Here is a 71,450-nt window from a genome sequence, read left to right on the forward strand (position 1 = left end):
GTGGCAGCGCCCAGAAGAGGCGCTGACCAAGTGGGTAACCTAGGTCCACAAGCGGGTAACTTAGTTCCGCAAACAGTTGCAGCTGTCACGAACACTGAGAACAGCGTGTTCAGAGTGGGTAACAGAGTTCCACTCACGGTCTCCCAGACCTTAACTGAAGAGGAAGACGTCGGATACGCTTCTTGTGTGGGTAACAAAGTGCCACACGCGGTCGCCCAGACCTTAACTGAAGAGGAAGGCGTCGAACACGCTTCCTGTGTGGGTACCATAGTATTGTACCCGCCATAATACTTCGGACCAAGAATTGTAACACCACTAGAGTTTTGGCTGTAACTCGGTCAGTTCGTGGCAGACAAAGCTACCCAGCCCCACAAACGAATCCTTACAAATCAACTCAGTCGTCACCTTTCACTTCCAGGATGGCTCAGGGACGGAAACTTAGCGACGAGCAGATTGGTATGGTTATCCATGCCTACAAGTTCTTCCTCGCAGAGAAAAATGAGGGTTATTCGCGCGGCAAACGAACGCGCAGTCTTGTTGCCCAGTGTTTGGGCGTTGCAGCAAGCAACGTTTCAGCCGTGTGGGCCTCACACATGAAGCAGGAGGGCGTTTCATCGGCCGAGGTGAGCTCCTCCAGCACTATTTCAGTTATATATCACTGACCTCTTTAATTTAATATGCCAAGGAATCACGTGGGCGGCCAAGAAGCTTCAACGACGGGGATGTTGAGCTCGCCATCAGAGCGTACGTGAACGAATGCAACCATCAGCGCCAACCTATCACTCCGAAGCTGGTCGCAGAAGAGGTAGAGACTCGGACGTCTATTCGTATTGGATATCGTTCAATGTGCCGGTTGCTTAGGCGACTTGGCTACAAGTACATCAAAGGCGAGAAGCGCCACTATCTCGCCGAATCAGCCGCTAATGTGGCGTACCGAGCAACCTATCTGCAGCGCAAACTACTGAATAGGAACAAAAGCAACAATCCCATTCTCCCGTAAGTCTACTTAGATGAATCATACGTCAACGTGAACCATGTCCGAGGAACGACGTGGCTACCTCCCGATGCGAAGAGATTCTCAGCCAGCGGACAAGGTGCAAGGTATGGATCTATTGTTTTATAAAATATGCATGCGCTTGATCTAAAGTTGTAAGTTAATTTAAATATGTTTTAGAATTTGTATTGTTGCTGCAGGCGTAATTTATCGCCAAGGAAATAGTTTGAGAGGAAATTTTGTTGAAGATTCCTTTACAAGTTGGGTTGCTAGCCGCAAAAGCAATGAAAGTGACTATCACGGTAATTTCAACGCAGAGATGTTCGAGCGTTGGTTTCAAAAGCTGTGCGAGACACTGAGTCAAAAGTACGGTCGCTGCCAGATCTATTTGGATGGCGCTTCCTACCACAAGCGCAACATATTACCTGCGCCAACAACAAGATCTAAGAAAGCCGATATTCAACGATGGCTTCAGGATCAAGGTAGGACTACATATTTAATTCTTCAGCATTATACTTACCAGCGTTGTATACAGGTATTTTATACGATCCAACGGCCGTGAAGGCCCAACTTATCGAACTGGTGCGCGCGCACAAGCCCTTGCCGCTGTATATGGCAGCTGTGATAGGAATCATGTACGGCCACACCATTATTTACACGCCCCCATATCACCCGGAGCTTCAACCCATTGAGCTGATATGGGGGCAACTAAAGAACAGTATTGCTAGCGCCCCAGCCCGCAATATTGCCGAGCTTGAGGCCAAGCTGGAACATGCGAAGCTAGCCCTCCCGAAGAGAAGCTGGACGAACAAGTACAGACACGTGCAGAAAGTTGAAGATAAGTACTTAGATGCAGTCGACACAGAGGAGATCGCGGGCCTCCAGGAGGACAACGTCGAGGAGATCTCAAGTTTGGATGACAATGACGAGGAAGAGACGTAGCTCAGACCTGTATAATTTTGTTGAGACGATTTTGGATACACTTGTAAAGTTTCATTCCGACGTGCACGTTTGTACCACACAAATGATACATTAGCCTAACCACCCATATGTTTGACATGTGGCTTGTTGTCTGAGCCAATGAACAGGTCGCAAATAGATGAATCATCGGCTAAGCCTAATTGAACCCTTTCCCCAAACTTTGGCACTTTGAAGACGACGTTTTGTAAGAGAAAAATGAGGTAGAAGGAGTACGAATTCGTCAATCTGACTTTAAATTCGGAATCTACGGGTGCGATTTACCTATATATCTAAGTATCGTATATGGAAAGTTATAATCTTCTACGAGTAAATTGCCGTCAAATCTTGGTCCGAAGTATTATGGCGGGTACAATACCACACGAGGCCACGAGTGCCACGGATGTCATAGCGCCGACATCCCTAGTCGTGGGCAGCAAAGCTCCCCGTCACGGTCTCCGTCGTCAACGACGCCGCCGTCGCCTCAAGTCGGATCCGAACTTCGTTCAGATCGCCGTCGCTTCAAGCGACTCGGAGTCAGGGCCCGGGCTCCTCTGACAAGGTCGGTGAAGGAGTGTTATCACATCTTCGATGGCGAGACAGGTTTATTCGTCAAGATCTCTGGTGTCCACTTGGAACCGTTGCCAGAGGTTGCAGAGATACTGAACCTCGAGGAAATGACGGCTGAGTCTTTCCTGGCCAGCCTCAAGGCTGGAGAGATTGCCGAGATGGTGCTCATGAGACCTGAAACCACTCGGGAGGAGCTGAACGCCTCCTCTGTCTTGGACGAGAACGTCCTGGTAGACCTAAACAGGCAGCGTCAGACGCGCTTGGGCTCTGATATTCTTAAAAAAACCAAGGATCCGGTGTATCCTTTGGTGACGGAGCATGCGGACGTGGTGAACAAACACCCACCGACCAACTCCCACCGGATCGAGGCGTACGGCATGAGATTGATCTCGTGCCCGGCATAAAGTACTGTGTCACGAGGCGATGGCCTCTCCCGCGCGAACAGTGCGAGGTCATTGATGCCTTCTTCGCTGCGAAAGCGAAGGCAGGCATGGTGCGGGAGTCGAAATCCCCGCACTCGACGCCGACTTTGTGCGTTCGAAAGCCGAGCGGAAAGTGGCGTCTGGTTCACGCTTATAACAAGCTGAACAACGCAACGGTGCCGGCCCAAACACCAATCCCGCGAAAGGATGTGTTGTTAAACAACATGACCGGGAGCGGACTGTACAGTGCGCTGGATTTGGTAAACGGATACTACCAGATCTTAATGCGGGAGAGTGACATCCCGCTCACCGCGGTAAGCACTCCAAGCGGCATGCTTTGGGAGTGGCTCGACATGCCGCAGGGCTTGTCTAACGCCCTGGCGACGTTCAATCGCCTGATGACCCAACTGTTCCGCCCTTTGCGTACCTTCGTACCGACGTACTTCGACGAAATATTCGTCCATAGCCGTGCTGAGGGAGGCAAGACGGCCATGGAGGTGCATCAAGGACAATTCTGTCGAGTGTTGGACGTAATGCGAGCGAACAAGCTCTACGCCAACATCGACAAGTGCGTTTTCGCGTCACCAGAGATTAAAGTTCTCGGCTGCTTCGTAAGCAACGTGGGCGTTCGGGCTGACCCAGACAAGGTCAAGGCCATAGCAGCATGGCCGACGCCCCGATCCCAACAGGATCTTCGAAAGTGGTAGGGCTTGGCCAACTACCTTTACTAGTACAGAGCAGGGTACGCGGGCTTCGCTAAGCCCTTGTCGGGCCTCCTTCAGAAGGACGTCGACTGGCGCTGGGACCAAGAGCACCAGGATGCTTTTGACAGCATCAAGGCCAGTCTCCAAGAGGCCCCTGTCCTGGCCCTGCCGGACGAGACGAAGCCGTTCAGCGTCGTCTGCGATGCCTCCGACTACGCCATCGGGTGTGCATTGCTGCAGGCCGACACGGCTGGACATGAACGAGTCATCTCGCTCCAGTCCAGGCATCTCAAGGCCGCCGAGCGGAACTACCCTGTCCACGACAAAAAGCTCCTGGCAATGAAATATGCCCTTGTTGAGTTTCGTGCTCACCTTCTGGGCTCGAGGCCCTTCGTGATCTACACAGACCACGCATCCTTGAGGACGGCGACTAACTCGCCTCACCTCTCCCAAAGGATGGCGAGGTGGCTGTCCTTCTTCGCAGAGTACAGCTTCCGCGTCGAATACAAGCCGGGCAAGCTCAACGTGCTTGCGGACGCCCTTTCTCGGCGTCCTGACTATGCGTTGGTACACATCACACGGGTGACAACGGATCTATATGATCGGATACGCATGGTATATCGGGACGATGAGGCTGTCGCGCCTATCGTCAAGTTCCTCACGGCAGGAACGAGCGCGAAGTCCGACTGGCTCTCGTCGCGACAGCGCTCACGGCTCCACCAATATGAGCTGAAGGATGGCCTCCTTTATTACCGGGTGGAGCCCAATGAGCCTCCACGGGTGGTCGTACCCATTGACGAGGATCTGAAGTTCGACATCCTCGCGGAGGCGCACGACGCGCCCTCCAGCGGCCACTTGGGCCGCGAGAAGACCTTTCTGTCGGTCTCTCAGGCCTTCTGGTGGGCCCACATGTACAAGTGGGTCGCCCGATACGTTAAGACATGTGAAACATGTCAGCGGGTCAAACCCGCAGGACTCTCTTCGCCTCCACTACAGAGCCTGCCCGTACCGGCTGACTGTGGAAGTCGATGAGTCTTGACTTCATCTTTGGGCTTCCCGCCGACGGACACGGCAACACCGGAATTTTGGTGTTCGTGTGTCGGCTGAGCAAGATGGTACATGAGCAAGATGGTACATCTTGCTCCGGTTCCCGTCACTGTTACGGGCGAACAAACCACAAGGTTGTTCGTCGATGGCGTGTTCCGCTATCACGGTCTCCCGAAGACGATTGTCTCGGACCAAGACCCGCGGTTCACAACTGCGTTTTAGAAAGCGCTGTTTCCTTTACTGGGAGCTCGTCTCCAGATGTCCACTGCGGACCATCCGCAGACAGACGGCCAGACAGAGCGCGTCAATCGAGTGCTCGAGGACACTCTGCGCAGTGTGTGCGCGGCAGCGCCACGTACGTGGTCGACACAGCTTCCAGTTGTTGAGTTTGCGGTCAACAACGCGGTGCACGCGTCCACGGGGTTCACGCCGTTCTACTTGAGCGGCTTCCATCACCCCAGAGTGCCTCTCACGCTTCGAGGAGACACTGACTTCTCTATTCTAAGTGGGGAGAGGCTCGGAAAGCCCTTTTCTCCCAGGTCTCGGATGGGAGACCAGTTTCACTGCGGAAACAAGTGGAATCCTTTATGGATACCAAGTTGAGCGTTGTCAGCAGGGCCCGCGATGCCATGGCAGCGGCCCAAGATAAACAAAAGGAGTACTCCGAAACGTGGAAGAGAAAACTTAAGTGTATTTAAAGTGGGGGACTTAGTGTTACTAGACACGAGGAACCTACCTCTTGACACTGTCGGCAGCAACAAGCTGAAGCACCGCTTCATCGGACTATTTGCAGTCCTGGCCAGACATGGTGCGTCGTACACCTTCGACCTGCCAAAGTCAATGACGACGCACCCGACGTTCAATGTTGGACGCCTTAAGCGGTACTTTGATCCGCAGGGGGTGGTGACTCGCAGACCCACCTTGGCCCAGCTCCTCAAAGCGAGGGCGGGCCACAGACGTCGACGAAGCCGTCGGAGCAGGCACTCAAGCCTCGATCGGAACGGCAAGGCTGCGGTCAAGACCGTACGCCGGAGGGGCTCCGTACGGGCAAGACCGTACGCCGGAGGGGCTCCGTACGAACGGACCCCGGAGCCATACGCCGAGTACGCTGAGTACGCCGGGTACGCACCATACGCGTACGTCTGGGAGTGTGCCGCAGGCGGCTCCGGACGTAGCAGCAGAGCCTCGATCCGTCGGATCATGCGAAAGGCCTCGTCCAGATCGTACGAAGAGGCCCGGCGATCCACCCGCAGATGCAGGGTCGCGAGCTCTCGCTCCAACAGGTCCAGGCGGCCCGCAAGACGAGCGAACTACCCCTGATTCCCGGCCTGGGCGGCAGCATCACCGCCAGTCCCAAGACCAAGTGCAATCTCAAGCACGAGGACACGTTGACGGAGGTGGTCAACCTCAGGGCCCTGTGTCGGACCCGCAGCCGGAGCACTCGGACGAGCGTGGCGTTTGGGAGCCGCCGAGTATTTGTACTCGTAGGAGGCACCTCCGCGAATGGAGAAGCCCACTTCCACGTGGAGCGGATCCTCCAGGGGCAACGGCGTCGCGGTAAGCGACTGCTCCTCGTGAAATGGAGGGGTTATGCTAGCTCCGAGAACTCGTGGGAGCCGCTTGAACGGCTCCTGATTGCTACTCGAAGGCTGTCGCAATCTGGGAACAGAACGGCGGCAGCTTCATAAGTAGTCCGGGGCTTCTTGTCCGAACGGGGTACGGACGTTGCATACACTCCCGCGCTCATCGTGAGCGCTCGAAGCCGCACGCTTCAGGATGTCCCTTGGCAGCATGCGCTTGCTGACCAAGTGGGTAAACCGAACACGAAGATCACACTGGTCCAGGATGCGGGACAGCAGCTGATCTTCGTGGAGTTCCCGTACCTCCGAGGGTGAGTACTTGAGAGACTCCACCCAAGCCCAGAACATGTCCTCACAAGAACTCCACGTGGGACAGTTCTCGGGCATAACCCAGGGGTATCCCCAAAGCGGATAGTGACCACCCCGGTTCTCGCTTCTTGCGACAAGTCGTAAAGTCCTTAAGAGGGAGGGATACGGTGTGGCGCGAGAAGCACATACCGATCTGCCTCCAAGTTGTCAACGAACAACTGTTCTTTCTGAACAAGGGTACGTTCGTAAATACCCCTAGAGGTGTGACCGCCCACAAGGCCACGAGGAGCGACGAGAAGCTCCAGGAAGAGGTCAGCCCCAGAGCTCTCCTCGGGAGGCCAATACCCTCTTGCAGCTCCCTGGCTGACGGGTGCCACCACCGATCCCCCACGCGCACACTGGGCAGCTTGGAAGTCCTTCTGCTGCTGGTCGAGGTCATTAGGGATCTCCCAGGGATCAGGAATAGAACCCTCTTCCTCCTCCTTCTCGTCCTCTTCATCCGAGGAATCGAAGAGGCCCCGATGGAAGTACCCACTCTCCTTCTCCTCGCGGAGTGGAGACTTGGAAGCCGTACGCTTCGTAGAGGGCTAAGCGCCTTCGGTTTTAGCGGCCTTAGCACGCGCAAGGCCCTCGGCAAGCGAGAGACGTTTGCGAAGTTTCTCTTCCTCATCGCCCCCAGCTTTGGGAGTGCCTTTAGCCTTGACGGCCGGACTCTCAAAGCGCACAGACGTTTTGGGACTGTGATCACCCTGATCACTAGCGAGCGACTGCACGCTGTCGTCCCTGTGCTCACTGGACACTGGGATGTGCCCCTCCGCAGAGCCCGCAGGGGCGTCGTGCGTGCGCTCGGATTCGGCTTCGTCCTCACTGCCAGAGTCGAGCTCATGATACACGAACCGAGGGTTCGGACGATTGTCTGAGGCCGAGGGCGACGGGCTGCGGCGCTTGCTTGCTCGCTTGCCCCCAGCCGCGTCACCCGAGGAATCGATCGCCTTAAAAGGCCACTTGAGTAGCCTCCTGAAGTGCCGAGCCTTTGCCGCGAGGCTTAGTGCTCTTGGTTTGCGCCCTCCCGGCAGCAGCCTTGGAGCGTGTTTTCGCACTGCTCTTTGCAGTGCCACGAGGCATGGTAAACGGGCGAAGTGGAGACCTAGAAGCAGAGCGCACAAACGGCTGCTCGAGGCTCTAACTGTGAAGTGAGCCTCCGCCGCGCTCGCGCGGCCAAGTCGATGGTTTTCGACTTTGAGAGTGAAAGTTTGTGACGAACACCTCTTCATTCTGATTGGTCCGTAAACCGAACCTAAGTGGGGGAGGATGTAACGGGGTACGTAGCCTTAAGTCTACCCTGGTTACATGAAGTATGACACGTCATACTTCGGGATATTTGGTACAAAGTACCAAGGTCGTCCAAAGCCAACCATTGGTTGATGACATTGCATTTCAATAGGTGACTTATAGTTTGTATCAAACCCAAGCTTTATCTACCTATAAGTATACTCAGTTTACATTCTACCTTAATTAGGTCACTTCGGTCTCTTTTGAATAAAGAGGGGACCTGTGAACTGCCGTTCACTGAGAGTTTGTATACTCTCGGAAGCTAACTTTCTCGAGCGCAAGGTACTGTGTGACCCCGTCACAACTACACCTTTGCCAATCCAAACTGGTGGTAGTGTAAGCCAAAACGGAGTGAAGTAACCGAAGTAACATCTAAATTTGAGGAATAATTTTTCAAAATTAGTTTTTAGAGCAATGTAGATTTAGTGTAGTGCAAACTGGCAAGAACGCGAGTGACACATCCAGCAATACGAACTACGGGCGCGCTGCGGACTGGGGTACACACAAAGATGTAAGGGGGCGTGAAAGCTGCGTATGGGCGCCAGAACACGAGAGTGTGGGTGCACACAGTGACCTCTTAGCTTGTACAGCCTGCATAATCATCGATAGAGGGACCAAGGCGGCCAGCAACCCGATTAGACAGCGTACATCAAGGATGAGAGCTTTGGGCTGCGCTTGGAGATGTTAACCAGCCGTGGGGAATGGAAGGAGAGGGGTTGCAGCCCTGAGTTTGCGTCTCAGAAACGGCGCATCAGCGATTGACGTGCCATCAAGCGCTCGTGTTGGGGCTGCTTGCCTGGACGGTCAGCGTTAAGAAGAGTTCTACACTTCTAACGGCGTCCGGTGCGGGGCGCTCGTGGCTATAGCCAATGCACTAATGTAATGTACGTGGTGCATGTGCAGTACTTTAAGAACTGTAGAAGACAAGATACTGTTATCGAGGCGACCATCGAACAGATAAATTCATCATTTTGCTTTACACTAAATCCGCATTGGTCTGGATTAATTTTGGGGATTTCTATCTTTTTTAAAAAATAAATTTCTAAATAAGGGACACTCCGTTTTGGTTTACACTACCACCAGTTTGGATTGGCAAAGGTGTAGTATTAATAAATGCATGGTGCAAGAGAGTGGTTATTTTACCCGACTGAGATCGAAGGGGTCAATTCGAGTGCAAAACAAGACTAACGGATACGAGCGGAGGCAAGGTCGCGTAGCCGCAGCAAACCCGTGCGATATTTGCGTAGGCGGGCCCAGCATCGAGGTTCCAGCGAACCGAGCGTCGCTGTTACGCCACATTACATATGTGTTTGGATGGTGTGAATAACGAAGTAGGATGGGCTATTTAGATAATTAAAGTTGGAACAATTGGCTAATAACATCAGCCACCACTGCCATCCAAAGAGAAGAAGCAAGAGGCCAGCGTTCCCATCGTTAAGATAAGCCGAGGGATGTGATGGAAGAGATGACCTGTGACCATCTCATTTTCCAAACTGACGGCAAACAACAACAACTACCAGCATTTTTAGTACCAACAAGCGGTCCATGACCACCGAAAAATCGCTAGCGGCCTTAAGCAATGCAAAAGCAAAGGGTATGCTATGTGAAAAGACAAGTTGTTGACTCACATCAACACTCAAAATCACCATTATAAGCGCAAGCAGTTGGAAAAGTGACTGCCAGAAGTGCGCGTGCTGATGGCGGACTTCCTGCAGGGAGCTCCAGAAAGCCACCATTGGTCTCACATAAAAGTCGACGGCATGAGAAGGAAAAGCTGGCAGTGCGATGAGGGGGGGGGGGCTGGGAAGGGCGAGAGGTGACATGCAAAACCTACTCAATCATCCCCTCCCTAACTTCTTCCTCTCCATTCTGCCTGACCTAGTCTCGCAAATTATATCATGTGACGTGATCAAAGCCCTAGAAAACGACTATGGCCAAGGTGATGCGGCCGGTGTAACGGGGTTACATGGTGTGGAACCCACAGGGGTACGGAGTACTCGGAGAGTTAACAAACGCTCAGTACATAAGCTGGAGAGTTAACAACGTCTCTCAGTTTGTTAATCATACATTTACCCCTAAGCGGCTTGGCCGCAATAATAGCTTAAAAAAAACTTTTGGTTTTGAAGCATAGAAGTTAAGGTATTAACTTTGAGCCCTGGTCGTGGGCTGTAAGTGTCCTTCGGATACAGAACTTAGTATTAGTGACTCTTGGAGTCAAACGTCTTCCTCGGACGCTAAAGCTACGGCAGCCCCGCTGTAGCCGGGCTAATCGATCTAACGCGTGTTTGGTCCAAACTCGCCAGGGGTCAGTGGCGTGACTTAAGGATGTAGCTCGGGCAGCTTACGAAGACCCAGAATTGGATTAACCGGAAGACCCAAACCCTTCTCGGACAGGACATGGTCACTGAGGCGTAGCTTTGCGTAGAAGCTCTGCCCCAAGTGCCAAGTGATTTTTGGTCCTCGTCGATCTTTATAGAAAAGAGCGAATTTACAGTTGAGAAAGTCGAAAGTGCACTGCGCCGTATTTTTAGAGAAAATCTGAAAAAGGAGATCGCAATGTACTTGGACAAGAGCTCAGTTGTGGTCAACAATGTGCGGGTGAAACAGGACACGAAGGGAAACGCCGGAGAGCGGAGGTAAAAGACCGTGTTCTTACCACTTTCAGCTTTGTCATTTCAAGACACAGTGCCCATTTATGTCGGCCGACAGGTATAAAGCCCATGAGGGTGGACCCATATATAGGACTAATGTCAAGACTACATCTAACGCTGAGAAGGCCAAATTAGCCAAGGCACATGCTATTTTCACCATCGAAGCGGTGGGTGCAACGGACAGAAACACCCTAATAGGTATGGAAGAACTCTTTTTGAGGTTTGCACCGGCGAAGAGGCCATGGATGAAATTGAGAGCTTGGGCCCGGCCCACCATGAGGACTTCAAGGATAATGGCAACCCAGCGATGACGCCAAACAGCCCCCCTCAAAACATGGAAGGGGTAAAAAAGAGATACGTAAATACCACAGCTCTTAATTTAGGGCCTTAGAAAGGTTCAATTTAACAGGTGATATGTGGGTGGTGGATACGGGTGCAAGTCGAGCTATAAAACCGAACAGAGGTTGGTTTAAGGAAAGATTACGACCTGGGCAGAGCCATGTTTTCTCTTACGGAAATGAGACCATTTCATACAGCACCTTAAAGGAATCAATACAGCTTAGCGCTTTGAACCCAAAAATAAATTTGAGTACTTTAACTCTAAAAGGTGTGTCATTTGACAGAAAGTGTGATAGTAATTTCGAAGTACATACTATCTTGCAAGACAATGATACAGTCGAAGTCACGAAAATTCCTTTCTTTTAGAGGAAAAGGGAATCAATTGCTACAGTATTAGCGGCAGTAGCGATTGTGAAGTTTACGGCTTGCCAAGTGTAAAACCAAAAGGGAAGAATCATTTTAGAGCTAAATCTACAAAACAATTGGGTAGCATTATTAAAGAATGGCATTTGAGGCTAGGTCATATGGAAAGTGATCGCCAAATTAGAAGTATGAGCTCTCAGAAAATAGAATAGCTATCAAAATCCAATATTTCGAACTAAGACAAGTGACGTTATTGTGTAAGACCTCCACACACATGATGGACAAAAGAATGTCCTACAGGAATACGGTTGGTCAGAAGGCAACCGAGCCACTTCACATCCTACACATGGATGCTATATACGGTTTATTTGGCAAACGTTATGCCTTAGCGGTAGTAGATGATGCGACTGCTTATAAGTGGTATTCGTACTTAAGTCCTTAAAGGAGGTCCTGGTAAAATAATTCCTTTTTTAATCAATAGAGAGATTTCGAAACCAGCAATTCTTGGTCCGTTCTCGGTTGACGCTCATGAAAAGTGCAGCATCGAGCACGAACCAGGAATTGTTGTCAAGACAGTCTTAGGAATCTGGTTTTGTTAGGAATGTCCTGTCCGGTTGGAGACCTCTCACAACCAATCTTTCACAGCCACCACCAGTATGGTGTCGTCGGAGACTGCGTTGCTGCAGTGGTACATCGCCAAGAACAAGTACATGAGCCGCAAGAAGAAGCTTCGCTTCATGTTGCTGCTCGACCAAGTTGAGCGGCCTTCGATTCCTGCTGTGACGTTTGACTTCGCTAGCTACACCGATGCAAACAGCGAGCTTGAGTTTCGCTTCGATGTGGCTGGCGTCTACGAGCTACGGTCTCTGCTGCGCATCTCTGACACTGTAGTGACGGCACATGGCGACACTTGTTCCGGTGACACTGCCCTCTGCGTGATGCTAGCTCGCTTAGCGTTTCCAACGCGCTACTACGACATGATGAAGACGGTTGAAAGGGGTACAGCGTGGTTGTGTCGTGTATTATTGCACATGATCGACTACGTGCACGACACGTTTGCGGACAAGCTGTTCATAGCTGAATCGATCGTTAGCGCCCGCATGGAGGAGTATTGCAAAGCCGTCGAGGCGAAAGGAGCTCCGACGGAGGGCGTATTTGGGTTCCCCGACGGCACCAAGGTGGCGGTTTGTCGTCCTTCACCTCGCCGTCATGGTGAAAGAGGTGAGAACCTGCAGAAGCATCTGTACAGCGGGCACAAGCGCATTCACTGCCTGAACTACCAAGCCGTGACGGCACCTGACGGCCTTTGTATCTATTTCTGGGGTCCCATGGAGGGACGCCGCCACGACAGCACCATGCTCCGGGAAAGTGGTCTTCTAGAATACTTTGATGAACACCAAGACACGTTTGAGGGGAAGTTCCTTTATGGTGACCCTGCGTATGGAGCGCGTAAGTACATCGTCAGTGGATATAAAGGAAATTCTGTAAGTGCCGACGAAAGTGACGTCAACAGCGAGATGAGTCGTCTTCGTGAATCGGTGGAATGGAATTTCAAGTGTATGAAAACTCTGTGGTCGTACGTCGACTACAATAAACAGCAAAAGGTTCGCTTGTCACCAGTCGGTAAGTTTGTTAAAGCTGCTATGCTCCTAACGAACTGCCACAACTGCTACTACGGAGGCAACCAAATCAGCCAGTACTTCGATCTGCCACCACCCAGCTTACAGGATTATCTGGGTTACTGCGCTCGGTCAAGCACCACCTTCAATACCCAAGACACCATCGCTCACTCCAACCCCTGCATCTTCGCCCACGTCACCGACCTCTCCAACAATTCCATCGAGCGCCGTTCCACCACGCGCCTTGAGCAGAGCTAGCTTTAGCAGGTTTTCGTAGCGTTCGTTTTCTAATCGAGCAAGATGAAGCTTAAATTCTCGCTCCTCTTTCCGGTCCTGAAACTCCATTTCCTTCTGCTTTCGCTGCAACTCTTGCTTCTGCTGAAATTGCTCAGCTCGCATTTGGCGCTCTTTTTCGTTGTCCTCACGCATCAGGTCGTAGATGGTTACCTTGCGCGGCGACGGCTTCTCAGACTCGCTCTCTTCACCTCTGTCCTTCCGCTTTTTCAGGCGCGATACAGCTTCCTCCTGCATTAGCTTACCAGCGTTATCTTCTGACTCGAGCTTTTCCTTCAGCTCCAGAGCCCGCTGCGCCTCTTCTCTAGCATGCTCATCTACAGCCAGCACTATCTCGTCCAGAAGCTGCTGCGACTCCGTGTAATCCGCTGAGACTCCCGAAGCTGCCGCCGACTTTTTGTCGGCTTCTCGATGGTTTTCCACCAGTACATTGAACCGTGTCTGTGCCAACTTGCCAGTAATCTCCTGCTTGGAAACCCCTGCACGACTTTCACCTTGCTGGCGAGAGACGTCCACGCATCCATAAGGCTGCCTCAAACACTAGCAAAAGGCTGGTCTGCGCTAACTTGCCGGAGTAGTACTAGGTCGTCGTGCTTGCTGAATTTCTTTCTTTTTGTCCTCGATTTCGAGGAGGACACTGTTGTGGCTGTTGAAGGTGCCTCAGTCGACTGGGCACTCTCCTTTGGAGGTTTACGAGATGGTTCCATCTTGGTGGGCTGGTGATCAAAAGCGAATGCTTCGAGGAGAACAACGGAGCTTGTGAAGGAGCACCACTCGTCATGGTTGGTGCCGGTTAACTGCTTTGGAACGGCGAAAATTACCTCAATTAGTTAATGCTCGAAGGCTTTTCGCAGAGTGGACTGAGATTTGTAGCGAAACCACTTGCTTCGCATTCCTAGTCTTGGTCCATTCCCGTTTTACGAACGAGGACTCGGACCAAGATTGGCTCTCGTCGAAATCTCTCTAATAATCAGTACAATTTCCATAATTTCAGGTCCGACGAAAAACGTTTCTAGTTTGAGTTCAAACATTAGCTTAGAACTTCAAAGTATCCCAAGAAGAAAGGGGAGTGCAGAGCGGTCCCACCAGACCATGATAGTTGGTATAAGACGTGCACTTAGAGGGGCGAATATGCCAGCTAAATGGTAGCCTGAGGTGTTACTATACAAAGTAGATATAACTAATCGCCTTCCACTGGCTAGATTGGGGATGGTGTCTCCGTATAAATTACTACATTGTAAGAAAACGAAGGGGTTAGCGTTCAGAATTTGGGGCTCCACATGTTACGCTTATGTTCCAAAAACGAAACGAAAACATCAAACTTGAGTGATAGGGCAAGAGAGTGCAATCTTTTGGATTTTCCCCCAAATACAAAGAGTACCGCCTTCTAGATGTGAAAGCAAACAAATATCCTTTAGCTCGAGATGCAAAGTCTGGCTCCATTGGTACAGTAGGATCAAACGGTTGTTACCTATAGAAGATTCTGAGATCGATCTGAAGGAAAAAAAGACAATTGAGATTCTAGAAAAGCGACCTTGAAATAACTTTGAGGCTGTGCGAGATCCTGAAGTTGAAGTTATAAAATCAAAACCTGTCACTCGATCGCCGAGTGCCCAAGCCGTTGGAGTGGAAACCTATTCCAAAGTCAATCATAGAAGCAAGGGCTAGCCCTCTCTTCAAGGGCTGGGTGTGCGCCCCTAAAACCCAGTTTGAAGCTCTAATTACGAATGGTACATGTGTATTAGTGCATCTACCAGAAGGGGGAGGGCACTGGGCTGTTACTGGGTGTTTGATGTCAAGGAAAGGCTGATGGATCAGTCGACCGATTTAAGGCTCGGTGGGTGATTCAAGGCAGCACCCCACTGTATAGAATCGACTATGAAGAGGTATTTCTCCTGTAGCTCATTATGAATCTCTGCGGCTTCTGCTCGCATTGGCTACAATTCTAGGACTGTAACTACATCAGATGGATGTTTCAACAAAATTTTGAATTGTGTTCTAAATGAGGCTGGCCGGGGAACGACCAGCGTCGTCACCGAAGGACCGGCGGTGGATCCCGTCTTGGACGTAGATCCCGTTTTGGCCGTCGATCTGGACTTGGACACCGCTGATCCTAAAAAATCAGCGGTGTCCAAGAAGGTAGATACGGCCTTAGCCCCGACGCTCCAGAGCCATATTTTGGCCGACGGCCCTGGTAGATTGATGAAAGTTGTCATATCGTTGATTTGAGAAGCAGGCAAGCCCCTAGACGCTTTCCACCTCCTTATGTAGCCTCGCAAACGGGTCCATACGCATAGAGTCCGTAATGCGTCCGTAGAAGGTAGATACGGCCTTAGGCCCGACGCTCCAGAGCCATATTTTGGCCGACGCCCCTGGTAGATTGATGAAAGTTGTCATATCGTTGATTTATGAAGCAGGTAAGCCCCGAGACGCTACCCACCTCCCCCTGTACCGAATGTTGGTGTCTAGGTATTAGATGTGGTGGAACAATAATGAAGGGCGGTCAGCGTACAACAGAGCGAGCATTGAGTGTGGCTACGGACAGGCTGGAGATTCACGAGTATCTATATGAGGCAACATTTAGGGTTTCGACATGGAAATGGGAATCTAGCTTTCAAACCACGAAAGCGTTTGTATGGCCCAAACCAGACACCTAGAATCCGGCTTAAGGTCATAAATCAGTTTCTAAAGAGCTTAGGATGTTTTAAATGCAAGAAAGAGCATTGCGTGTATCTAAAACGGTGGGAGGATAAAGGTGTCAAGCACATCCTTATTGTGTGCGTGTACGTGGACGACCTGACAATTACAGATTCATATTTGCGTTCAATTAACGAGCTAAAGGCAGAACTATCTGCTAAGTTTACAATGAAATATTTAGGTGAGCTGCACAACTTACTTAAATGGAGATCAAAAGAGATTTAGAAAGGAAAACTCGGAGCTTGTCTCAACAAAATTATATCAATGACCTTTTAGAAAGGTTGGTTTCAGATGCGGGACTGTACCACTGTACCTACATCACAAGCTAAAAATGTGGTTTAAGAAAAGGAAACAACCCTTACGCCAGAGCAAATAGCGGCTCAACCGTCTGATTATAGAGGCTTAGTGGGCTCTTTAATGTATCTATTTAGAGGAACTAGACCTGATATAACTAATTTTGCTCGAAAGTTAGGCAAATACTCGTCTTGCTATAATAAGACGCATTAGAGGCGGCTCAGCGAGTGCTAAATTTTTTAAAAGAAACGTCGAAGCATGGAATAGCGTACAATGTAAATTGTACTGTTAAGTTAGAGATCAACACCGGCGCGAGCTTCGCGAATGGAAATGAGGATAGGAAATATATAACAGATATGTGTCGTTACTTGCTGGGGCACGTATTACTTGGAAAAGTACTAAGCAAGATTGTATTAGTCTTAATACAGCGAAGTCGCTAGTGAATATGTAAGGGAGGCAATGTGGCTAAGGTTACTGTTGAATGAACTAGGCTACGGCCAAGTACAACAGACATACTGTTGGTGTGCTTACACAGCCACAATAAGCATTATTAACCCTTTGTCAACCGTGCCACTTAGAGGCTTCTTCAGACCTCTAACAGATCAAATAAGCGACTCTCATTGGACAAAACACTTCGTTGCCCATCAACAGATGAAGCCGTGACGTCGATAGGGGCCTCTAGAGACCTCTAACAGAGCATCTCCTGGGCCCACGTTAGATATCGTAGTCGTGTTATAAGCTGGTTTGAGGTTTTCTCTTCCTCTGGCCACATCCACATGTCGAAACACGCACCGACAATGACGGAGCAAGCTAAAACGTTGATTGGGGTTGTTGACTCCTTGGTACGGGATTGGGAGCTTGATAAACCTTCTGCGATCGACATGGCCGACGTAGATACGGTTAATGAGGATATAGCTTCGGCTGCCGAAGAAGAAAGGGACGAGCGTGGTGGTGGAGACCAAGAGCAAGACCCAAGCAGCGTTTTACCTACACCGGAAAGTATCGCCGAGGGGTATATGGCTACACTGCGCGAGCAAAGTGGGCTTCACGTGACAATCCGAGGACTAGTGAGTTCTGCTTACGGCAAAAACGCCGATTATGTTTTTTTCGTTGTTTTTTTCTTGTATTTTCAAGGAGAGACTACGGAGATGGACGCCTGCTGTGCTAGTGAAGGCAAGACGTACAGCAATTACAGAATCTGAATTTAACGCATAATTAGGTCTGGAGCTGGCCATGAGCATTCGTTCACTAAATGATAATGCCGATTACTGTTCTGGTAGTCACTTTATGAGGCAGAGTACATTTATTGAAACAATGTCGAGGACGCGATTTCATCAGATCCGTAGTGCGTTGACACTTCATCCTCCTGAAGACCCGTCGTTCGACGGAGAGAAAGACCCTCTTTTGCGTTACCATGATGTAATGAAACATTTTAAACGGCTATTTGCAGAGTATGCGGTACCGGTTGGCGTCAGCAGTATAGATGGAATGGGCAGGCATTCCGATAATACAATTGCAATCATATTGAAGGTCCATGCCAAAATAAGCTATTGCTACAAAAACTACAGCTTAAGAAATAAATAATTGACATCAATAGTAGTGTATTGGAAAATTAACTACTTAGATGTACAGCACTGCACATTACTTTCCGTTCACGATAGCTGCTACAGTGTTTGCGTCCCAGAAACGCCGATTCATCTTCAGGAACAACACGGTTTCAAGGTGAATAGGCAGCATACGCTGGCGATGGTGGGAAAGAGTATGTTTCGCCACACTAAAAAGACGCTCCACGGTGTTTGACGTCGGCGGGATGAAGCGCACACCGTCAAATACCTTCTTTGCGCCGCGCCGCTTCTTCCTAGTCGCCAAGACTCTGTCGGCAAAGCCCTGTGGGCGTCCGTGCCTGGTGTCCGATGTCCTAATTGCGGGTACCGTCTCAAATGGCTGCAACATCAGCTCCTGGTCGTTCGTCAGCTCGTCCACGGCGCCTGACAGGGCAACAACGCACGCTCGCTCGAAGTCCACGTCCTTGACAATATTTGCGTCGGCAGCAAGATACTTTTACACAACGGAATGCTTCTCGATGAGCGCGTCAAAGATATCGCGCACATCGAGAAGCGTTACGTTATCTTCTTGAAGCTTCATGGTGGCCGACTGGAAGTCGCCAAGCTGGCTCAACAAGGATTTCAGTCGGTTTTCGTGGCGACGCGACGGCATCAACTCCGTAATCTCATCGTCATCCTCGTCCAGAACAGGACGTAGCTTAAAATATCGTTCAAGCATCTTGTACGTGGAGCTCCACCGTGTTGTCTGGCGAAGAAGCGGGCGCAAAGTGGTCCTTTTCCTAATAGAAAAAAAAACACCTTTTTAGAAACAAAGTAAAAAAGCAGTAGATACTAAAAGTACCACAACATTACCGTAGTTTTGCCGCCTTGTTGAGCCCGCGTAGCTTTCGCATAAGCTGCTGAATTTGATCCAGTTGGTGCTCGTACTCAGCAAGAAACAAATTGACCGCCAAGTTCAAGCGATGGCTTGCACAGCCAATAAACGGGACGCTCAGCAGGTCAGCCAATCTGGTGTTGACGGAACAGTTGTCTCCAACGAGATAAGCGATGCTATTAATGTCTCGCTTGTAAAACGGGAGGACACTCTCTAAGAAAGAGACGTGGCTGTCCGCCGTATGATCTGCGGTAGTGTCGTCGACAAAAGGAGCCATCGCCAAAAGAACTTTTTCTGCTCGGCCATCGTGCTCAAATACCGTGAATACCGCGACAAAATGCTCCGACGTAAACGTGCAGCCGTCGATGATGATGCCAAACTTGGTGGGGAGCACCTCGTTCAGCGTAACCTCGACCTTCTTAGTCACTAAGTCCGCGTACTTAAGAAGGGTCTCGACACACATTGGCTTCATCACCGTGTACTTTGTGACGGTGTCATTCTCACAGAAACCGAACGGAAGATTGCACTCGATTATCATGACGAGCCAACTATAAACCGTCTGCCTCTTCTGGTCGATGAAGGTGACAAGGGTGCCCGAGTTGAAGCCGCTTAACTGCATCGTCGTCAGGTAATCGGGGTGTCGCTTCAGCACGTGATTAAACAGGTTTGAGTACCCTGTTTTGGGGTCCTGCTTGCGAGTGGTACCGCATTGGCACCGAAAATACTGCGTCGGCTCATCTTGAGCGTCTAATAGAGCAGTAAAAAAGTAGCTGCAGACTTGCTTGGTCGTGAAGGTGTTGGAGAGAGCCATGGTGAGATTAAAAATGATAAACGAGCGCCTCAGGTTCGCTTTTGAGCGACCGTCGCTAACAGCCATTCGATTCTGTCTGGAGACCGAGCTCCGTATTTACGCAGAACAAAGCAGAAAAACTAGATTTTACGAAAAATAAAGTACTTTGCTGTAAATACAAAATAACTAATTGGACAAGTCATCCAATTTGTAAAAATCAATAATTAAGTGTAAACTATTGTATTAAAGCTGCAATACAATGATTATTTCGGAATGCCTGGGAATGGGCGCCTACCAGATATCACTTAAACGACCGACTTATCTGCAGCAGATAAGTCGAGGCATATACGCGCATATCCGGCCCGGAGGCGTAAATATCGTGTCAATAGATTCCCCTACCCCGCGAGTTATGTCGTGCAGCCATCTTAACTTTTAGTCTTGAAATTTGTATATTTTAAGATTACAATCACTCCTGTATATGTCGCATGCACCCATTGGACTTAACTTGAAGCATATATCTTCCGCCGCGCCAAAACCCCAATCACTTTGAATTTTTCGTCCGAAGGGCGAAGACAGCGACAGCTTCGAGGTTCGTTGTGTATGTTTCAACTCTAGTGCTCGTTTGTAATTAATTGAAACTGTTTTGTTCAGACGCATGGTAAACCCGCTGTACTCGGCCGTCCACAAGAGACGTCTGTGGATTGATGACGTCTCCAGCGATGAGAACACGCCGCCCAACGCTACGTCGATCCCCTACGAGGACTCAAGCTTCTCATGCAGCTACACCGGGACTGTGACATCATTGAGGAGCCCTCCAGAGCCAAGAAATCCCAGGAAAAGCCCTCCAAGCGAGACGTCGACGGAGCCACCGACTTCTCCGGTGCGATTCGCACCTCGTAGCCCGACAACATCGTCTCCGGTGCTCTTGGAGACGGCACCACGGTCGCCTCTCCGCCCAAGCGCGAACAAGTCACTGAAGGCCAAGCGGGATGGACGGGGTATACGTCGAGAAGCTGTCGCGCCTTACTCGAGGGCGCATTCGAAACGGCGTGCGGAGTCCAGTGGCGCCAAGCTGTGCTCTTACACCTCAGCAAACAAGAACTTCGCCAAATACTAAAAGAAACGACGTCCAACTATTCTGGATGCCGTCAAGGATAGGGGCGTTGGCAAGGATGCCTCTTTGATCAGGGCCAAACAGGTATCACGTGCGTGATAACGATTCAACCAGCAATCCTGGAAACATGTTCTTTTTTTCGCTGGGGCGACACTTTGGTATTAGATTGGACTCATGGTCAACAATGCGAGATATCATTTGGGTGATGACTATTTCCAAGGTTTTAACAACCTTATTATACCTTTGACTCCCGGAATTTTGACCTCAAACCCGTTCGTTACGGTACTACGATGTCGTAGCTTACGACGTACGTTTACATATTTATCGAATGTTGTCCATAGACACCCGCGGGAAGCACTAAAGTATTAGCAGTTTTTCTCTTCAAGGTCGTAAGCTATACACGTTTTCAACGTCTTCCAGACACTCAATGTCAACTTAGCCAGATACTAAAAACACTTACGTGGAGCAAAGAATTTAGTCAAAGGAAAAAGACGAAGCAAAAATTCTCAAAACGTACTACGATTCAGCAAAAGCCACCACTTATCAAAGATGCTACCTAGCACCTCATCCTACGGCGTGCACAGACAGAGCTAAATCCTAATTTCTTTCATTTCAGTTTTCCTCTACCTCGTCGTCTGCATCACCATTGTGAGGCTGCAACTCTCGTCGGACCTTCTTCGGCTACCCAACTTCCTGCCTCGGACGCCGTAGCACAACTTTCTTTCCTAGAGTAGCAGGAATCGACTGGCCTTAGTCAAATTCTTCATGCTAGATCGCAAGGAGGTATTTGCTTCGCCCCGGTAGGTGTACCTGATTTTGTTTCAGAGCCCACACCTTACGTTGTCCACCGAGCATCGCTCGTAGAAGAAGGTAGTAGCGATTGACGTCTTCTTCTAGTTTGTCTTTAGAAGTGCACATACTTTACAGGATCTCTGGCGACGCTTTTCCACACTGCTTACCGTCACCCAACCCTCCGACTGCTCAACTTCTGTGGCGAGGCGCACTGGGGATCGTTTGCGCTTTTAACAATGGGATGGAGGCGTCACCAAAACACCAACAAAAGCTTCAGTCTTCAACTGAAGCAATTGATTTTGGAGAGCACAATACCACTCACCCCGTTTTATCGCAGAAGTCTCCGCAAGTCGTATTGTTTCCTTGTGCGAAAGGTAAGCGTTTACCAGTACCATATCTACTAGGCCCAGGAACGGACTCATGTAATACTTCTGGAACCTTGTCGACGTTTGCAATGAGATATTCTGAAGGCGGAATTGATCGTAAACATCAGCTCCGCCTATCCAGCGTTTATAGTCAGTGAATACAGTCGGACATGGCACAGATATCGGCCCCAGACACAAGCTTCATATTTCGGTTGATGATAGACACTGCCCCATGCACAAGTAGTGCACAGGTAAGCTGCCCCACCTGTGGTACGGTACCAGTACAGCTATACAACGGGAAAAAGTGAATGCACCGCGAGGAATGCTAATGGCCGCGTCTTGCGAGTCGCTGTGACGTTCTTGTCAAAAACAAGCCCGTCCGTCATGATAGTGCCCAGCCCGTACACGCCCACTCCGAGAAGCTCGATAGCGAAGAGGACGAAAGAGTAAAAGCGATCAATAACGCCTAAGTGCCACGCATGCCGACGGTCCGCGCTGAGAACGGTTATGAGGTTTCGAACGACTGCAGTAGACCCGTATTATATTCAAATGAACGGTCTCCGATGTCACCTGTATTTCGTTTTTCTGCGTTCATTTTGAATCTAGCAAGTTACGACATAGAATATTAGTAAGGAGTTCTTACGTCATAAGCTATGACATATTTTATAAGCACAGTTCCTGTGGCAATAAGCAGTCCTAGCATCACACACCATAAACATTTTAGAGCCGACGGGATGAGGCTTATTCGGCATGAACCTCCTTGTTCGATTTCTCTTCAAAGTGGACGGTAGACCGCCCTCATTAAAGGAAAATACTGCTGGAGGAGTCCAGCCTGACAAGAAACGGCCCTGAAACTTGCTCACAATCGGTTTAAGGCTTTAGAGCTTGTCTCGCGTGCGTTCGCTCTCGCTGTCCACGAAATGAAGGTCACGCAGAATGGCCTGGCAACGATTTCTACCCATGAAACGACCGAATGGTCCTGCTGGAACGGCCCCATCCTCCGTCATAGTCCAATGCGCTGCAAAGCGTCGATTCGGGGGCAGGAGATGAGTAGCCTAAGTACTTGCAGGATTTCGTGTGTGTTGTACGCTGGTTTAGCCTGTATACATCGGTGCCTCCCGAGTACGATCAGCTTGTTTGGCTTGGGCACGGCGTTCTATCGGCTGTGTACAGTACCGATTCGTCTCGAAATTGAGCGCTACCAACAGAGACTTGGGCATAACGTTGAGTAGCGTAAGGGGTGGTGAGTGACAAACACTTCGCAGCTCCTGCACAGATTTAGCCTCTTCTGCGTTGGGCCCGGGTACGCAGCGGGCGCCTCCTCAAAATCAGATGACACAGGGGTCAATTTTGTCGCTCGTTGCGCACTAGACCGCGAATCCTCAGCTTTCTTTTTGACGCAGTCTTCTCCTATAAAAAGGGACTCGACAAATGATTTGTCCGCGTGCGGCGCGTCGTCATCAGACAGAATATCTTCATCACTAGGTGTATCCGATACGGCGGCATCATTGTTGCCGTCGTTAATTCCTCCGATGGCACTTTCGCAAGAGTTAAAACTCTCGTACGCACTCAAAGTTTTGCCCTTTGGGACAAAATTAACTTCATCTTTGACATTGATGCGCGGCCAAAGCAGGGTCAGGTGTGGTAGCACGGCCATCGTCCACATTAGCCTTGCTCGCAACACCAGAGGCTTCCGATGGCAACTGGAGGATTGCTGCTGCATCGCGCTGTGAGCCAGCAGCTTCAATATCTCCAGGGGGTAAACTAAACGCTCGTGAGACTGCAGCCAGCGAGAGAGCGACATCGGAGTCACTCTTAGACCCAAACAAATCGTCCAGGGTCCGTTGAGACAGCTTCGTGCAAATTATTAATAGTGTTGTGTTTTGTCGCATCCGCTATGTCGTCACTTACGACATAGATGATTTGGTATGGCGTAAGTTACGACGTCGGGAATCAGGGGTTATAGCCACACAAATTCAATTACAACGGCCAACAGGAGCAGCATTATCATCATCGGCTTCATAGATCACGATAAAAAAAGCTGTTGTGTGGTGGTGGGGTGCGATCAACCGAGAAACTTTGGTGGTTCATAGCCAGTCAGTTGGTTGGTGACGGTTGGCACTCATGACCGGTGACCTTTCGCGATGGCACGAACGTTTGATGCCGAATAATTATTAGTGGTTTGACATAAAGAGAAAATACTTTTTTTAAAGTTTTTCTCGAATAGAATTGCAGTAAGGTATTTGCAACACTGGGTTGGACATATACAAGACAGCATTAAAACAGTTGGCGCTCCAACCCCCCCCCCCCTCATATCTGACTTAAGGGTTGTGAGGGTCGTGTAACGGGGCTACACGCAAGTGACTACATGTAGCCACTTGGTTACGAAATAGGTTTTCCTCGTTGGTGTGAGATACAACAATGGTTACATTTGGCAGACTGCCATTGCAGTCAACGACTGTCTTCGAGTTTTTTATTATATGAATATTCCTAATTACTGTTACTGGCTTTTTACAATTATAAACTTTTATTATATATTCTACTTTTTAAAATCTAAAAATAATATTCTGCGGTTTATTTGTCTCCGAATATTTTTTGTGGGGGTCTTCCAATATAAATGCGACACCAGTCTTTGGTCAAAGTCAACTCAATAATGAAGCCTCAAAACGGTTCCTGCCCTTCACGCGAGGTATCACCCAATACATTTGGGTATTACGCTGGGTTACGATAAGATTTTCATATTCTAGCAAAAAGAATCAATATCACGAATACTTGGCCTGGTAGCTGCGACTTCCCACCCTACCGCACCAAGTCCGAGCCTTTTCCCTCCGTTGTAATTTCGGATTACATGAACAAATTGTATTTTTCATGCGTTGGCATAAGAACAGCTGATCTGAATTGTTTCGACGTCGATGGATACAGGTAAAAAGGATACACAATGACTAAATATTTTGGCTCTTCATGTATCAGTTTCTGATACGTAAAGTGCTTGGATACGGGTTCAACACTCAAGAGGATACGCAGGTTTGACAATACAATAAAGTGTGTTTTGTTGTCAAATGTGCGTGCTGAAAACGTTTCAGCCCGTTTCAGTAAGAAAAAATAAAACCGTATAACGAGAATGCCATGAAGCCCTTCAAAGCTTTCAGGTGCAGGTTTCCATCTCCTCTCACCGACATCTGCATTTACTTCTGTGAAACAAGTTTCTCGTCTCAAACTAAGTGGGGCTCCTAAGGTGCGTATGTAAACGCCCAGTACACAGCACAAAGTGGTTGTAACATCTTGAGATTTCGGCAACTCCCACTTTGTTGGCAAATCTAATGACCTCGATAGTGGTAAATATCGTTCTTATTTTGATATTTGTTCAAGCCACACGGGTGCTGATCGCGCACAAACCCCACCATTACGTTTACGGTAGTCCCTACGAGTGTCTTTTATAAATGTCACTAGCTTGTTCCCAAAAGGCACAATCTCGCGGTGCCCTGGGCTGCGTGTTGGCCTTTTTTCGCTACCAGTATACCTAAAAATGTCCTCCTTGGTCTTGCGCCAATACTTTAAGGTCCAGCGAGGGACGCGTTGCTGTCTTGCTGTCTTGCTGCGTCCCGTTGACTTAAGCCTTCCACTTCACGTAGCACGTCCCTTTAAGCCTTGGTTGTGTAGTGCTTCCTGCGCTTTTCGACGCTAGTGCAGCAGAGTTAGCCCGAGGATAATCTACTTCAGAAGCCTCTCTGCTCGACGGAGGGCACGGTGATTCAGTTGCTGCCTCCATTTTACTGACCGACAACAACAGAATTAACGTCTGGCTATATCATCTATTGGCCAAAATAAGAAATTTATCGATTCCTAACTGGTCTAAATCAATGATGCGTGCGCCATTTTTGCTACCACCAATGGTTTGCTGGTGGCAGTTAGATTATATCCGCCGCCGCTCTGGCGCAGTTAAATAGAAAGCGAGTATGTTGACTGGTCCGAGGATATATACCTGAAGGAGCGTTGTTCACGCTGGTACATGTCCAACACCATTCCCGCCGTGTCGAAGTCGCAGAATGCTCTCGAGGCTCACAACAAAGACATTAAGATGCGTGGAGTGGCGTCCAAGAAGGCCTAGACGGGTGTCGTCTTAAATACCGATCAAGATACACTGAGTGGTCGTTTTGTACATACGTGTGAAGGTGTGTGTGGTCTCGTGGATTAGTAACGTTCGATGTTCATACTTGTTTTCGATATTTTTGCAGGACCTCTTAATGTTAATTCTGTCCACCCGAAAGCTATTGTGGGCTAGAGAAAGATACGCGGACCTCTTCACGTTCTGACTCAACATTTACCAAATAGTCCTGACGGCGAAGCTGGAAGAAGATCCAATATACCTCACTAGAAAAACGGTGATATTAGAGCTAGAGATTGAAATTGACGGTGTCAACCAAATCAGCTCCTATCGGCGACCATCAAGGGCTATTGTTCCGGATTTATATACAAATGGCGCGTCGGCTTCGAAGACGGCGACAGTCTCTACTTCGAGTGTGGAATGCGGAATGGATTTAAAAGATTCGTATGGAGAATAAGAAACAATGCCTTTAAATGAACAGTATGCCTAATAATAACGCTCTCAGTGCCAACCATCCAACCAGCCTTTACTTTAGCACACAACCTCCTTTTTTATAATTGCTGTTCTCCACACACACTTAGCTTGAGCCTGCGCACCAGCCATGCTATCGACCCCTCGTCCCCGCCCAGCCTTCTCAAACGTGTCGTGCTTTTCAACGCCGTCTAATAATCAGTGCGTCGAGCTTACACCTGAGTATTTTCGCTGTCGCTATGGCAAGGGGCGCAAGCACACGATGTGCAACGAGCTCCCTAATCTAATGCAAAATGTTCGTAGACAGCACCACGCGCGTGACACTCTCCATTGTAGCGCGATGAGTTTTTACCCAATCCGACTCCAGCCAAGCGCAGCTTGTCAAACCAATTCGTTATTAGCAACTTAATACTAATTTATAACATACTACTAAAGTAATACATTCTCGATGAGCCGGTGCATTCTTGCAGGACAGGAGAGGTAGTTTGCATTCGCTGAAGACTTTAATCTAGTCATAGCAGCTCACCGCGTGTGGCGACCATAGCGCACCGCCGGCAATGTCGTGGCAGGGGATGCGGCTTGCATCTCTTCCGGGTGAACGGGACCAGCAACCGTCGCGTTTGGTCTAATGATCGATAAGTGGAGCCATGCATCGGGGAAATGCGTGGTAGTGTTCGTGGTATGAGCTGAAAGGGGTTACTAAACCGTTGTTTTTAAGCATGGCTCCTATTATAAATGAGCCAGATGATGATCTCGCGGCAGGAATTTGCCGCGACAATTTGATAGAGATGCTGGAGCGCGATTTCCGGAGGCTGGTGAGCTCCTTTGAATACTTAATGGGAGCTAATTTCACTGTGAAGAGGTGTCTAAGATGCAGATTTATTGGTTGGTTGGGGCGGGATCCATTGTCTTTACGAACGATTGAGCACCGACCGTGCATCATAAAGAGGACGTAGTGTTTATACAGACGTTGCTGTCGAAGCTGCGGACACTAAAAAAAATCAGCGAAATTTTGGTAAGTAGTCTGCCATTCGCATGAATCCCATTTGTAATTTTGTGTGTTAACCAAAGCAATTACACCGGTTTTAAAGCGCCACTTGATCAATAGTTTGTTCGCCCTGATATTTGACGGGGCCAATATTTTTTCGCAATGGTTCATTGCTGCTTTGCGTTGCTCGACTTCCTCAACACATAGTACGAAAATATTATGGAACTATTTCCACCATTCAATCCGCAATTACGTAGCGAAGTGGCTCCAGAACTTGAAGTCGGTGTACAAGGCCCTACAAATCGAGGACGTCGCCTTACTAAGCGCTCGAGCCTGGTCTCGACGAGTTTAATTCGTTGTCAACATCGATAAGCTGTGTTCCGTCAAACTCACTAATATTGTGTATATTTTTCCTACAGAACCAGGTGCAAATATTCACCACAGCTGGACTTTGGGTCAGGCGTAATCATGTATTAAGAGGAAGTGGCGTCCACCCCAGGGATACCGAATATTGCATTTGTAGCTATTGCACACCGTAGCGGATAGTAGATTATTGGTGATAGCATCATGTGAGCCCTGAATAGATGTTTGAACTAGACAAACGCTAAAAAAAGATCATTGATGCAATAATGTGCCAATATATTGTGTGTTTAGCCTCGTATTATCCCTCCGCGATTTCCACTGTACGGGCGTCCCAATAACTCGCATGTTGACGCAAGAGCAATAGTATACGGTTGAAGCCTGTGGCGTTGGTGCCCACATCTGGATTCGAAATCGGGACTGTGGACAATATCAGCCCTTGGCGCTGCATTAGGGCTAAAAGGTAAAGGGCCCGAAGGAAAGGCTCAGTAGCTAAAGGGTTAACCCTGTCGTTGAAGGGTCCTTTAACTACTGAGCATTTCCTACGGGACCTCTACCAGAAATCAATACAAATCTTTATATATTTTGCTCATAATTTGCTGGAAAATTCGAGGTCCAGGTGGACCCCTACCATATTACGTCATCTTCCGCAAATCATTTGACTCTATAATATCCAATTGCGGCTTAGACAATTTATGGTAGAGGTCTGTCCGGACCTCTACGAAGGTCAAATCCGCTTGTTCATGACTGCTCAAACGCTGTCGAGGTCTTGCGTACACTTGCTTAAACACTGGGATACGACGTGGTTAAGCCTGTGACTCGCAAATCCGACTAGTGGAACTCCTACAAGGTATGCGATGCGGCGATTAAGCGGAGTAGCTGTCTCCTACAAAGAAGAGCCACTGCCCCAGGATCTTACCATAGTCCTGCGCCAGCATATTATCTATGAACGCACGATAAGTATTTTATTAATTTGGTTATTTTATCAGTGGCCGTAGGCAGGTCGTCGGTCTCGTCGTGTACGAGCAGCGGCATACTCAAAAGGAAACAATGAAGTGTCCTGTCCACCTCGCACCACGCGAACACCGCGAGAAAATGCTCTGAGTCATGGCTCCATCTGTCTAAGACGAGCCCAAATCGCTTGAGCAACTCCGCCGCGATCGAACGAGCGCTCTTCTTCTCGAGTCACAGTCTCCATGACCCGCCGGAGTGTCTCCACGGTAGGTTGCCGTACCTGACGTTGCATTGCAGCATTTAAGAAACGCGGTCTTTAACTTAAAATATTAACGAGTGTACTGTCGTGCGAACTTGCTCGTACAGAACGAGAGCGGTAGATTGCACTTGACCAGTACTTCCAGCCGCCCGAACGTATTTAAGCAGTCAGGCTCACGTAGTGGGCACCATATCCACTCTGGCCAGGCGTAGTCACTAGCATCTCCTCAACAAAGAAAGAATGCTTCCGCTTTATATGTTGCATCAGGTTCGCGAAGCCAGCTCCAGCGACTCGCTTCGGGACCGTGCCGCACCTTCACTGGTAATACTTCAGGGTTATCTCGTCGCACTGGTCACATAAGGGCCGGAAGTAAAAACGGGCAGCTTGACTATTGGTGAAGGTGGCTGGGGCGGCAGGGTGGGGAGCGACGAGCATCTTGGGGGCTACCGTCTTACCCCGCTTCAGACGCCTAGGCTTTTAAATCGAATAAAAACGTTGATTACGAGGATACCTGAACCTCGTGTAGTACGCCCAGTCAAATAGAGCGCCTACCCAGCTGGAAGGTATAGGTAGCGAGCCATAACCAAAGCTTCATGGCCAACCAATCGACTGGAGATTGGAGCTGAAACCGCTCCAGAACAGTCATCCACTTTTCATTTTCTCTCTACCATGACAGCCAAGAAGCGAACCAGCTACAGTCTGCAGTTCAAGCTAAGTGTAATTAGTGAATACAGGGCCAGTGTGGACGGTTCTGGCTTCCACGCGCTTGCTAAGAAGCACAAGGTGACACCGTCCATGGTCAGAAACTGGTGGGACCGCAAAGACTTGCTGGTCAGCGCATCGAGGAGCCGCCAACTCGCTACCCGTTAACGGCGAAGGATGCCAGGAGCAGGCAGAAAACCAGAGCACCACGCACTAGAGCAACAAGCTCACGACTGGGTGATAGCACGAAACCGTAAGGGTTTGCGTGTGAAAGACAAGTACATACAACTCCATGCACTCAACATACATCGTACCATGATGGCCTCGACCCCGGAAGAAGTTTTCGCGAGTTCCAAGCGTCCTCGGGCTGGCTGGCTCGATTTAAAGACCGTAACAGCCTTGTATCCAGGAGGCAGACCAGTGCAAGAACTCTTCCAGGGAATGCCAGCCAAATTTGTCTTGATTTTATCACAAATGCACAACAACTGATCGAACAACACAATATACAGCCTTGTAACGTCATCAACATGGACCAAGTCCCGAGATATTTCGAGACCGAGCCGAAGTCGACAATTACAACCCGTGGTGTGAGAGAAGTTCTGCTGTGTAAGGGAGGAAGTAGCCACAAACGGTTCACTGCAACTTTTGCCATTACTGGAGATGGTCAAATCCTGACCCCTCACGTTCTTTTCTCTAAGCTCAAGAATAAACCGTCGGTTCCAGAGGGAATTCTTGTGGATGTGAACCCAACGGGTATGTGGAGTGAAACCATACTTCTTGATTACGCCCAGAACGTAATCTGTACCAGAAAAGAAACTCAGTTTTACCGAAAGCCTGTACTCTTCGTTATCGACTCGTACGCGTGTCACGTCAAGTTGTATGACGAGAAGAAGCTACGACAGTACAATATTTTCGTTTTGTTTATTGGTACCACCCAACCTTACCAACCTCCTCCAGCCCCTCGATGTTGCTGTTAACAGAAGCTTTCAGGCTTTCTACAGGGAGCAATACGACGACTACATTAGCTCAGCTTTGGGCGACAAACGACTTCAAACAAAAGCAGGGAACCCCAAAGTTCCGCGATACGACAAGGTTTCCCAGTGGGTTTTGGACTGGATTGCTACAAAAAAAACGCACTGAGATTTCGAAAGCGTTTTCGCTATGTGGCCTGGTGTCGGAGATGGAGTTCGACGTTAAAAATCTGCATCCGCCTCTCCGCGATCTCTTTACCCGTCAGTTGACATGAACGAGTGGCATCTACGCTATCAGCACATAGTGGATGAGAATGACAATCGTGAAGAGCTGTGTGTTGCTCGACCTACCTCGTACCTCCATGAGGACATGCGAACCAGCTTGTTCTGCTGTCTGCGATACAGTAGCGGTGAGCAACCTCACGAGTACATTGACGTGCTCACTGAGTACATGAGCAACTTGCAGGATTTGGACGGTCTGTTTGATATTGACTATATCACCTCGCTGAAGAGCGGAGAGACGCTACCAGGCGAGCTCGAGCTTTTTGCTGCAGCTAACATGCACCACTAGAATATTGAAGTCAAGACTCTGGATGAAGACTGCAAAGTCGTCTCAGAGTACACGTACACAGTTGACAGCCCCACGGACACGGTGCACCTCGCACGAATTGGCTTCTACTTTTCGCTCAAGGTGAATGGGATGCATGTGTAGGATAATCGACATGCTGTCGATGCTGTTCTTCTGATTTTTAGCTTATGTCTGCAATTGTAAGCCAAGGCTTTATATACGAATACAATGCCCAGTGGGCTGTTTATTTTTTTTGAAAGCCTAGGCGTCTGAAGCGGGGTAAGACGGTAGTGGTGGTGTTCGGTTTCTTGTGAATTTAGAAGTGATGAAGTTATGTATGCTGGCGTCGATTTGGGGCTAGATATTGTGGTGGCATCTGTCCTGGCTTAACAAGGAGATGGTTGGTGGTAGTTTGGTTCAGTGATTATTGAACTGATTTGGCTGGCTCAATAGATAACTGCTGTCTATCGTTTAAATGTCAAAACTAGATTACGGCTTGACATCTACGTCAATAATTTCAGCATCATTTTATTTTTCGGCATCCGTCGACCGGCCTACCGCGAAGGACCGTTCTCGTCCGTGTATGCAAGTGGAGGGGGAAACCATGTCGCCGGAATCCTGATCCGGCGAGAAGCGTCGCGGGATCGAAGCGCAATAGACTCGACACAGCCTTTCGAACGTCTTACCCACCGGTGGATCGCCTTTTATGTGTTGCGAGAACGGCACTTGGAATGACATGCAGTCGATTGCGCGGAGATGAACCGATCTTGCAGTAAAAACGCTTGATTTTGGGACGAGCCACGGCTGGCCAACTCGTCTAGTGCAGATAACTTTCAAAACATGAAAGGGGGACTATTCACATTAGTTTCTGCTTCGTGCGCTGTCCACTACTTGTGCAAGTGGATGATGCATGCTGGTCCCATTATTTGTTTACCACAGATTCGTGTTACTGATATTAATTTTTTATTCCGCGGCCCTGGGTGTTATACTTGCCAAGTGCCTCTGATATGCATTCAAAACTAATGCAATGCTTCCCTGGTGCTAGTGGTGCCGAACACTGAACGGTAATCTAGCGGTGGAAGAGTGAGTGAGCGTCCTTCTATCATGGGGTCAACAACAGGTTGCAACTACGCTTTACCGTATAGCAGTTTCATATCCAGCAAATAGTCGTATCCGATAATTCATTATAGCAAATTAGAGTCGAGTAGACACATTTTCCGAAAACGAATTGTCCTATCCTACAGCTAATGGGTGGTCTACGAGGTGATGCACTTTGGTTGGACGCAGAAAGTTCTTGTACCAGCACTTGATCGCACTCATTTACAAATGACCAAAGGAAGACAGAAGCACAGCAAGACCGGCGGAAGACGGGCTCGCGACTACAAGCTCTCGGTGCCCACGCATCAGTTTCGACTAGACAGAGTGCTCTTCTTTGAGGTCAACAGTATAAGGTCGACCCTCAACAAATTCTTTTCAGATTTGTGTGGGTCTCAGCTGCAAACCAAGCGCGTATGAGCATCTACCTGTGGCGCAAGCAAAACGACAAGCTTCTGCAGTTGTGTAAAACTTCATCTTCGGCTGAACTTCGTAAGCTCCGTGCAGTCGGGACAGACTCAGCTCCTCCGGCTGACGCCGAAGTGCATACCGTTAAGTGGATCAATGCGTACCGTACTCAAGATCTCCCGGTGTCAACCTTGATGCTGCACCGGAAGCTCTGTCGGTGACGTGGGCGTGCGGAGGAAGTTGTTTTGCAGCATCTCGGGGATAAGCAAAGGGATTTCGAAAACGGCATTGCCTGACCATGCGTGCGCGAACTCGTCAAAGTCAGGTGAGACTAGAAAACGCTGACGCTGCACTGAAGTCCTTCAATGTCAAGATGAAGCAAATGAGGGCGGAGGCGTTGAAGTTGTGCACAACGCCGATCAAACGCCAGACTTATTTGAGTGCCTACCAAAGTCTACGATCACTGCAAAGGGTTTTCATACTGTGTGGGTGCGCTCCACATGCAAAGACAAAGAGAAGCTAACCCAAATGCTTCTCGGGGACTCGCTTGGCCGCAAGTATTCATACTACATCATTGTGAGAGCTAAGCCGTCCAAAGTGCCGGCCACACGGTCGGGAAACAACAAAAAGGCATGGGTCTCGCAAGCTGCTATCGGAAACAGTGGAGCCACTTCCAGCACAGCCCAACGTCGTCATCTACAGGAGCTCTAGCGGCTGGTGGAACTAAGGCCTCACGGCTAGCGCTCTACGCACTTTGGTGTGAGAACAAACATGGAGTTACCGGTGCTGCTTTTGTTAGACGATTTTTCAGGTCATTGGACGGATGCTTTTCTAGCATGCGCCATGGGGCTCAACTTGGACCAGATGCATGTACCCGCGGGTTGCACTGGGTATGTCAGCTCGATGATATCGCATAGAGCTGAAGCTCCGTCTACGCGAGCAAAGGTTTTTGCTCTTAGAGGATTCAATGAAGACGCACGGGCTGGCAATAGCTGCGTCTAACTCGCTCACGATGGTTGCTTTATCTCGGTCAAATGTCATTGTCCGGGTTGCAGGAGCATGGGGTGTGTTACCGGCGACCACATTTGTGAACGGGTTTAATGTAGTGCTAGAAGAAAGTGAAAACGATAAGGAATCCAAAGTGCATACATATAATGACGTACTCCGTCTAGAACAGCTGGGTATTCTTAATATACGTATCGGCGAGGTGCCAGAAAAGCTGGATGTTATCGATAGAGTTGTTAGCACTATAGAATATGCTAGCGTTTGCTTCAGCATATACAATGCTACCTCTTTATCTTCTTACGCGCGGAAGGGTGCACACATGCGCAACAGTAGCTTGCACATGTAGGACATTGTTTAATGTGCTACGCGCGCTGAGAGAGTTCTCGGGGCAAACCTTCCTTCTGAACTCGATTATGACCTCCATTTCACGCTATTATCAAGCTGGACTAGTGTTTCTGGGGTGAAGCGGCGATGACGGCCATCTACGTGAAGAACCGCCTGCCGTCACCTAAGATCGAGTGCAAGACTCTGTTCGAGATTGTGTACAAGCCCGCGCCAAGTGTGAAACACATGCGCGTCTTCGCTGTCGAGCTTAAATCTTAACTCCGAAGGAGAAACGGCTCAAGTGGGATCCGAAGGCTCGCGCCGGACTGTTCTTGGGCTACGAAGAAGTATCTAAGGCGATCGACGTTATGACATCGAGGCGGGGCAGGTGGCTCCTTTCGGGTTTGTTATGATTTTTTTTACATTTGCAAGGTAAGCATACAGCCTAATTTCTCATAGTATGGATGAATATCATCAATTCTCCGACCCTACTTAATTTTAGTATTGGTATTTTTAACCAATCATCTATTTTTATACATTAGACAGCCAATCGTACGGTCATGACAAAATGATTTGGCCAATCCAAATGGTAAGGGCTAGGATGAGCGTCGTTGGAGTTGGCTCCGACATATCGGGTCGGAGAGGACTCAGGAAATATGGATATGCTCTTACAAATTTCAATATGTAGGCATGTCACATGCATAAAGTCATTTCTCCGACTTCTCCGACCAGTGCAATCATTACCACACATTAATTTTAAATCTTAGACTTATTTTAATATGCTACTATGTAGTAGTAAATTTTAGAGGAAGTGGGTAGCAGCGCCACAGGGAACTTGCTCGTCATTAGGAGCAACACATGCAACATCCATGCGTGGAGATCCATTATTTTTATATTACGTAGAGCATTATGTAGCAAGCGTCAATTAAATGTACATGTATTGCCTTATTAATTCTTGAGCACTCCAGCTCGCTGCCTCCTGTGCACCGCCCTGCCGCACTGACACCTCTCTGATGCCGGCTTGAGACCGCCCTGCCACCGCCACCACCTTGCCACCGCTCTGCCGCAGCACTGCCACCGCACTGATACCGCCCTGCCGCCGCACTCCCATCGCACTGAGACCACCCTGTCGCCGCACTGCCACCGCTGCCGCCCTGCCACCACCCTGCCGCCGCACTGCTACCGCCCTGAGACCGCCCTCCTCCTTTTTATTGTGAATACATTTTCAATGTGGCCCACAGTTAAAAAAGAAAACTTAATTTATTTGTTTTAAGAGTTACGGACTTAGATGTGCCACCCTTTATGTACAGGTCGGAGGTTGTCGGAGGTCGGAAATTTTATGGATGAATATCATCATTTCTCCGACCATACTTGAATAAACTATTAGTATAAATAGCCAGTCAGAAAGGATAGCCTGTATTTGGACGAATCATACATCGACTGTGCCAATATTTTGACCAATTAAAGCACGGTAGGGTCCGTATAGGTCGATCAGAGGCAGCTCCGACATATTGGATCGGAGGCCCCTCTTGTAATATTGATATCGGCATACAAACCTCCACTCATTAGCATATTTTGCAAATAGCACGCGAGCTCCGAACCCTCCGACGCAAGATGAGTCTGAGCGACCTCGCACCGACAAACACGAAGCACGCACGGGATGGCGCGGCACGCATGTTCAAAGCGTTTCTTGAGGAATAAGGGGTGACATGGGAGTACCTAGAGGTGTGCATGAAGCGCGACAACGCTCCCCGCGTTTTGAAGGCCGTGGTGGACAAGTTTGGAATCCATCTCGCTTTCAAGGAAGGACGGAAGGGCAGCCGGTTGGCTAGGCACTCAGTCATGCAGTACTACCGACAGGCAAAGAACTGGTTGCTCGATCGGCTCCCACAGCATCGAGAGGCTGTCGGAAAGGTTCTCGTGAAGAAGGGTCAAGTGCTGGAGCGCTATTGCGTGAAGCAAAAGTGTGGCAATTTTGTGAAGAAGACACCTGCATGCACGAAGAAAGCACTCAAGCAGATGATGGTGTACCTCTATTCAAATGGTGTAACGTCTTCGGACTAATAAGACGCAGCGCTGCTGTGCTTGCTCTGGTCTCTGTTTGGCCGAGCCTCTGACATCTCGCTACTCCGGAAGGTGAGCGTATCTATCGGTTCGGGAGGAATATTTTTTCCGAGGCTGATCCGTGTCAAGACGTCCGAAGAACAAGGTCTCTCCCTCTTTCCCGACGACGACTTCGCCACGTGTCGGCTGCTAGTTATCGCTGTGGCTCTTGCAACTCAATCGGCACCGGCGGCTGCTCTGCTAAACCACCTCCCTGAACAACAAGTGGCGACCGAAGCTTCCCTGACTCCGGCAGCGCCACTGATCGATCTGATCGATAACCCAGAAGCTGTCGCTCCACTCAACTCCACCTCAGATGAGAGCAAGCCGCTTGACGACACTACTGGAATCCACGGCTACGTGAATCGCGTCTTGACGAGAATCATGCCTGAAGCTGGTGTTGTCCAGCGCTTGACGTCACATCCGTTTAGACGCGGTGGTGCACAACATGCGAGTAGTGTTGGCATGTGTGCGCAGTGGATCTTCGACAGAGGCGCGTGGAACATGACGGCAATCAACAAGGCCTTCGCATACGTCTTCAGCACCCCAGCTGGAGATCACAAGGTGGCTCGTGTTTTGAGCAATCGAGGGCCAGATGACTCCGTCGCTTTGCTGTCACTTGATGTATTCGACTCTCATACCCGGCAAAGTATTCGCTTGGTCTCTTCATCTTTATTCACGTCTTCGTCCGGAATGAAATCAGAGCAGTACAACGCTAGCGTGGCTGTACACGACACTCTCATGGCTTACCTTCTGCTGCACTATCCGTCACTGAGGACTCTATCGGCGTCCGGTCTTCCAATTCAGCGCTTGGAAGCTTGTGCCGAGGATAAAGGCTTCACTGTAAATCATCTGCTTGCTTGGTCGGCGTACCTCAGCGGCAACCCAAGTTCTGCGGAGGACTCTAAAAGCAAATTTGCACAAGACAACCCAAACGACATCACCCAGCATCCAGTATATTTTCAGCGAACAGCATTGATTGAGCAGTTAATCCAGGTCAACAAGAAGCTTGACGCTCGGTTGACTGTAATGGTAGGCATAATCGGAAACGAACACCCCCGCGCGCCTACGAAACCAAAAAAAAAGTGAGGACACAAGTGAGAAGAAGTCTCCAGGAAAGCGACGCCGTACCTCTCCAGCTCTAAGCTTGAAGGATGTCTGGTTCGCGTGGTACACTCAAGAGCCGCGCATGTGGAGCTTGACGGATGCTGAAACCAAGCACACACTCAACAGGCAAGTAGGTCGTTGCGTTCTTGAAGCTGTTCCTTTACGATGGCTTTGTCTTGGACAAGCACTCTGGACGCTACCGCGACGGTGTTCTCGAAACAGGGAGCCTTGCTGAGAAGGCAATGCTGGCGTTCTTACAGCAGCACAACGTCACTGCCCGCGGAGCGCAAAACGTCCTGAAGTCCATGCGGAAACTACACAAAAGCTGGCCAGCTGAATGTGCACATTGGTAAGTACCTACAACGTCAAGCTCAAGGTCTCATCATGGATCCTGCTCCTCCGCATACTTGCAACACGATCGGGTTATTGACCATGAAGTAATTAATAAAAGCACCCACCTTTCTGCTCATGTCCAGTCGTTTTTTGCGAAGTTTTGCGCGCTGCACTCTCTGCTGTTCACTCTTCGTTCTGCTCTCAAACCTTGACACCTCAGTCTCGGATGCCTACCAAGAAGCCAGCCAAGAACGGCATCAGCTCCGCGAAAGCGTTCAAGACCCTGTGCATCGCCGTGGCCAAGTCTTGCAAGATCCGGGTTAGTGATGAAGCTATTCGTCACCTTCGACTTACCATGAACACTACCGTCGCCTCTACCAGCCTGCTTCCTGAAGCAATTCAAGTCGTCTTCACCTCGTTGGCTGAGCTCAAGATCCAGCGGGCAAAGCTTAACGACATCCGCGAGTGGCTGGCTTCTCTTGCTGTCGACAACGACGGGGTGGACGGTGACGAAGATAGCGAAAGCGAGAAGCTCCACTACGTCTGCAAGATCTTGAACTGGAAACGCGTTAAGGGCAAAACGTACTACCTCGTCGAGTGGGAGGCAACTTGGGAGCCACGCGAGCACTTGAGCCAAAGCATCGTCGCCGCGTTCGAGAAGGAGCGCCGCTTGCTTGTGCGCAAGAAGTTCTTTGAAGACAAGGGTGTGGAAGACATCACGCTCAACATCACGGAAGGACTAAGAGAACAAGATCTAGTGAGGCGCAAACGGCTTCGTATTACAAGTTTAAAAAGTGTTAATGAGTAGAGAGACTTGAACAACAATGTTAACCGCTGACAATAGAACACAAAGCTTAACCTCCTATCGGAACAGCAATGTTAACCTCCATCATCATAGCACACAGAGTTTAACGCAAGACGGCTACACAAATCGCACGCACACGCGCACACACACACAAACACGCAAGAACACACTCACTAATGGCTTGAGTCTGACGGCTGAGAAATCGTGAATGACAGAAAAATCTGCTTGTCGGCCACTCTTAGCCACCAACTTGGTAGAAGGCCACGTGTCAGGGTAAATACGCGCAGGCGTAAAAACGGAATTTTTTACTAATGCTCTTTTTAGTGGACCCCGATTTCGGGTGGCGCCCTCTTTTCTCAAATTGCAGCCTGTAGTGCACAAGGCTTTGTAGCTTAAAATTTTTGCGTTTTTGTTTTTTTGCCTATTTCGCTGCCCACAGACCGTTTCAGAGCCTGTGAGTGCGCCTATAAACGTGCCGTTTCGGCAATTTTTAGCAATTTTATTACCCTACCCACAATTACTTTTAACCTCTATTAAATCCGACCTCGTCCCTGGTATGGTGATAATTGCTATACGGTAAAAAAAAGTTAAATTTCCGTTTCAGTATTGTGCTAGATATTTGCTACTAGCCGTTCGCCGCCGCTACGCGGCGGAGTGGCATGGTTTGTTGGAGATAAGGTGGCCGCAATTTTAAGTACTTCGTGTGTTGTGTGCTTTCAGTCTGATCTTGTACCCCGAGGCTTCGGCCATCCCCGTGCGATGTTGTGTCGTGTACTTAAAACACCTGTCATTTCGTAGTCTCATGTGGCAGTGTACGGTATCGTGTTACTCATACAGGAAGAGTGTCAGACGTCGTTCTCTTCAGTTGTGGTCTGGGCGACCGCGTGTGGCACTGTGTTACCCACACAGGAAGCGTATCCAACGCCTTCCTCTTCCGTAAGGTCTGAGCGACCGCGTCTGGAACTCTGTTACCCACCTTGTGTACGGTATTCGTTGCTCCGTACTACTGGTTGGCGTCTATGTTCCTCCGTGGATATTGCCCTTTTCCGTTAATGCGCTCTCTCTTTTGGGCTCATGCTTTTCAGTAGTACGACACCCTTTCGTGGCTGCTATTTTTCCGTGTTCCCAAGGTCTTGAGTGGGTTTACATGTTTAGTGGTCCATATTCATTCATGGTCCATGGCGTCTCATCGACGGTACCCTCGCCGACGGGTGCTATTCCGTAGTTATATGGATCCGTCCCCCGTGTAACGTGCTCTCCTGGTGTGACTTCATCGACCGCGTTATCGCGCTATCATGCGAGCGCAGTATAATTCTGCTATCCTATGCTTTCGTGCTCGCGTAGTGCATCTGTGTTTCCCGTGTTATTATATTCAACAATGGCATACTGATCCACGTTGTGCAATCGTGATATCCAAAAGCGCTCCCCGGTGCTTCCGTGGCTGATCTGCCGCCCGTGCAATCGTGGAATCGCCTTTTGTGGCTCCGCGATTTGCCGTCTATAACTCCCGTTGCTGCGTGAAATCTCACGGTTTAGTGGCTGGACCACCGTCCGTGCAATCGTATTATCTCGCGGTATCGTGGTTGGTCTGTCGTCCGAGCTATTGTGAGCTACCGTAACACTGTGCTCCGTGGCTTGGCTCTACCCTGGTATCGTGCTCCAATGCTCGGTGATTTCCCGCTTATGCTCTCCTGTGGCTTTGTGTTAGGTTCATCGTCTGTGCTTCATGTTCTACCGTGGTGTTATGGAAGAATTGCTTTCCGTGCACCTTACCGTTTCCGTGGCCCGTGTTTTTCAGCATGTTGGGGTGTCATTACTTCAGTTACTTTCCGTGATCCATACGCTCCCATCATATTCTTGCCATTCCAAGTTTTCATGGTAGCGTGCTCGTCCGTGGTTTGTGCTTTTCAGAATGGCTAGCTGCCTTCATTAATTTAGTCCTTTTTCAACGTCCGTGGCCTTCTGTGCTTCGTGTTCTTCCCTCTACCCCATCGTGTACATAGTGTGCGCCGGTGTTCCTCTGTGTTTCGTGTTCTTGTCCACTTGCCTCCGCGCTAATTCAATCGCAAACGCTGTTTTTATTTTGTTTGATGTATGCTACATATCGTGGTGAAAAGTGCGCACAATCTCTTAAGGTCGTACACTACGCGCGCGAATACAAAGGAATACGATCCTTTTTATCGGCGGCGGAGTGGTGTACATGGTTATGTGGGGTGGGATGGTGGGAAGCCACTATATTCACATTTTAAAAGTGTTCGAATATTTAATATTAGTAATAAATTGTGCATCTTTATCTAACGCAAATATAATACCGTTACTTTGGTTTAAATTGATTAGTATTAGTAATAACATGCGTTTTTTTCTTGCGCAACTAATTAATTTTTTGTAGTACTGCTATAAACGTCTGCAAGAAAAATATAAAATATTCAAAACATAGTATTACTTAAAAGTTTTGTAAGTTTTATTATCTAAAAGTACTACGAAGCCTAAATATCATTATATATCCTATAAGTACTAAAGTTTCGATTGAGGCCGAAATATGAGTCACCAAATCCTACAATTTTTTTCAACAGCTCCTACGACGATATAGTACGCGTGTGCTTATCGGCGCCTTATACTAATGCTAACTAACGCGCACACAGGCAGCGCCCTTCGCGTGAGGTGGCGAACCGCAGCTGAAAATGAGAGCAAAATGAAATTTAAGCGGTGCGTTTAAGTACGATGTGTAGTCCACATACAGTAAGTACAGCACATAATATCTGTTTTAGCCAATGGGGGTCGCCTTCGCTGCGCTCGGCAGCCTTTTAGCGAATCGAGGCCGCCTTCGCTGCGCTCGGCAGCCAGTAGAACGCGCGTATTTGCGTTACATTAATTAGCCCTAGCCGCGGACGGACGTACGGACGGACAGACAACACACTCCACTAGAGGGGTAAGACTAGCCGTTCGCCGCCGCTACGCGGCGGAGTGGCATGGTTTGTTGGAGATAAGGTGGCCGCAATTTTAAGTACTTCGTGTGTTGTGTGCTTTCAGTCTGATCTTGTACCCCGAGGCTTCGGCCATCCCCGTGCGATGTTGTGTCGTGCACTTAAAACACCTGTCATTTCGTAGTCTCATGTGGCAGTGTACGGTATCGTTAATTCGTACGCGTCCGTTGCTCCGTACTACTGGTTGGCGTCTATGCTCCTCCGTGGATATTGCCCTTTTCCGTTAATGCGCTCTCTCTTTTGGGCTCATGCTTTTCAGTAGTACGACACCCTTTCGTGGCTGCTAGTTATTCCGTGTTCCCAAGGTTTTGAGTGAGTTTTACAGGTTTAGTGGTCCATATTCATTCATGGTCCATGGCGTCTCATCGACGGTACCCTCGCCGACGGGTGCTATTCCGTAGTTATATGGATCCGTCCCCCGTGTAACGTGCTCTCCTGGTGTGACTTCATCGACCGCGTTATCGCGCTATCATGCGAGCGCAGTATAATTCTGCTATCCTATGCTTTCGTGCTCGCGTAGTGCATCTGTGTTTCCCGTGTTATTATATTCAACAATGGCATACTGATCCACGTTGTGCAATCGTGATATCCAAAAGCGCTCCCCGGTGCTTCCGTGGCTGATCTGCCGCCCGTGCAATCGTGGAATCGCCTTTTGTGGCTCCGCGATTTGCCGTCTATAACTCCCGTTGCTGCGTGTTATCTCACGGTTTAGTGGCTGGACCACCGTCCGTGCAATCGTATTATCTCGCGGTATCGTGGTTGGTCTGTCGTCCGAGCTATTGTGAGCTACCGTAACACTGTGCTCCGTGGCTTGGCTCTACCCTGGTATCGTGCTCCAATGCTCGGTGATTTCCCGCTTATGCTCTCCTGTGGCTTTGTGTTAGGTTCATCGTCTGTGCTTCATGTTCTACCGTGGTGTTATGGAAGAATTGCTTTCCGTGCACCTTACCGTTTCCGTGGCCCGTGTTTTTCAGCATGTTGGGGTGTCATTACTTCAGTTACTTTCCGTGATCCATACGCTCCCATCATATTCTTGCCATTCCAAGTTTTCATGGTAGCGTGCTCGTCCGTGGTTTGTGCTTTTCAGAATGGCTAGCTGCCTTCATTAATTTAGTCCTTTTTCAACGTCCGTGGCCTTCTGTGCTTCGTGTTCTTCCCTCTACCCCATCGTGTACATAGTGTGCGCCGGTGTTCCTCTGTGTTTCGTGTTCTTGTCCACTTGCCTCCGCGCTAATTCAATCGCAAACGCTGTTTTTATTTTGTTTGATGTATGCTACATATCGTGGTGAAAAGTGCGCACAATCTCTTAAGGTCGTACACTACGCGCGCGAATACAAAGGAATACGATCCTTTTTATCGGCGGCGGAGTGGTGTACATGGTTATGTGGGGTGGGATGGTGGGAAGCCACTATATTCACATTTTAAAAGTGTTCGAATATTTAATATTAGTAATAAATTGTGCATCTTTATCTAACGCAAATATAATACCGTTACTTTGGTTTAAATTGATTAGTATTAGTAATAACATGCGTTTTTTTCTTGCGCAACTAATTAATTTTTTGTAGTACTGCTATAAACGTCTGCAAGAAAAATATAAAATATTCAAAACATAGTATTACTTAAAAGTTTTGTAAGTTTTATTATCTAAAAGTACTACGAAGCCTAAATATCATTATATATCCTATAAGTACTAAAGTTTCGATTGAGGCCGAAATATGAGTCACCAAATCCTACAATTTTTTTCAACAGCTCCTACGACGATATTGTATGTGTGTGCACGTCGGCGAAGCCTACCAATGCAAATTAACCCGCACACACGCAGCGCCCTTTGCGTGAGGTGGCGTTCCAGCGCTAAAAACGGGGGCAAAATGAAATTTGAACGGTGCATTTAAGTACGATGTGTAGACCACATACAGTGTGTCCACCACATATTGCAATTTTAGCCAATTGAGGCCGCCTTCGCTGCGCTCGGCAGCCAGTAGAACGCCCGCATTTGCGTTACATGAATTAACCCTAGCCGCGAACGGAATGACGGACGCAGACCAGACTCCACTAGAGAGGTAAGACTAGCCGTTCGCCGCCGCTACGCGGCGGAGTGAAATGGTTTGTTGGAGAAGAGGTGGCCGCAAATTTAGTGCTCTTGGCTTCGCGTGCTTTGTCAGCGTCGTTCACCCAGTAGATCTTGGATTCGTGTACTTAACCGCTTACCTTTCCGTAGTCTCATCCGGCCCCGAATAATATCGTGGTTTGGTACGTTTCCGTTACCCCGTACTACAGGTTGGATGTTGTGGCCCATGCTCTTCCGTGCTCTTTCTGGCTTCGTGGTTCCCTGCTCACCCGTGGCACACGCAGCTTACTGGGTTATCGCCCTCTCTTTTGGGATCATGCTCTTTAGTGCGGCCTTTTTGGTGGCTGCCAGATATTCCCTGTTCTCAAACGTTTACGTGGGCTGCACGGGTTTTGTGGTACGTAGTCTTTCGTGGCCATTGGCCTCCCATCGCCGGTACTCTAGCCGAAGGGTGCTCTTCCGTGGTTTAGTGTCTCCACGCAGTCGTGTTATTCCGTCGCCCGTGTATCGTGCTTGCCTGGTGAGGCTCCATCGACCGCGTTATCACGCCGTCGTGCAATTGCGGTGTGGTAGTGATATTTATGGTATTGTGCTCGCGTAGTGCATCTGCGTTGCCCGTGTTATCGTGCTCTACAATGGCATCGTGCTCCACAGTGTGCAGTCGTGGTCACCCCAAGCGCCCCCTCCCCGTTTATTTCGTGGCTGGCCCGCCGTTCGTGCAATTTAGTTCTAATGTAGTACTGTCCTCCGTGGCTCGGTAAGCTCAGGTTCAGCACTGGTATCGCTCTCCGCGGCTCGACGATTTTCTGACTATAGCTCCGCGGCTGCGTTCTCCCATGGCATAGTGGCCCAGCCCATGCTATCTAGTTATCTTGTGGTGTCCCGGTTGATCTGCCGTTTGTGCTTCGTATTTTACCGTGCTTCGTGGTCTACCGTGTTGTATCGTAGGTGAGTTTATTTCCGTGCTCTGTAGCAGCTACGTGTTCTAGCCCGGAAATTCTAACAGAGTCCGTGACTCTTAGTGCTTTCATAGATTTACATGTTAATTGCATCGGCCCGCTTCCGTGCTTTGTAGCTCTGTGTCCATATTTGTTTCTCCTCCATCGTACATACTGTTTCTTACTGCCCTACAAATCCAGTTCGATAAGCTCGCACCTTCTCCTAGGCTCACGCCCTGTCCTAAGCTCCCATACAGCGCACCTAAACACGAAAGCAATTGTGACCAATGGAAAACGTTTATTTTTAGTCAATCAGTTTTTCTGGTGATTACGCGGATGTTTGTTGCGCTGGCGAGGCTTCCAGCGACGGCGGCGGCGATTAATGCGCTCCTGGACAACACGCCGCGGCGGTTGTGGGGGGGGGGCATAGCGGCGGCAACTAAGGCCAGGCTTTGTTGGCGCAAATCAGTGGCTGGCTTCGGTTCTGGTGTGCGTGGGCGGTGCCAAAACGCCTGGCTGTATGCACCTGCGGGCACCCGCTCGAGCCTCGCCCTGTGCGAATGCATCCCATGCTAAGAATTGTTCGCAACAGGCGCACAGCCGGAGCTGCAGCCCGAGACCGTCTGGCTCGAGCGGGGGGTGCACAATGACCGCCTGGCACGTCGAGCACATGGGAGGTAAACGTTCCATTGGAGAAATGTTTTATTAGAAACGTTTTTATAAAATTAGTAATATTATTTTTTAAGTATTAAACTAAGTATTTCGAAGTGTTGAATTACTACTTTGCTAAAATGCGATCCAGTGGTGTCGCCAGGGTCTAAAAAAATCAACAGCTCCTACGACGATATAATAGTACTGGTGTGCACGTCGGCGAAGCCTACCAATGCAAATTAACCCGCACACACGCAGCGCCCTTTGCGTGAGGTGGCGCTCCAGCGCTAAAAACGGGGGCAAAATGAAATTTGAACGGTGCATTTAAGTACGATGTGTTGACCACATACAGTGTGTACACCACATATTGCAATTGTAGCGAATCGAGGCCGCCTTCGCTGCGCTCGGCAGCCAGTAGAATGCCCGCATTTGCGTTACATTAATTAACCCTAGCCCGTGACAGACAGACGGACAGACAGCACACTCCACTAGAGAGGTAAGACTAGCCGTTCGCCGCCGCTACGCGGCGGAGTGGCATGGTTTGTTGGAGATGCGGTGGCCGCAGATTTAGATGCTTCTTGGTGTCGCGTACTTTGTTAGCGTCGTTCACCCCAGTAGATCTTGGTATCGTGTATTTAACCACTTGCTTTTCCGTAGTCTCATTCGGCCCCGTATAATATCGGGCTTGGAACGTTTCCGCTACCCCGTACTACAGGCTGGATGTCATGTTCTTCAATGGCCTGCACTCTTCCGTGTTCTTCTTGGCTTCGTGGTTCCCTGCTCACCCGTGGCCCACGCAGCTTAGTGGTTATGAGCTCTCTCTTTTGGGCTCATGTTTTAAGGTACTGCGTCTTTCGTGGCCGCTACCTCTCAAACGTTTCGTGGGCTGCACCGGTTTCCTGGTACACAGTATTTCGTGACCGTTCGCCTCCCATCGCCCGTACTCTAGCCGAAGGGTGATTTTCCGTGGTTTGGTGCCTCCACGCAGTCGTGTTGTTGCACCCGTGTATCGATCTCGTGTGGTGAGACTCCATCGACCGCGTTATAATGCCATCGTGTAATTGCGATATGGTTTCGCTGTCTATGGTATTGTGCTCACGGATTGCATCTGCATTGCCCGTGTTATCGTGCTCTACAACGGCATCGTCCTCCACAATCATGGTCACCCCGATCACCCTTCCATTTCGTGGCTGGTCCGCCGTCCGTGCAATCGAATTCTAATGCGCTATTGTCCTCCGTGGCACGGTAAGCTCAGGTTCTACACTGATATAATGCTCCGTGGCTCGGTGATTTCGCGTCTACAGCTCCAGTGACCGCATTTCTATCATGGCTTAGTGTCTTGGCCACCGTCCCAGTCATCGTTTTTTTTGTGGTGTCGACGCTGGTCTGCCGTCCATTTTGTTGTGCGCTACCGTAGTATCGCGCTCCCCAGTGAGCTCCGGTTATACCATGGTATATTGTTTCAATACCCGACAACCTCCCGTTAATGGTCTTCGGCGGCTTCATGTTTGGTCAGTCGACTGTGCTCCGTGTTCAACCATGGTGCTATGGGAGAATTTCTGTCCGTGCACTCTTACCATTACGTGTTCTACCGTGGCTTCGAGCGTGCGTGCTCTTTCGTAGCCCGTGCATTCTGGTATGCTGGGGTGTCTACGTATTAAGTTCCCTTCTATGACCCGTACGCTCCCGTCATATTCTTGTCCGTCTGTCCTTTTCATGGCTGCGTGCACGTCCATCTTTCGCGCTACGTAAAACACTTCGTGGTTTGCATCGGCTAAATCTTCTATCATCGTCCACGACGTTCCGTGCTTCGTGTTGCTCTTCTATCCCATCGTTTTTCGTGTTCTTGCTGAGTCGCGTGCCTCCGCGCAAACTTGATCACAAACGCTGTTCCGATTCTGTTTGATGTACACAACATATATTGTTGGAAAGATCACACAATATCTTAAGGTCGTGTGCAAATACAGAGGAAGATGATACTTTTCCCGGGGGCAGTGTGGGGTGCAGGGGGGTGTCGGGTGGGAAGTCATAATAGTCATATTTTAAAGTTTTCACATCCTAAAGTATCAATTATTAATAGTAGTAGTAGAGGTGTGATTTATTATAAACGTTAACATATTAATTATGTGGACTACTACTACAAATAACTGCAAGCAAAAATATGAAATGTCTTAAGAATAGTACTACGCAAAACAGTACTCTAAGTTAAATTATTACAAACCTACTACGAAGCAAATCAAATCATATTTAAACCAATAAGTACTAATGTTTTGATTGAGGCCGAAGTATGAGTCACCGAAGCCTACAAATTTTATCAACAGCACCTACGACGATAGAGAACGTGTGTGCTCATCGGCGCCTTTTAATTCAGCTAACTAACGCGTACACAGGCAGCGCCCTTCGCGTGGCCTTGCATACCGCAGCTGAAATGAAAGCAAAATGAAATTTGAACGGTGCATTTAAGTACGATGTGTTGACCACATACAGTGTGTACACCACATATTGCAATTTTAGCGAATCGAGGCCGCCTTCGCTGCGCTCGGCAGCCAGTAGAACACCCGCATTAGCGTTACAATATAGAACCCTACCCTCGGACGGACTGACGGACTGACGCAGAGCACACTCCACTAGGGGGGTAAGACTAGCCGTTCGCCGCCGCTACGCGGCGGAGTGGCATGGTTTGTTGGAGATGAGGTGGCCGCAAATATAGTGCTTCTTGGTGTCGCGTGCTTTGTGGGCGTCGTTCAACCTAGTACGTCGTGGTTTCGTGTAGTCAACCACTTAACTATCCGTAATCTCATGTGGCTTTGTACAATATCGTGGTTTAGTACGTTTCCGTTACCCCGTACTACAGGTTGAATGTCGTGTTCTTCATTGGGCTGTGCTCTTCCGTGTTCTACTTGGTTTCGTGGCTCTCTGTTCACCCGTGGTCCACGCTGTTTGTGGATATGCGCTCTCTTTTGAGCTTATGCACTTTAGTACAGCCTCTTTCGTGGCTCCTAGCTATTCTCTGCTCTCAAACGTTTACGCGGGCTGTACCGCTTTCGTGATACATAGGCATTCGTGGCCGTTGGCCTCCCATCGCCGGTACTCTAACCAAAGGGTGCTATTCCGTGCTTTGGTGCCTCCATGCAGTCGTGTGGTTCCGTCGTCCGTGCATCGTGATCTCCTGATGAAGTGTCATCGACCGCGGTATCACGCTATCGTGCAATCGCGGTGTGGTTATGCTTTCTATGGTATTGTGCACGTGTAGTGCATCTGCGTTGTCCGTGTTATCGTGCTCTACGATGCCATCGTGCTCCACGGTGTGTAATCGTGGTCATACCAAGCCCACCCCTGTGCATTTGGTGGGCGGTCCGCAGTCCGTGCAATCGTGTTATCATGTACTGCTGTCCTCCGTGGCTCGGTAAGCTCAGGTTCTACACTGGTATGGTGCTCCGTGACTCGGTGATTTCGCGTGGCAGCGTGTTCTCCGATGGTTTAGTGGATAACCCACCGTCCATGCTGTCGTGTTATCTCTGGTGTCGGGGCTGGGCTGTCGTCTGTGTTATCGTTAGCTACCGTAGTGTCGCGCTCCGTGGATCGGTGAGCTCATGTTCTACCTAGGCATCGTGCTCCAAAAATTGATGATTTCTGATTTTCCGTATCTGGCCTCCTGCGGGCTCAGATTTGGTCGGTTGACTGTGCTCCATGTTTACTCGTGGTGTTGTTGGAGTATTGTTTCTGTGCACTCTCACCGATACGTGTTCTACCGTTATCGTTAGCTACCGTAGTGTCGCGCTCCGTGGATCGGTGAGCTCATGTTCTACCTAGGCATCGTGCTCCAAAAATTGATGATTTCTGATTTTCCGTATCTGGCCTCCTGCGGGCTCAGATTTGGTCGGTTGACTGTGCTCCATGTTTACTCGTGGTGTTGTTGGAGTATTGTTTCTGTGCACTCTCACCGATACGTGTTCTACCGTGGCTTCGAACGTCCGTGCTCTTCCGTAGCCCGTGCTTTTCAGCATGCTGGGGTGTCTATGTATTAAGTTCCCTTCCGTGGCCCGTACGTTCCTGTCATGTTCTATCCATCTGTTCTTTTCATGGCTGCGTGCTCTTTCATCTTTCACGCTACTTATAAAACTTCGTGGTTTGCATCGGCTAAGTCTTCTATCATCGTCCATGGCCTTCCGTGCTTCGTGTTGCTCTTCTATCCCATCGTGTACATAGTGTAGGTCGGTATTCCTTCGTGTTTCGTGTCCTTGCTTAGACATGTGCATCCGCGCCAACTTAATCACAAACGCTGTTCCCATTTTGTTTGATGTACACAACGTATATTGTTGGAAAGTTCACATAATATCTGAAGGTCGCACACTACGCGCGCAAATACAAAGGAAGACAACAGTTTATTACGGAGGTGCAGGGGTGTAAGCCACAATAGTCATATTTTAAAGTTTTCACATTATTAATAATAGTAATACAATTGTTATTTATTATTAAACGCTGATATAATTTTTATGTGTACTACTACTACAAATGACTGCAAGTAAAAATATGAAATGCCTTGATAATAGTACTAAGAAAATAATACTGTAAATTAAATTAGTACAGCAGTACTACGAAGCCTAAAACAGCATTCTAAATTCAATAAGTACTAAAGTTTCGATTGAGGCCGAAATAAAAGTCCCCAGAGCCTACATTTTTTTTCAACAGCTCCTACGACGATACAGTACGTGTGTGCTCATCAGCGCCTAATACTAATGCTATCTAACGCGTACACAGGCAGCGACCTTTGCGTGGCCTTGCGAACCGCAGCTGAAAATGAGAGCAAAATGAAATTTAAACGGTGCTTTTAAGTACGATGTGTAGACCACATATAATGTGTAAGAAACACAATGTTGATTTTAGCCAATGGGGGCCGCCTTCGCTGCGCTCGGCAGCTTTTTAGCCAATCGACGCCGCCTTCGCTGCGCTCGGCAGCCAGTAGAACGCGCGTATTAGCGTGAGGATTATTAACCCTAGCCCGTTACGGACGTTACAGACGGACAACACACTCCACTAGGGGGGTAAGATTTCATTTAGCTAATTGTGCAAAAATTCGACTAACTACGTCGAAAATTCAATTTTCCATCATGGAGAGGTCCGGCTTTTAGCTGACGACAATGGGAGTGATTTCATCGTTAGATGCAGATGAATGGGACCCGTATTTCCTTCTAGAAACGCTGGACGAATGTATTGGAGACATTACTCCTGGTAGTTCGCCTTTTGGTCAATCGCCGTCGCCTTCTGCTGTGAATACACACGAGCGAGGCGCAAAAGGCCAGGCGGAAGCGTTTGAAGTCGAACAACGCTCGCGATATGCGCCGCTTTCAGCTGACACAGCTACGAAAGGAGGTGGAGGACTTGGAGCTGACACTGAAGCAGTGGCTGGAAATTCGAAGCCAGCGGAGACCTTCCGGCGGACGGGACATCACTGAACAATCCGGTACAACGATCGATAAAACTGTGGACGCAGCTCCTGCTGTGTGGGAGGAGATATGTAAGAATCAACTCTGTCGGCGACTTAAAGCTGAACGAGAAAATACTCGCCTAAAGAGTCAGTACGACGAAGAAATGCAAGTCGCTAAGAAGGTTGAAAAGCTGCTATACTAACGACTTATCCAGCGGAATGCGACCCAGCCCGAGGCTGTCAGACATGTCCGCCGTACGAATCTCCCACCAGGATACATGAAACGTATCGCGGCAGCTCTTTTCGAAGAACTTTCCGCGGGTCTCGAAGTCTGTTATCTCTTGGACGAGTCAGTACTTGGCACGAACACTTGTATTCCTCCCAGTATGGCATCTCGAATGCCACTGTTACGTGGAGGAGTGCAGGGTGAAGAGATGACACTCTTCGATCGAAGGGTGCTACCTTTCGGTGCGCATGCCACTGGCGAGGCTTGGTGGCGATACTTGCACAACTACAGAGGCCACAAGGAGGAGATCTCCACTAACGTGGTTGTGGAGTGTTTTGGAGTGGAGATGAAGGACTGCAAGGCCAATACTTCTGTCACATCTTACGGACAGCAAATAGTACGGCGAGATGTGGAACCGGACCGCATCGTGTACGTCTGGAACGCGTATCTCGAGCCGTTTCTATTCGACAATGAACAAGTCGGCGGCATTTACTTCTTGGAGCAATGCCACTTGATCATCAAGCCGGAAGATGAGGACAATGGAGACGAGGTTTCCTCATGCATGTCAAGCTGTTATGCTGTCACGCCGTATTTTATGGATGCAGCTCTACAGAGTGACCCAAGAGCAGCAGCTCTCGTCGATTTCTTGGTGGGCGCACTGTTCTTCCATATGAAGGCCCATAACGATATGGTCGAGGACCTACTGCTGGATCAAGCTCTGCAAAAACGTAGCCTCTGTAAGTGATGCGCAGTTAATTTCATCGTGTACTGTACGATACAGGAATTGCATGCCTCTAGATAGCAATTGTGTGGTCCACAGTCGTTGACCAACTCGATGACTTCACCTCTGGTCATCTTTGGGTGTCCCACTTCAAGGTGTTGAGGAGATGAGTCGAGAGGTCCATCTTTCTCGCCAATCGACAATGTGACGGTGCGGATGGGTACGCTCGCCTGACCTACTCAGTAGTGGCACAACGTGCAACGACCTCCTCGCACCGCTTTGTGGTCCTCAATCTGCAGGCAATTCCAACCGTGTTCGATGCGTTCCGCTAAGTTTGTTGAGTTTCTTGGTCCTCTGCCAACGTCACTTTCCAATTCACCTTGTCAAAGTGAAGCTCCCCCAACAATAACAAGCTCAATGCCATTCGAAGAGCCAACACCGATGCAAGTGGAGATCCGCTTTAAGAACCTCACGCTAAGTGCAGACATGGTGGAGGTTGATACCGACGAGAAGGCGGAGCTCCCGACCATCACCAACTACGTCAAACATCGCTATGGCAGCTGTTGCTCCAAGAAGATAACGACACGTCGAGAGATCTTGAAAAATATCAGCGGCGTCTTCAAGCCCGGAACTATGACACTTGTGCTCGGACAACCTGGGTCTGGCAAATCGGCTCTCATGAAGGTGCTGAGTGGAAGGTTCCCTATGGACAAGAACGTCATGCTACAGGGTGACATCACCTACAACGGCATGCCACACAAAGAGCTACTACCTCAGCTGCCGCAACTCGTCTCGTACGTAGGGCAAACGGATCAGCATTTCCCCATGCTGTCCGTACGTGAGACGCTCGAGTTTGCTCACGCCTTCAGCGGCCCACAACGTCTTAATGATGGAATACCAGAACGTAATCAAGCTGCTCTGGTAGCTCGAGCCATATCCAACAACTACCCCACCATCGTCATCCAACAACTTGGTCTTCAAGTTTGTCAGAATACTCTTGTGGGTGACAATATGATACGAGGTATCTCGGGTGGCGAGAAGAAGCGCCTGACAACGGGAGAGATGGAGTTTGGCAACAAGGTCGTGTGTATGATGGACGAGATCAGCACTGGACTGGATAGTGCCGCTACGTTTGACATCATCAACATGCACCGTAGCGTCGCCAAGAAACGCCAGAAGACCGTCGTCATCTCGCTACTGCAACCATCCCCCGAAGTCTTCGCTCTGTTCGACAACATCCTTCTTCTGAACGATGGAGAAGTCCTCTATCATGGTCCGCGCAATCAAGTCGTTGAATACTTCAAAGGTCTTGGGTTTGAATGCCCTCCACGTCGTGACATCGCCGAATTTCTAGTGGATCTCTGCAGTGACGAACAATACAAATACCAAGTCAATCTACACGGCAAGACGCATCCACAGCAACCCGTCGAGTTCGCCGAATCGTTCGCACACTCGGAGATTCGTATTGCGACGCTAACGGAGCTGTACACTCCGGTGTCTCCAGGTCTACTTGAAGATATGGAAGCTTACCTGAAACTCTTACCGGAATTCCACCAGTCTTTCTGGACTAGTACCTGGACGCTCATGCGACGTCAGCTGCTAGTGACAGTCCGGAACAAGGCGTTTCTTCGCGGTAAGGCGGTACTGCTCGTTCTCATGGGTCTTCTCTACGCTAGTGTCTTCTATCAGTTCGACTTTGAAGACGTTCAGGTGGTGATGGGCATCATTTTCTTCTCCATCATGTACCTCGCTCTAGCGCAGACCCCCATGCTCCCGGTTTATTTCGCAGCGCGCGACGTATTCTACAAGCAACGACGCGCTAATTTTTACCGTACAGCGAGTTACGTGGTCTCCATGAGTGTCAGTCAGATCCCTATGACGTTGGTGGAGAGTCTTGTATTCGGGACATTGGTGTACTGGTTGTGTGGCTTCGTGCAGACTGCGGGGGCGTATATTTTGTTCGAGTTGTTGCTGTTCTTGACCAATTTGGCCTTCTCGGCCTTTTTCTTCTACGTTTCGTGCGTCACGGTGGATGTCCATGTAGCCAAGCCGTTAGCGATGGTATCGCTGTTAATTTCGATCTTATTTTCGGGCTTCGTAGTTATCCGGACGAAGATCCCGACCTGGTTCATCTGGATCTACTGGCTCGACCCCATCTCGTGGGGACTTCGCAGTCTGGCTGTTAGTCAGTATCGTCATGACGAGTTCGATCAGTGTGTGGTGACTATGAACGGCACCGATTACTGCGCTGAATACGGGATGACTATGGGCGAATATTACTTGAAGTTCTACGATATCCAGACGGAGCGAGCTTGGATCGGGTACGGAATTGTCTTTAACCTTGTTATCTACTTCCTCTGCATGTTCCTCGCTTATCGAGCGTTAGAATTCAACCGTATCGAGACACCGACAACCCTCGTGGCACCTAAGAAGAAGCTGACAACCGACTACGTTCAACTGACAACACCAAAGGCCCAAGAAGGTAAAATACGAGGTGAAATATCGGTATTGTTGTCGACTCGAGAAAAGAACTTTGTACCCGTTACGGTAGCGTTCCGAGACTTGTGGTACACAGTCCCGAACCCACGAACCAAGACCGACTCTATCGAGTTACTAAAGGGTGTATCAGGGTACGCACTTCCAGGCCAAATGACAGCACTTATGGGTGCAACTGGAGCTGGCAAGACGACGCTAATGGACGTGATTGCTGGTCGGAAAACAGGGGGAAAAGTTCGAGGCGAGATCTTGTTGAACGGCTTTCCCGCTACGGACTTGGCGATCAGACGTTGCACGGGGTACTGCGAGCAGATCGATGTTCACGCAGACTCGGCTACGATTCTGGAGGCCTTGACGCTCAGTGCATTCTTACGTCAAGGTAGCGACGTATCATCTGAAAGCAAGTATGATTCCGTGACGGAATGTCTGGAGCTTCTCGAGTTGGATTCGATCGCTGATCGATGTGTACGTGGTTGCTCAGTGGAGCAGTTGCAGCGCTTAACTATTGGCGTGGAACTCGCAGCTCAGCCGAGTGTCCTCTTCCTCGATGAACCGACTAGTGGACTGGACGCTCGTGCGGCTAAAGTCATTATGGACGGGGTACGGAAGGTGGCTAATACCGGAAGAACTATCCTGTGTACGATCCACCAGCCGTCCACTGAAGTCTTCATGCTTTTTGATAGTCTACTGCTACTTAAGCAAGGGGGCGAGACGGTATTTTACGGCGATCTCGGTGATCGTTGCCGTAACCTCATCGACTACTTTGAGGGTATCCCTCACGTACCCAAGCTCCCAGATGAATATAACCCAGCTACGTGGATGCTGGAGGTTATTGGTGCTGGTGTGGACCACTCTGTCGACATGAATGTGAATTTTGTTCAGGAATTTCACGATAGTAGTCTCAAAACCACGTTGAACCGGAACTTGAGTAAGGAAGGCGTGGCTGTGCCGGTGTCGGGCCAAGACGAACTCTCCTTTACCAACAAACGTGCAGCCAGTAACGTGACACAGCTGCACATGGTTACTCAACGTTTCTTCCGGATGTACTGGCGCATACCGACGTATAACTGGACACGTATAGTGGTGTATACTGTCATGGGACTTCTTTTCGGACTGGTATTTGTTGACGCCAACTATACGACGTACCAGGAAGTAAACAGCGGACTCGGGATGATCTTCTGCACCACCGCATTCCTCGGTATCGTATCACTGAATAGCGCTGTGCCAGTGACTTCGGAGCAACGCGCTTCATTCTATCGCGAACGAGCGTCGCAGAGTTACAATTCCTTCTGGTATTTCCTGGGTTTTACGCTCGCTGAGATCCCGTATGTACTCGTATCAAGTCTGATCTTCACTGTAACCTGCTTGCCTCTAGCAGGCTTCACTGACATCGGAGACCTCGCTTTCTACTGGCTAAACCTGACTCTCCACGTACTGTGCCAGATCTACTTAGGTCAACTGCTGTCGTTTGCTATGCCGAGTATGGAGGTTGCGGCGTTGCTGGGCGTTCTCTTCAACTCCATCTTCGTTCTCTTCATGGGTTTCAACCCACCAGCTAGTGCCATCCCACAAGGCTACAGGTGGCTCTTCGATATCACTCCACAGCGCTACTCTCTCATGCTCTTCACTGCACTACTCTTTGGCAATTGTCCGGATGAAGACTATACGCAAGTGACCCAGTCTTTAAAAACGGGTGTGTCAGTGGACATGACCGAATTCCCGAGAGGTTGCCAGATTCTGGAGAACGCACCTCAAGCTGTGGGCAGAATTCCAATTCGAAGCTACCTGGACATCGTGTTTGATATCCGACACGACGATATTCGCTACTACATGCTGATCAACTTCGTCATGATGTTGGTGCTACGGCTCCTCGCACTACTCGCACTGCGATTTATCAACCACCAAAAGAAGTAAAAAGGCATGTTTGTAATTACTAGCAGATTTAAAAAATTTTTTTTTTTCACTTTCAGTAACAATTTTGAAGTCAATTTGATTCTACTACGTAGGTAGCACTGGCATTGATACAAGTTTAAAGTGGATGCAACAGTTCGTGCGCCAGTTTTGAGCTGTTTTTTTTTATTATCTGCTTTTTTGTATTTTCTCGTCGCCTTTTTGAAAACCTCTAACATACAACCCAGCCATGTACAGCTCACTAAGGCCGCAGCGATTCCATCACATCCACAATTTCGTTCGCGACCTTCTCCAGCTTGCGCTTGGTCTCACTGGCGTTGTCGACCCGGTTGTTTTGAGTCTTCAGGGAGTTTGCAAGCTCAAGGCTACTCACAACAACCGAAATGACAGCTATGATTCTAGCACATACCACAATGCCTTTCGTGATAGACCCGCCGTAACGAATCGTAAGCTCGCGGGTTGTTCGGACAACGCGAATGGTGACGCAAAACTTGGCGAGCTGATCAACTAGAATGCCCCGACCGAGATACATAATGGACAGCGAAAGCTGCGAAAGGCGCACGGAGTCGGCAATGCGTTCCAAGTCGAGTTTGAATGTGCCGTTGGTCGCCTTCCACGGTGATAACCCTGGCATTTTCCTCGGTGAAATCTCGCTGATAGCTTCGATCTGCTCCTTGACAAGACCCGCGCTCCAGTGCTGCTTTTGTTGAGCCAGTAGATTTACGAGTCCAAAGATCCCAGGGCCGATTTCGTCGTAGCGCTTTTTGCCTCGAGGAAGATTGCCGACCGATGTCACAATAAACATCGCCCCACGGATATACTCAAGCCCTTGTAACACCTTAGTAGCTTCGTCAAAGTGCGTTTTCACGGCCTCACGTCTCCTCTCAATTTCTGGCCCACATGCGGCATGAGAGATGATGTGGCCCAAGAGAATGACCTGTCCCACGATCGGACTGCACTCGCAGCGACACCAGCTGCGTGGTTACCGACAGTGATCGCGCCGTAATCGGAAATCTTTTTGTCTGCAGCTTGTTTCCACGCGTTGATCACGGCCATGATATCGTTGCGTGCTTTGGATGGGCCGACACGCAACTCGTTTGCACATTTCGCAATGTTTTCGTAGAGCTTGTCAGCGCTGATGAAGTATCTCGAAACAACTGGCTCGGTTTCGAGCAAGATGCGTAAAGCGTGCACACAATTTGCGAGCTGTGCAAACTGGTTTGTAGCTTGACACATAAGCGTTTGAGAGATTTGCTGAAGTAGTTGTTGCTGGTGAACGCAAAATGCAGAATGTGTTATGCTTTGACCCGGACAAAAAGCATGCCGCTCGGAAATCCAAATGATAAGCGACCGCAAAAATGGTATTAGTGTAACAAAAACAAACCGGATTCACCGAAGTCAGAATTTCTTTGTAGACCACGCTCGATCGTAAGATCGTTGGTCAGTCAAGATCGTTTCCGAAGGCATGTTGAGCTGCTAAATGACGATGGTGATGATACCGCTAATGTATGTAGGGAGCTCACTGTTGCGCGCTCGAGCCTTTGGCAGAAAACGCTGGGTACACACACAACATTAAATCTGCTTCTTCTTACTTTCTTTTAGTAAAATAAATGACTACGTGCTTCGAGGGCAAGAAAAGCATTACTATGGAATACGAGTCACTACTGAGGCTACTTCAACGCTTTGCCTACCGACACGGGTTTGGCCAGCGAACGCCAAGTGAGTTAAAGGTAAACATGCTCACAAACTGTAAATGTGGACATTGAAGCGTAATTTGTGTCGTTAACTGTGTATTAGGGCTCTTAATTTGTGTGTTTTGATGATCTAGCTGTAAATTGTGTTGGAGAAGAACGGCAAGACCTTTTAGCTGTTCCAGACGAGCTCGCGAAAACATTCATCACGCAATATGGTTCTTGGGGTACAAGTCTAGTCTACAACACCGATGAAACGGGAATCTACTACGACAGTCCTCCATCAGATATGTTCTCGGGAAACAGGTAAATCAGCCTCCATCACCGCCGAGCAGAAGATTTTCGCCAGATTCACAGCGGTGTACACAAATCGTGCGGACGGTACAAAGTTACCACTGTTGTTTATTGTTCGAGCTCAACCTGGTGGTAAAATCGAGCAGAAAGAGCTCGATACTTATCCAAAGGCACGCATAAGCAAGTCTTTTATTAGAATTTTAGCGTTGATAGAGAAATATATATGTACAGGCCAATCTACACGGCTCAGAAGAAAGCGTGAATGGACTCACGTGTGTGGGAGCTATATCTACGTAATTTACTCGCACAAAATTTGTCAACAGGATCCGTTCTTCTCTTAGACAACCAAGACTGTCACGTTTCAGCAAAGGCCGACGTTATCGTGCCCGATGAACTGGGATCAACTCTAAAAGCGTTTTCAAAAAATGGAGCGTCGGTCTACCAGCCTTTAGATGTGGGTACTATGGCCTTTTGAAGGTCATGCAGAAGAAACACTGGCTGATAGAAAGGCCAACACCTCTACCCCCGGGCAAGAAATAAAAGAAGAAGACTGCAAAGGAGAAACGACTAGGTACTATTTACTGAGCCATCGAAACTTGGGAGATGGTTAATCCCATCACGGTCACGAAGGCATTTCACAAAACGCTTCTAGCTACGTATTAGCAAAATCCAGCTGCATCTTTATTTTGCGGATAATATACGGCTAGATCGTAGTTGAATTTCAAACCTTTAAAATCTAATATAAAAATAAGAGCTAATAATTTAGCACCTGCAGGTGGTAGTTAGATTCTATCCGCCGCTGTATTGCCGGCACAGCAGCCACATTGCCTTGAGCTGTCCTGGGGGTTGCGTGCGATGCATCTACATTACACGTATTTCGATGTTTGTATCAAAGAACGCTCTCCTGCGCAGCACCGCATTATTGTGATATATGCGCGTAGAATGATATTGAACCAAACTGCAACAAACGGCTGCGGAATGATCTAAACCACCCAATGCAACAGTGAGCTGCATTTCAAAGAGTAGCCGAGCAAAGTCGACAAATCTCTTGAAGAGCTTTTCGAATGCGAACTCTGCTCAGTGCGTATAAGCATGTGCCCCCAGGGTACGAAGGTTTTGATGTAGTTTCACTTCCGGTATCGTGGCCCGTTCGTTCCTATCACATACATAGCCAGTTTCATAAAATGTCAGTAGGAATGAGAAAATTGTTACGGGAGGCCGCCTAAGTCGCTAAGCAGCCCCACTTATCGTTCTGAAATCGATAGGTTCCATCTGCAGCGATGAACACTCCGTCAGACATGTGTTCTTTAGCTGCATACATCACGTTAATGAATATATGGTGAGACGTCAATACTATCCCAAAACTCATACATGTCTCGCTGCCCTCCTGGTTTGTGTGATGAAGCTGGTACTTTGTTCCGAAAGAAAAAAAAGACGACGATAAAGTAGCAGAATCACTGCCGTAATCAAATCCGCCTGATCTAGAAAGGCTATGATTATGCAAAGGCGTAGGTGGCACGATTCATTCAAATCCACGTAAGTCTCGACGCACTTTCGAGATCCTAAAGCGAGAAGTATTTTCGGCTCTTCACCTTAGCTTTTTTTGGTATTGGCTTTCGAATATTTTGCTGCAAAGCAATTTCAACATCAATAGATTTATGGTCTTCTTTGGCTCTACATTACTGGAAGCCAAGGCATCAGCTTCAGATTTTTATTGCGGGGTGGTTACCATACTGCAAACAGTCCGAAATGGCACCGGTGTGATCACCCTTCAGTTCCGGAGCAACCAGAACTTGGTCCGATTCTTCAGAACCGTAATGCAGGCTTACCTGACAGAAGCATTCACAGTTCTCGTGGCTTTCTGATGCGAGTTCCACAGCATCGCGTAGCCTTTCCCTTTTCTAGGCCGGAGCCTTCCGACGCTCGTATCCTGGATGCGGACGCATTCTCATACTGTACGTGTATGTGTTTATGAAGCAGAGCTACCCGCACCACCAACTCGACATTTCACGCAAGGGGCCGCCTCATCTGGCCTATCAAGTGGTCTTCAGTGAGACTGGTTGCATTAATGAGCGAACGCTTTGCTCCCAAATGCATACTGGTAGATTGATGTGGAAAAGTGATGCTTGCGTGTACACAAATGATTTTTTCCACAGATCCCACACGGTATATGTGTGTGCTTTTTAATACAGCGCACGCTTGCGACTATCTTCACCGCATTTGTAAGCATGCATATACGTGAATGTTTCTCGAGTGCGTAATGCAGCTATCACGCTATGGCGCGTTTTTTGAATGGTCACGGGACGGTACGTTTTGATCGCTGTAGTGCTCAGTAATGTGAGACTTACTGGCAGTCGGTGGTCTAATTTGGTGGCATTACGTATAATATTTGGTTCTCAGCAACTGTGAAGCCTTTTTAAAACCAATCTGAAACGTAAAATAAAAGGCAAAAAGGGTGGTGGTGGTGGTGGTGGAGATGCTGTGGCCAAACCAAAGGGCAAAAATGTCCCTCTTTAGGACCTAAGGCCCTGGTCCAAGTATTGAGACGGACGTCGTAAAAATAAAGGCTATGATAAAATTAAGCGACGCCCCGGCGTTCCCAAGTACATTCTAACGTTTGCCGGGCGACATTTTTCAGAGTATCACAAACCGTGAACCACATAGGATATGCTGCCACTTCGCCCTAGATCACCGACGAAGCCCCTGCTGCAGCATGCCCTGGCAGCGTCGCAGAGGGGACACCCAAGCAGAATGAAGCGCCGACTTTTGCGTCACCGACCTCCCCAGGTCTCGATATCAAACTGTCTAACACCGCCGTCAACGGTGATACCGTGGTGAACGCCGCCGCTACTCGTGGCACATCGACGCCTAAAAGTGCCAAATAGTCACGATCAAGAGCTATTCCGTCGAGCAGGGCGGTGCCTTGTATCAAGAACTAAGAATTATGATGCGGTTTGACTGACCTAGTCGCTGTGATTGCTTGGGTGATGACAAGAAAATAGGAGCGATCACAACACAGCATCTTGTTAAACCACCTCGTGTTAGGGGCCTTCAGAGCCCTTTCTAGTGTAATGCCGATACATTTTCGCGCTCATTCGCAAGGGCTCGCGTATCTGTGACGACCGCTAGTGCCACATCGACGCTAGCGCTCACAAATGCGAAGCCAGCAGTCGCTGTTGTATCCGTTGTTGTTATTGTACCCATTACTGAGATTGGTCAGGGGAATTCGGCTCTAGACCTCAGAACAGCTCAGACCACCATTCTATGAACGGAGGCCTGGAAGCTTAAAGCAACAAAAACGATACCATGCACGAATCTCGGATATCCAATTAAAACGCTTAGTTTAATTTCAGTCGGCGCCGTTCTGCTACCGCCATAATGATAAATTTCAGCTCTCCTCCTCCTATATCACTAGACGTCAATTCCGTCCAAAACTGTCGATGGAGGGTGAGTTGGAGAAAGGCAGCAATCTATAACTAACCAACACGACGCTATGAGATGTTCACATTGCGATCTTAGGTCATCCTATTGAAACATAAAATACCAAACATGTATGCATGCTCCGTCCTTTAAAGTGCGTGCGCACGTCCGAGTGATGGTTGCCACTGAAACCAGAGTTCTATTCTGTAAGACGGGCTTATGCGATTGAGCGCGCGTTTGGCCGGATGTGTCACCAGGGATTTTGAAAATACACCATTCATCAACTGCATGCTCCCCAGCAAATACATAGCGCTTGGCCTGCATCTCAGTCGGCAGAATTGATAATTGAATACCGGTATGCACTTAAGCTGCAATAAACAGTTGGTTAATTCAAAGAGAGGAGTATGCAAATCAGCTTATGTTCTGCAAACAAGCATAAACAGTGGCAACGTTCCAGTACGCGCTGTTGGCTCTCAAAAATAAGATCATCTCGAGTGTCATGGGCGGGGTACGGTGGCGCTCATGGCACAAGACAGCTCGTACCGAGCTGAACAGGCGCTCCGCAGCGCTCGACCCTGGTGAAATTGATGCCAGCAATGTATACGTGTTGGGTGCTGCGTCGGCTTTTGTCATTTTACGATGCGCTTGTGTCTTGTCGCTCGAGAGCAGGAGACATCACGGGCGACCCACGTCGAAACGGCTGCAGCGCAGTCTTCTCCGCAGCAGCTAAACGTGTAGCTTTGTCGCCCAATACCTTCACAACCGCCGACCCGAGTTTGGGCGAGTGCACAACGACGGCATCAGGAGCTATATTCAGCAAATATTATTAAATAATATCGTCAGCTTTAGCAAACATTACCGATGTAGCCCCTGAACGTCGACTCCATTTCAAATAGTCCGTCAAGTAGTACTCGGGCGTCCAACATAGTCCATCCGTCGGCATTTTAATTTGCTGACAGAGGCTACGGTGTGCGAAGCGCGAAGGGATGAATTCCCCCAGGCCGTCGTCGTCGGGAGATAGATGCTCGTAGAGGCAGAAATAGCGCGAGTGCATGGAAAACGTGGACGACCAGCGTGTGTCTTGACGTAGGACAGGCTGCAGTGCGGTTGTTTGGCCAAAGTAAAATAACACATAATGCTAGTAATGTAAACAATTAATGCATATGAGTATTAAGGACAGTAGTATTCGTACCAAAGCTTGGCCGCTTGCTGAAGTGTGCGCAGTTTACGCATGAGAGATTGCAGCTTTTTCAGATCATCTTCGTGGGATGTGAGGTGCGCACGAGCCGCCAGATTGAGACGGTGGCTTGCGCAGCCGATGCGCGGCACGTTCATGAGACAAACCAACCATTTGTTGCCTGCACAATGTAGCCCACTGAAAACAACACGCCCGTTCAAAAGACGGGAGAAACCGCCTTATCGCGGCGGTGTGACCGTCAGCGCTCAGCGCGTCGCCCGCCCCGTCTATGACCGAAGCCATCGATAGGGGTGGATACCGGACCCTTTATAGCACACAAACGCTACGAGATAGTGCTCGTTGCTATGGGTCCAACCGTCCAAAATAAGATCGAACTCCTTAGGTGTCTCTTCGCCTATAGTTTTCTCGGTAGCTTTCACTACTTTCTCCGTATCACCGTACAGAGCGACTACGGAGATTGGAGGCAAGTTTGTCAACCTAGAGATGACAGGCACAAGTTTGAATAGCTATAGACAACCAGAAAAACGAAACATTAGCTTTCCTGCGAGTCTCCTCCGACTCACAAATCGAGAACGGGAGGTTACACGTGACAATCCACCGCACCCAGCCGAACCGGTTGGTTGTCTACTAAGCTACTCACGGAACGAGAGTTTCCGTAGCCGCGGCACTTGTGCCACGCAGCTCGTCCTCCAGATGGGGGTGGCTCTCTCGGACAAGAGGCATCAAATTGGTATGTCCAGTCGGAGGGGTATACTCGCCGCACGTCTTGCAGCTGTCGGCTCTCCTAGACCGTCCAGGGCAGGCGAAAAGAAGAAGCGGGCGACTTGCTTATTCGAGAAAGTCGGGCTGGGGCGGGACGTGGCAAAGACGCGCATTGTGAATGCGTAGTAGCTGCTAGGGTAATGAGGTGTTTGCGCTTAAGGACAATTTTAGGAGTGAATGCCGAAGTGAAAAGGCTTCAGCTCATGGCGCAAACGGTGAGGTCATGTTTGAATATTGTTGGCAGGCAGCCAGGTAGAGAAAAATCGTAAAGTAATTCAATATGATCAGCTACTACTATTTCACAAAAAATACGACAGTAAATATTTTTATAAGAAAAAATCAGTTTCCAATTTTTAATTTCTTACAATTTGGAATTTCTGCGTTGATCGTGGAAATTTCGAATTGAGCGCACAATACCGCGGACAAATGAAAGTGGGCAAAATGCCTTCCTTTTTTCACTTTTTAACGTCTGCTTTGTATTTCATACTTTATTGAAGTGAATCTTCAGCGTTCACGAAAATGTGAGCTTTCACTAAAAAAAATGGTCCTGATTACATCACTTGTGCTGCAAGACTTGGTCCAGCAGTAAATCCTCCACCATATCGTTGTGAGCCTTCATGTTCGCGAATAACGCGCCCACCAAGAAATCAATCAGCGCTGCAGCTCTAGGGTCGCTCCTCAAAGTTGAGTCCAAGAAGTACGGTGTGATGACGTAGCAACTTGACATGCACGAAGCGAGTTTGTCTTCACTGCTCTCTTCCTCTGGTTTAATGATCATGTGACATTGCTCCAGGAAATAAATCCCACCGACTTGTTCATTCTCGAATATAAATGGCTCCAAATAGGCATTCCAGACGAACACAACACGGTCGCCTTCCACATCCCGCCGTAAGATCTGTTGCCCGTAGGATGTGACTGAAGTATTGGTTTTGAAGTCGTTCATTTCCAATCCGAAGCTCTCCACGACCACGCTGCCTGGATTCTCCCCTTTATGGCCTCTATAACAGTGCCAGTCTCGCCACCAAGCCTCACCCGTAGCGTGTATATTGAAAGGTAAAGTTCTTCTATCAAATAGCGTTCTTGCTTCGCCCTTCACTCCGCCACGTAACAATGGCATAGTAGCAGGGATAAACGACTGTGTTCCAAGTGCGGGTTCCTCCAATAGGTAGCACACTTCGATGCCTGCAGAGAGCTCTTCGAAGAGCGCTGCAGCCATTCGCTTGATGTATCCGGGTGGGAGATTCGTGCGGCGAATATGCTTCGTGACATCGCTCTGGGTCGCATTCTGCTTGATTGTTCGCTTGAATAACAGCTTCTTAATCTTCACAATGACTTGCATTTCATCCTTGTATTGGTTCTTAAGCCGGATATTTTCACGCTCAGCTTTGAGTCGTCGACGAAGTTGATTCTTACAAATATCTTCCCACACAACAGGGACAGTGCTCATGACTGTATGGTTGGCACCGGATCCATTCGTCTTGTCCAAACTTGCGGGAGGTGTCGGCTTACTTCGGATTTCCTGCCACTGCTTTAATGTCAGCTTTAAGTCCTCCGCCTCCTTTCGCAATTGTGCCACCTGGTAGCGACGCTCTTCACGAGCTTTATTCGGCTTCAGTTGTTTCCGTCTTCTCCGCTTTGTCTTCCCTTGTGCTACATTTTCTTGCTGAGCAACCGCAATAGTAGCCGAAATTGGTTGACCATCAATTGGTACACAGTCTTCTCCCTCCAGCGCCTCGAAAAGTATATAAGGATCCAATTCATCACTACCAAGCGATGAAATCACCCCCTCATCACCAGTGTCGTCCACTTCACCATCAAGAAGGCAAGGGCCTCTGCGAGAGTGACGAAATGTAAAATAACATATTATGTGTGTCAAACACAATTGATGAAAAAGAAATGTGTATTTTAAAAATTCAGGTAGCTTTCTATCCAGAGTTGAAATTCTCCAGCGCTTGGTCGAGTAGAAGGTTCTCGTCATTTTCGCTGCGTGACTTTATAGTGGAGCTCACGAAGAAGTCGACAAGAGTTCTTGCCCTTGGGTCCTTCCGCAACTCCGACGTTAAGAAGTAAGGTGTGATGGTGTAGCTGGTAGAAATTCTGGACGAAGATTCGTCTACGCCACTGATTAAATTGCCACCTTCAGACTTGATGCACACGTAGCATTGCTCCAGAAAGTAGATACCGCTGACTTGTTCATTCTGGAAGACAAACGGCTCCACGTACGCATTCCAAACATACATGACGCGATGTTCTTGGATGCTTCGTCGCAAGATCTGCTGTCCATACGATGACGCAGAAACGTTCGCGTTGAAGTCGTCCATTTCCAGCCCAAAAGTCTCGACGATGGTGTCACCTAAGCTTTCGTGAACGCTTCGTCCCCGGTGGTCATGCCAAGCTCGCCACCAGGCCTCACCGGCCTTGCGCTGGCTGAAAGACAGAGCCTTTCTGTCGTACAATTTCTGTGCTTTCCCTTCCACACCACCACGTAGCAATGGCCTTTGAACTGTCGTAAAAGAATCACCTGCTTCCAGCGTACCTGACACCTCTTGGTACAAGGTATCAACGCCAGCGGCAAGTTCGTCAAAGATGAACGCAGCCATGCGTTCAGCATACCCGGGAGGGATGTTGGTACGCCTTGTCTGTTTGTCAGCTTCGGGCCCTGTCTCCTTGGGGCATCCCCCGCTTGTACAGCAGCTTCTGGACACTAATGACCAGTTCTTTCTCCCGCTCAAGCTCCTGCTTTAATCGAGAGTTCTCGCGTTCGGCTGTCAGTCTTCGTTGCAATTGGCGAGCACAGATATCCTGCCATACTGCCGGTACTTCACTACGTTGCTCTACATCCTGGCGTGTGTGTTCCGTAGTCTGGTGTTGCTTGTCGCGTAAATTCTGGAGTTGTTTGAGCGTAAATGTCAGTTTTTCGACCTCGTCACGAAGCTGAATCAAGATGAAGCGACGTTCGTCTCTAGCTTTGTTCTTGTTGAACCTCTTCTTCTTCGTTGCGGTGTCTCGTATGTCTCTCTCATCGAAAGCGGTGACGGTCTGGTCAAGTCTCAATTGTCCCACCAACGAACTGTCGTCTCTAGCTTCATGGTACAGGGTGTCGAAGAGAAGACTGCGGCCCTCCAATGATGGAGGTGTATCGGCATAGTCAGCAGTGTATTCCAGTGTCTCGTCGACGAAGGCTAACAACTCCTCCAGCGGTAATTCGTTTGCCATATTATTAACTGTTCGGTTGTTCGTAAGGGCCTGGTCGGGTAACGATCGTCTCGGTTTCGATCGTCTTCTGCAGCCTAACCCTGAGCCGACCCGGTCGGTTGATTCGCCGATCGTCTTGGTTTTGAAAATGTTGTGTACACTTCACACTTCGAGAACTCGATACTAAATGGAGCAAACCCAGACCACACGCATCGCTTTGGGTGAGGCTGCTGGCTGCAGCGACCAAGCTGCTGTCGATAGCATTCGAGAGCAAACCACGAGCGGTGTGGATGCAGACATCAGCGGCTCCGAGGGGGGAACGGCCGCGCTTCCCAGAGAGCGAGATGCCCAAGCTACCAAGACGACTGCGTCTTGGAGCGACGAAGACGTGGAAGAGCTATTTCGTCTTCGCTACAAGGGACTGGTGAATCGTTTTAAGAATACGAGAGACACGAAGCGCATCAAGTATGCATGGGCACTTCTTGCTTCAACGCTCTCTGTAAATCAAGGGAAGGTACTCACGGATCAGCAGTGCCAAGCTAAGGTAACGTCCACTGGAGTACTAGGGATACCCAAAGCTTGCTAAACCGGTTGTATTGATACAGATGCAGAACATGAAATCGAAGTGGGCGTCGGCGCGCGAGGCAGAAGGACGCACAGGCAACGGTGGACCAGTGAGGCACCCAAAGCACTACACTATCATGAAGGACTACTGGAGAGATGCGACTGGGATGAACAACCGCCCTTATTTAAGCACGGAAGATTCAGACATAATCTTGACAGTCTGTGAAGCTGCAAGTGGCGACGCCTCGATGACGTCGGATTCAGCCTCTTCCGAAAGGCATGAGCGTTGCACCTTGTCAGAAGCATGTTCTGCAAGCTCAAGCAAGCGTGTGAAGCGTGTGCGAACGCAGGGTGAGTGTGTCGAAGCTGGCTTGAGCGCTGTTGCCAAAGGGTTTAGTGAGGGATTGGAGGCAATAGGAAAGGGGCTTGCATCCGTGCGGAACGAAGGGAGCGAAAGCCTTACCGTTATGGTGCAGAAGCAAACGGAGCTGCTTCGGGAGCAGAGCGAGCGTGCCCATGCTCAGAACGAGCAATTACTCAAGCAACTTCAGGCTCAAAGCGAGCAACTGTCCATACAAAACGGTCATATCAGTGAGTTATTAAACTTGCTTCAACGTAGTCGTTAGCTACCCTAGTTAGCTATCTAACTCAAAAGCCTCTGTGAAATCCAACAACGATTCACGTTTTCTTGAACCAACTTCTCTTAGAAATCTCGCTGTTGCATCCGTTGCAGTAGAGGATGCAGAGTTGTCTTCATCGATATTGATATTACTTATCTCTTCTTCCTCGAAAGATGTGCCGTCCTTGATGTCGAGTAAAATGTTGTGGAGCACCATTGTAGCGGCGATAATATCAACCGCTTTTTCAACTGCTTTCGTGTTGAGGCAGCAATTCACGATGCGGAATCGGCCTTTCCAAAGACCAAAAGCACATTCAACAGCCATTCTTGTCCTAGAATGCAGATAGTTGTAGCGTAGCTGCTTACGTGTTAAACCAGCTCCGTCATTTTCCAGATAAGGCGTCATTATAGCTGGGCATATTGCGTAACCAGCATCCCCCAAAAAGTGTGCTCCTGCAGGAAGATATAGCTCGCTATGTTTGCCCAGTACGGATGCTCTCCACGTTTTCTGGTCGGACCACTAGCCTGGACGAACCTCCACACTCATAAACCGCATTTTAGCACTTACAACAGCCTGTAGATTTAGTGCTGGAAACATCTTTCTGCAGTAGTACCCCTCGAAGTCGTCTGGTCGGTTAATCTCCAGCAAAGAACCGTCGATAGCTCCTACTACGCCCGGTATCCCTCCTTTAGCTTTAAAGGCGCTCTCAATTCCTGTCCAGTGTTCTGGCCGACAAGGAAAATGAACGAACTTACGTAGCGACCTTCTCAAAACCCGAAGATCAACTCCAATCACATCAATAGCCCACGACTTCGAAATTGCGAAAGCTGCAGCTGCTTCACGGTAGCCACCCTGCGAGCCAAGAAAGTAGAGTAGGCACGCCACTTTTTCTTCGAATGAATGATCTTTGACGAAGCGGTCAAGCTCGAACTCTTGTAGCTCGCCACGCAAAACATCACACAACCGTACAAATGAATCCTGGCCACATCTCAGATTCAGCCGAAACCACTCGTCATAGCGTGGGTCAGAAAGCATGGCGCTGAATTCGAGACCTGTTAGCGTCAGAATATTATCGTGAGGCTTGGGAAGAGTGCATGCAGCGGCGTCAGCACACGCGGCAACAGCTCCTGCCGCTGAAGTGACCGCTGCTACGACAGTAGCCGCCACGCATTCGCCCCAGTCCATGTGAGTCACTATTGCAATTCTGTGCCACTAAGACGATCGTCTCCAAAGTGAGACTGGTGATTTACTCGTCTCATTTTGAGACGATCCCCCGACCAGGCCCTAATCGGTTTAAAATATGATTTTGGTGTTTAGTACACAATGTCGACCACCGAAATAGCTACATACATTACAGGCTGCAGTGATGCCTTTGTAAAGCTTGGTCCAGCAGCAAATTCTCGACTGACTCGTTGCGTTTTCTGATATTGGCAGACAGCGCACTGACGAGGAATTCAAGAAGTGTTTTTGTCTTCGGGTCATTCTTCAGCTTTGGATCCAAGAAATGCGGTGTAATGACGTAGCACGTTGACATACTGGTGAAGCACTCGTCTTTCTTGTCATCCTCTGCGGTTGAATCTGGGTCAACTGGCTTAATAAGCACGTGACTTTGTTCAAGCAAGTAGATCCCACTTCCTCTCTCAAGTCTTCTAATTATGCTTTGCCATCGCCGTGATAAAACGTTGTAGCCAATAGAACGACATTTTCGACATTACAGCTCGAAAACTTTCGCCTTGGGGACAGAGAACCACTTAATTTCAATAAACTCAAAGCTTCGTCATTGAAGCAAGATTCCAATTCAGAGAAAATATCTTTAACGACAGCCACAAAACACCGTTCTGGTAGTGATATTCTTGCGTAGGGAAATTCGAGCCGCGGCAGGTATCTGCACCTGAAATACCTGGTCGTCCACGACCCCGACTTCTAATTCCTCTCCTTTCCCACAATAATGTGCTTTTTGGGATAATAGGAAGATCTTTCACTTGAAACTTCTTTCAAAAACTAACTGCCGAATTCCACACAGCCTCAGTACGGTCGGGCTCTGTACTCGTATTGTTCTTGTCACGCACATTTTACAGCTCTTTACGCAATAATTTAACCATGTTAACAGCCGATACGATATCAACGTTGTCTCTCTGCAAATACTAAGACAGGCTGTTCGTTTTATTCAATATTGCGATCAGTACTTTAACATGAAAATGACATTAACCCTTTCGCGGTCAAGGGGGCAAAATGCCCTCTCTGACAAATTTATCATTACGGGGTGTGAAAACGGCGTGCCAAACAGGGCATTCTGCCCCATTTCGTATATTTTGACCAATCATATTCACATTAGTGGCATTTAACTTGGCCAAAAAATTATAAATCAAGCGACGTTAAATATTTTTGTAAAATTTTCACATTCCTACAAAAGTAACGAGCAGCGTGGGGCGCACAAGTTTTGGCGCGAACGAGCATTGGTGCCAGTGCTTAGGGCGCACAGATGGGCTGTGCTGTGCGATGTTCGAGGGCTAACATGGTATCCTATACTGACATGGAGATCTGTTATGTTTTAGTAGTACGGGAGCGTCTTGGCGTCCTTAGGACGCACAGGTGAGCTGGTATGTGCGATGTGCCGGGCCCATATGCTATCATGTACTGCCATGGGGATCTGTGTTATGATTTATTAGTGCGAGGGCGTCTTGGCGTCCTTAGGACGCACAGGTGAGCTGGTATGTGCGATGTGCCGAGCCCTAATAGTACTAATGCAGTGCTCTGTGTTGTGGCGTGGTTGTTTAGTAGTGCAAGAGCGTCTTGGTGTCCTTAGGACGCACAGGTGAGTTGCTTTGTGCGACGTGCCGGGATCTAATAGTACTAATGCAGTGCTCTGTGTTGTGGCGTGGTTTTTTGCACTTCGATAGATGAAGAGTGTGAGAACAAATGCAATACTCTCACCATTAGCACCAAGTGCCATACAAGCACCGTATCCTCGAGCGCCAAGCCAGTTTTTCCGTCAGCCCTTCTGTGCGATCACTTGTATGTAAGGGTGTTGGCGCTTAATTGTGCTTAGGTACGACATTTATATTGAGCACTAATTCTTGCAAGCAGTAATTGTATCCGAGGTGCCTTCGTGCTTCTAAGTGGTACGCATTTTGCTAATTTAGCTACTATACGGTTAAAATCTAGCGCTATGACGAAGTCGACCTGGATGAAATGCTACTTGCAGCCAAATTGCGTGACAGCTCGTTCAGTATTGATGCGGAAACACTTGTCGGCAACGCTTTGGTGAGAATTTTGTTACGATCTCGTGTTGATGCATGCTAAAATGCTCGTTTTGCTAGATTTTCATGCAAAGCCTGCCACGGTGCGGATAGGATGGACGAGACTGCTACCTTAAAAGAATTCGAGCGCGACTACATCAACTGTTGGCCATTTAAAATGAATCGTTATAAGTACATTGTATTAGGTCGACATACAGATCGACTATTATTCGGTCTTCAACTGAGAGAGGTAGGAGTTGGGATTGGCAATTATTATTCAGGATAGTTCGTCACTGGATAGTGCTGATATATTTCTTACGATACCAATATTTGAGCAGACCGACTGGAATGTGAAGAAGGGCGACAACGCTACGCGCTTTAGCTACGTATGGCTGTACAAGCGGAAGAAGTTTTTCCGTACTAAAAGCGTCCTAAACGTCCTAACTTGTCCTAATACCTACTGTCATAAATTACGGTATTGGCACAAAACTTCGGCATGGGTTATAGGATCGTTAGAACAGTTAGGACAGTTAGGACAGTTAGGACAAATACGAAAGTTGTAAGGCTACACTACCCATGCCAACGAGAGATATCTTATGGCTTACAGAATGCAGAATGCTACTCAAACGCCATGTATTCCCCGGGGCCTTCAGCGTCCACAGACCGCGCATGAGCAGGAGCGCTCTGTCGACCATGCTTGATGTCGTCCAGTAGTTTTATGTAGGAATGTGCCTCTGCCTTTGCAGCTTCAATGAAGACGAGAATACTTGGATGTGGCGCACCAATGCGAGCAGCAAAATCGCGATTGTACTTC

At 48.9% G+C, this 71,450-nt stretch overlaps 6 protein-coding genes across 6 annotated transcripts; 5 read left to right on the plus strand and 1 right to left on the minus strand.

Annotated features, from left to right (window-relative positions):
* Nucleotides 1-19,967: 19,967 nt before the first annotated feature.
* Nucleotides 19,968-20,518, plus strand: PITG_06292 (uncharacterized protein; the record flags this gene model as incomplete). The annotated part of the gene is made up of 2 exons (XM_002998399.1): nucleotides 19,968-19,990; nucleotides 20,053-20,518. One exon carries the CDS (start codon nucleotides 20,057-20,059, stop codon nucleotides 20,516-20,518), a length of 462 nt encoding a protein of 153 aa, XP_002998445.1.
* An 11,858-nt stretch (nucleotides 20,519-32,376) lies between these two features.
* PITG_06294 (uncharacterized protein) lies at nucleotides 32,377-33,264 on the plus strand (the record flags this gene model as incomplete). The annotated part of the gene is made up of 2 exons (XM_002998400.1): nucleotides 32,377-32,494; nucleotides 32,927-33,264. The coding sequence occupies 2 exons, from the start codon at nucleotides 32,377-32,379 to the stop codon at nucleotides 33,262-33,264; spliced, it is 456 nt and encodes a 151-aa protein (XP_002998446.1).
* Nucleotides 33,265-49,761: 16,497 nt separating this feature from the next.
* Nucleotides 49,762-55,656, plus strand: PITG_06296 (ATP-binding Cassette (ABC) Superfamily; the record flags this gene model as incomplete). The annotated part of the gene is made up of 5 exons (XM_002998401.1): nucleotides 49,762-49,844; nucleotides 49,892-49,916; nucleotides 50,242-50,481; nucleotides 50,515-51,262; nucleotides 51,695-55,656. 5 exons carry the CDS (start codon nucleotides 49,762-49,764, stop codon nucleotides 55,654-55,656), a joined length of 5,058 nt encoding a protein of 1,685 aa, XP_002998447.1.
* Nucleotides 55,657-64,943: 9,287 nt separating this feature from the next.
* On the minus strand, nucleotides 64,944-65,618 carry PITG_06298 (M96 mating-specific protein family; the record flags this gene model as incomplete). The annotated part of the gene is made up of 2 exons (XM_002998402.1): nucleotides 64,944-65,046; nucleotides 65,173-65,618. 2 exons carry the CDS (start codon nucleotides 65,616-65,618, stop codon nucleotides 64,944-64,946), a joined length of 549 nt encoding a protein of 182 aa, XP_002998448.1.
* A 1,200-nt stretch (nucleotides 65,619-66,818) lies between these two features.
* On the plus strand, nucleotides 66,819-67,403 carry PITG_06299 (uncharacterized protein; the record flags this gene model as incomplete). The annotated part of the gene is made up of 3 exons (XM_002998403.1): nucleotides 66,819-66,995; nucleotides 67,113-67,211; nucleotides 67,257-67,403. 3 exons carry the CDS (start codon nucleotides 66,819-66,821, stop codon nucleotides 67,401-67,403), a joined length of 423 nt encoding a protein of 140 aa, XP_002998449.1.
* Nucleotides 67,404-69,879: 2,476 nt separating this feature from the next.
* PITG_06300 (uncharacterized protein) lies at nucleotides 69,880-70,796 on the plus strand (the record flags this gene model as incomplete). The annotated part of the gene is made up of 6 exons (XM_002998404.1): nucleotides 69,880-69,891; nucleotides 69,956-69,997; nucleotides 70,067-70,108; nucleotides 70,179-70,212; nucleotides 70,576-70,661; nucleotides 70,718-70,796. 6 exons carry the CDS (start codon nucleotides 69,880-69,882, stop codon nucleotides 70,748-70,750), a joined length of 249 nt encoding a protein of 82 aa, XP_002998450.1.
* Between the last annotated feature and the right edge of the window lie 654 nt (nucleotides 70,797-71,450).

This window comes from Phytophthora infestans, genomic scaffold, assembly GCF_000142945.1.
Source record: "Phytophthora infestans T30-4 supercont1.8 genomic scaffold, whole genome shotgun sequence".
NCBI classification, from domain to species: domain Eukaryota; phylum Oomycota; class Peronosporomycetes; order Peronosporales; family Peronosporaceae; genus Phytophthora; species Phytophthora infestans.